The 72,089-nt window shown below is 38.0% G+C and overlaps 1 protein-coding gene and 2 non-coding genes across 3 annotated transcripts; 1 reads left to right on the top strand and 2 right to left on the bottom strand.

Annotated features, from left to right (window-relative positions):
- The first annotated feature begins 20,745 nt into the window (after positions 1-20,745).
- LOC122115650 lies at positions 20,746-20,849 on the top strand. The gene has a single exon (XR_006148828.1). It is a non-coding gene; the product is annotated as a U6 spliceosomal RNA (small nuclear RNA).
- Positions 20,850-36,934: 16,085 nt separating this feature from the next.
- LOC122115642 (tripartite motif-containing protein 43-like) lies at positions 36,935-46,761 on the bottom strand. The gene is made up of 2 exons (XM_042689047.1): positions 46,663-46,761; positions 36,935-37,996 (listed from the first exon to the last, which is right to left on the bottom strand). Exons 1-2 carry the CDS (start codon positions 46,759-46,761, stop codon positions 36,935-36,937), a joined length of 1,161 nt encoding a protein of 386 aa, XP_042544981.1.
- LOC122115643 lies at positions 45,720-45,882 on the bottom strand. The gene has a single exon (XR_006148826.1). It is a non-coding gene; the product is annotated as a U1 spliceosomal RNA (small nuclear RNA).
- Positions 46,762-72,089: the final 25,328 nt, after the last annotated feature.

The raw sequence follows: 72,089 nt of genomic DNA, 5'->3' as shown, positions 1-72,089 counted from the left end.
TTATTAAATTATGCCTCCATTTAATGTAGTATGTAGTATCCTGGTTGAATATTTATAAAAGCATTAATTAAATAGTAATCAATATCCTTAATCATACCATGGTGCTAGAATGACCAATCATACCATGGTGTTACAATAACCAATCTATAAGTGGGGTCACAGTCTGAGCAGACCAGCCTCAGGCAGCTGAGCAGGAAGTTCTGAGGACCTGTGATCAAGAGAGGGACTGTGAGGATAGTAAATCATATATACATATACATATATATATACTCATATATTACCAATTATTAGTTATTAAATTATGTCTCCATTTAATGAAGTATGCTGGTTAAATACTTATAAAAGCATTAATTAAATAGTAATTAATATCCTTAATCAAAACATGGTGCTAGAATGGAAGACATAAATCCAATAATTTTTGTGTGGTATTCTAAAATAGAATCATGAATCAACTGCACATTTAATCATTACTTTTATAACATTCCATTAGGATTCACACAAATAGAAATGAGTTTGTCAGGATCTCCCTCCATTTGTGGGTGTCAGTCCTAGAATTGGAACTCCAGGCCTGGGTAGTTTAATTTGAATACAAATCATTGGAATGACACTGTGAAGATTTCAGTTTGTTACAATTTAAAAAAAAGAACAAGAAGAAATCAAGGTGCCAGTGGCCCCTGCCTATATCCTAGCTCCTCAGGAGGCCTCAGCCTCCTGATGTAGAGCATGGCAATTTGAATTCATCCAGGGTGGGAAAGTCTGCTACACTCTTCTTTCTAAGAGATCACAGGAAAAAAAATACACATATGGGTCTGTGGCTCAAGGGCAGAGCACTACCTTTGAACAAAAGGAGCTCATGGCCTAAGCTCATAGTACAACCCCAGACCTGCCAACAAATAAAAAGGAGGCAATAAATCCATGTATCTGTGTATGGATGATAGGCATTCAGCAGGTTGCCCATGCCCAGCCCCCCAACCTGGGTAGCCTGGCACAAGCCCTCAGAGAGTACTAAGTCTGAGCCAGCAGCTTGACCAAAGGCTCCTTCTCTGCCATTTAAGAACTGAAGCCTTATGTCCTGGCTGAGGTGTCCCATCAGGACACCTAGCAACCAGCCACTGCCTCCAGGGATACTACATTTCCTAGGCTGTAGGAGTTGTGGAAGGCTCTGGCTCCATAGTCTCTATACCTCTGTAGGATGTGAGCCTAGACCTCTGGGGCCTGGTGGCTATCACTCATTTATTATTCCTCATTGCCGAATCACAGGGTGGTCCCAAATCTTGGCAAAGATATGAAATTTTCAGTAATTTCTATGCCAAAAGGGGTAAGCCAATAAACCTCACCCTCATAACCTCCATTAGAAGTGAGCCTTGAACTGTGAATGTGGCTTATTGGTAGAATGCTTACATAGCACGCATGCATGAAGCCCTTGTTTCAATTCCTCAGTACAACAGAAACAGAAATTGCCAAATGTGGCACTGTAGCTTAAGTGATAGAATGCTACCCTTTAGCAAAAGAAGCTCAGGAACATGCCCAGACCCTGAGTTCAAGCCCCAAGACTGGCAAAAAACAAGTCAACCTGGTGAGATATATTGTTCTGGGAATCAGAGGACTGAGGTTATAGATAAGAGGTAGGGTAGCGGGAAGATGCAGGTGGTTCACCCCTGTAATCTTAGCTACTTAGGAGGCTGAGATCTGAGGATCACAATTGCAAACAGGAAAGTCTATATGAGACACTTTTCTCCAATTAAACATGCAAAACAACAGAAGTAGAGCTGTGGTTCAAGTAGTAGAGTGCTAGCCTTGAGCACAAAAGTATAGGGATAGGTTAACATACACGCCATGAATTCAAATGCCAGGACTGGCCCACACATGCACACACACACACACACACACCAATATAGAATATTTACCAGTCAGCATGCACAAGTTTTATCTCTAGCAACTCAATATAAAAAAAGAGGGAGAAGGGAAGGAAACACTTGCTCCAGGAGGTGATATAACCAGTGTCAAAATTCCACAGGAGTTCTAAGATGTGGCTACAAGACAGAGAGCCTCAGGCAGAAGGAACACAGCATGTGCAAAGGTCCTGAGGTGGGGTATAGTGAAGGTGGTGTGGGTGGAATTAAGGTTCTGTGCCTTCAGACAAGTCTGGGGCAACATTCAAGGCTGGGTCATGGTTTGTACTTGAGTCACAGGTAGGGCTGAGGGTAGGGACCTAGAATGGGGTGCAGGAGATTAGTTTGTCTTTTCATCATGGACCCCAGCCATTTCCTGTGGCTGGAAGCCTGTTTTTCACAGCTGCTGACCCGGCCTCCTTTGCATGGAGGAATCAGGGAAAATGCAGTGAAGAATTCTTGCTTAAGAAAAGCTTCTACCCAATGCCACCAGTGGCACAACCCCTGTAAATCCTAGATACTCAGGAGACTGAGATCAGAGAGCATGGGTCAAAGCCAGCCCAGGGTGGAGGAAAGTTACTTAGACTCTTTTGCCAATGAACGACCAAAAGCCAGAAATGGAGATGTGTCTCAAGTGGTAGAGTGCCAGCCTTGAGGGAAAGTTAAGAGACCAGAGCCCAGAACCTGAGTTCAAGCCCCCGTACTCAGAGAGAAAAAATAAAGAAAAGGTTTCAGGAGTTCCCAGTCCACTGTGGAGAAAGGCCATTATCAGCTGGGCGCCGGTGGCTCAGGCCTGTCGTCCTAGCTACTAAAGGCTGAGACCTGAGGATCAATTAAGTTTCAAAGCTAGCTTGGGCAGACTCTAATCTCCAATGAATCACCAAAAAGATGTGAAGTGGAGCTACTGTAGTTCAAGTGGTACAGCACCAACCTTGTGCAAACAAGCTAAAGGATAGCACCTAGGCTCTCAGTTCAAGTCCCAATAAACACACACACACACACACACACACACACACACACACACACACACACACACACACACACACACACTAACATCCTTAGCAGGTGCCAGTGGTCCATCCTAGCAATCCTATCTACTCAAGAAGCTGAGATCTCAGCATGGCAGCTTGAAGCCAGCCCAGGCAGGAAAGTCCATGAGACTCTTATCTCCACTAACCTACTAAAAATATGAAAGTTATTCTTTTTATGCTTAATAAACTATTAATATGAATCAGCATCCTAGGATTATTGCAACCAATTTTAGACTAGACCAATGCAAGTACTACTATTTCAATTGGTATTCCTATGCATAGGAACGAGTCTTTTGTGATCTTCTGCCATTGGGAGGTGTCAGGATTGGGATTTCAACCCGATGTTGACAGGTTGACCTATGGTTTCCCTATTAGCCACCAGCCTTCAGCAATAGAAGGTCAGGTGTACTTGCAGCTGCGTCATTCTGACCCAGGATGGTCACCATGCAAAAAAGGCCCATGTTACTCGACCTGATATGAAACTTTGGCAAAGTAGCAGGATACAACTGTAACATTATTATGGATGTTGTCTCTGGCATGGAATTCATTTCCTCTTTGATCTGACAAATGAATATGTGAAAGAACATAATTTCTTCAACTTAATATCAAGACCTAACTAAACATATAGTCAGAAAACCATCATGCAAGCCGTATTGCAAACTGGCATATAAGAAAAATCAGTCATGGGGCTGGGAAGTTGCCACAGTGGTAGCGTGCTTGCCTTGCATGCCTGAGGCCCTGGATTCAATTCCTCAGCACCATATAAGCAAAAAGAAAAAAACCAGAAATGGTGCTGTGGCTCAAATGGTAGAGCGCTAGCATTGAGCTGAAGAGCTGAGGGACAGAGCCCAGGCCCAGAGTTCAGGCCCCACGACCGGACCCTCCCTAAAAAAAGTAGAAAAATCAGTCATACAGATTCTGTACTTATCTTAAAAGATGTTTCAATAATTTATTTCCTTCAGCTTGCATTTTTAAAGCACTTTGTTAAATGGTGTATATCTTGATAACTGAATTTGGATGACTCCTTAAATTTTGTCTTTCTAAATGAGCAAAACCTATTTCTCCTTTTACTTTATCTGGGAAAAACTGAACAAAAAGGGGAAATTAACATATGAACCTATAACAACTAGAATGAATTTTTGTCTTTTTATTAGCTAATATTAATTTCACAAAGTATTTTATTGTTATATACATATGTCCATATAATTTAGTTTGCTAAATTTTATTCATTTTATTAATTTCATTATCCTATTTTTATACTTTTATTATGCCATCATACTAAGTTATAAAGTATTTGAACATATGTACTCCAAATTATTTCTCTTCATCTCCTCTCTTATTTTATACAAATTTAATCAGTTCCATCTTTTATACCATGGTCATTCATTTTATTTTCTGGGTCTACAGTCTGCATGTGAGAAATCTAGAATTTATTTTTCACATTATGACATATTGCTTTATGCTGAATTTATGTGAGATATAGGATTCAAATAAAGGTTTTAGACCGTTAAGTTGGTAAATTGTTGTATATGTCCAGTTCGTGGAGTGTGATTTCAAGATCACATTTTGGTAGGTTTTATAACAAGTAAGTAGATGTTTCTAATCCAAAATCATAAGGAATGAAACAGCTACTCTGTTTCATAATCATTCAATCTTAGTACTCCAGACATTGTAATAAGTGGAAAAAATAATTGAAAATATGATGGGTCAGTAGTAAGTCTTTAGAAACTCCACATTTTCCACAAAATATTCAGATGTACTCTTTGGATATTAATTACAAATATATTTATAAACATCAGATATAATATGATCTTATATATGTAAATATATTATACATTTAGTATATTTATGTATATCATAACTATTCATTTATATTTAAATGTAATTCATTGCATCATATATATGTGTGTGTGTGTGTGTGTATATATATATATATATAATTTTTTTTTTTTTGGTCAGTAGTGGGGCTTGGACTCTGGGCTTGGGTGCTGTCCCTGTGCTAATCAGCTCAAGACCAGCGCTCTTCCGCTTGAGACATAGCGCCACTTCCAGTTTTCTGGTGGTTTATTGGAGATAAGAATGGAATTTCCTGCTCAGGCTGGTATTGAACTGTGAACCTCAGATCTCAGCCTCTTGAGTAGCTCGGATTTCAGGCATGAACCACCGGTGCCTGGCTAAATATAATATCTGAGATCTGTTAGTGGAACAAAGGGTACAGAAATTATTATTCTTATCATAAAAGGACTTTGCATTCACAGGCATAATTACAAGAAGTAAAACGATTCACAGTGGCACAAAAATCCCTTAGGTGCCTAGCAAGACAACATGTTTTTCCAGACACCGCATGTGGTGTGAGCAGTTTGCAAACAAAGCTGCCATAGAATATATTGGAACCTAAACAAAACTGACGAGTGCATAAACTCAGCACTCTATGACAGATTTAGCAAGGCCTATCTTGGAGATTATTGTTAGGGACATGATGAAAAATTTAAAGTTTAGTTGTGATTACAGAACTCTTTTACACCTATCACTCACCCATTAACTATATTTAGCATAGTTCCTTTTGCTCTAACATATTATTTTGGCTCAGGAAACTCTTTTTTTGTGAAAATTTGGCTGTTCACAACATAGACATGGGTTTTTAAACCTTTTGAAATTGCTGTTCACATAGAGTTCTATGAGATGAGCTTCTTTTTGCCATATCATAGGAATAAACTTAACTCTGATTCAAACATGGACAGCAGCTAGCTTGTTCTCTCTCCTAGAAAACCATCTGTATAGACTTCTTTACATGTAAACAGATCTGATTTACTTATAAAAGTCTGTCAGTGAGTGAAATCTAACTCACCCAAGTGAGGTGAATTCCTCTCCCATGCTTCCTTTAAATTAAAAATAGTAAGAACTGTTCAACAATGTGCATACTTTTTAATGTGAAGAGTGACTCCTATTTTCATAATGTGAATCAAGCATAAGAATAAGGTTAAGATGTGAAAAAGCCTTTCAAAGAGTCTTTGGCCTTGAAAATAGTCCTGGGTATGAATTTTTGGGAAATATCCCTTTTCAAAGACAAAGGACTCATTTTTTGGGGGGGGGGGGGGGGTCTGGTCCTCGTGCCTGACCTCTGGGCCTGGACACTGTCCCTCAGCTCTTCAGCTCAAGGCTAGCACTTTACCACTTGAGACACAAAGCCACATCCGACTTTTTTCTTTTTGCTTATGTGGTGCTGAGGAATCAAACCCAGGGCCTCATGCATGCAAGGTACGCGCTCTACCACTGAGCTACCTTCCCAGCCCTCATTTTTTTTATATTGCGCTGGTACTGGGGTTTGAACTCCTGGCCTTGAGCTCTATCTGTGTAAGATCTACTCCTGGATGGCAAGCAGACTCTACCCTCCTCGCAGCAAAGTCTCTGCCCAGTACCTGTGTTTCTTAGGCAACTGGCATACCTAGAAGAGGTCACATCTGCATCTGCTGAGGTCACAACTGAATTTGATGTGGCCACACATTTCTCCACCCATACCCTAGATAAGGCCTAGCCCAGGACCAGATGATCTCTTTCCCAGGTCTTTCCCAGGCCTTTCCCAGATGCTTGGAGGGCCAACATGGCCTGGTGCCAGCCAGAAAGATGAATAAACCTACCCCTTACCTCAATACCACGTGCATGGTGTGGCTTTTACTCGGCAACTTTTTTTTAAAAACCTAACATAAATGGTGCCGGTTGAACCCGGGAAGGGCTTAAAGTCAGGATAGGCAGTGGGATTCCTCTCATTTTTTTTCTTTGTTTTGTTTGTTTTTCCTTTTTTTTGCTCAGAGGAATACCACAGTTCTGATGACCTTTTGGGAACCGGTCTGTCTGCTGTAGTCAGAGTGCATCAATTCTACTGCTGGCCTCTGTATCCACCATGCTTCTACACATTGGTGAGTGAACTACTCTCTAAGGCTTCTCTGTTGCTCAGTCTCTCTCCAGATATGGTACCACACTGGAGAACTTGCTAAGCCTTTAACTGAAAGGCTGGTCACCTCTGGAGCCAAGGACACTTGACTTTGATTGCTTGGCCACTCCTCCTAGAGGGCTAAGTGGTAAGTTGGGGCGCCACTTCCATCTGATAAGCCCACCTTCACTCACTGATTTTTTTTCTCTCCTACGCCTTTAATGGAGAGCTGTGTGTCACTCCAGTGCTTTGAAACCACTCTGAAATGCCTCCTGCGCTCCCTGGAAAGACAGAGCACCTAATTTTTTATGCTCTTCTCAGCTTTAGACAATTTTTGCCTTTGCAATAGTAAATGGTCAGAAGTCTATTCACTTTCAGGTTCTCTTTTCTCTCTGCTAATCATGTCCAACTTTCTCTATCTTTCCATTTCTTTTTTTTTTTTTAAATTTTATTTTATTTTATTTGAGAACATACTGTACAGAGGGGTTACAATTACATGGGCAGAATAATGCATACATTTCTTACCGAGCATTGCATCCTCCTCCTTTGTTTACCCTTCACCTCCCTTCCCAGCCTCCCCCCTCCCTCCCACCCAATCATACCCCCCCTCCTCCCCCCCCCACCAACATTGTAAAGCTGGTTTTGACATGACATTTTGTACTTCTCATTGTTGCAACAGGTCCACCTGAATCCTTAAACGACTTGTTTGTCCCCGTCTCCTCCACATGTTATACTGACATCAAATATAGTGAAAGCAGGGGTTACACTGTGGGGGAGGGACATACAAAGCAACAAAGAAATAATCTTATAAATGCATTAGAAACACATGCATGAAAGAAACAAAAACATTAAAATACATATTTGAGGTTTTGTTTTCCTAACATCACATTATCTGACTTTTTCCGCTTGACTCATACCTATACTAGATATTGCAAATAAGGGAAACCATGGGACCTATGTTTCTTTGGGCCTGGCTTACTTCACTTAATATAATTTTTTCCAAGCCTTTCCATTTCCTAACAAATGGGGAAATGTCATTCTTTCTGATGGAGGCATAGAATTCCATTGTGTATATATACCACATCTTCTTGATCCATTCATCTACTGAGGGGCATCTGGGTTGGTTCCATGTCTTAGCTATGGTAAATAATGCTGCAATAAACATAGTTGTGCTGGTAGCTTTAGTGTGGCCTTGTTTGTGATCATTTGGGTAAATGCCCAAAAGTGGGATTGCTGGGTCGTTGGGGAGCTCTATGTGGAGTCTTTTGAGGAACCTCCATACTGCTTTCCAAAGTGGTTGAACAAGTTTACATTCCCACCAACAATGAAGTAAGGTTCCTTTCTGTCCACATCCCCTCCAGCATCTGTTGTTGTTAGAGTTCTTGATTTTTGCTGTTCTAACTGGAGTGAGGTGATATCTCAATGTTGTTTTGATTTGCATTTCTTTTATGGCTAGGGATGTTGAACATTTCTTCATGTGTCTATTGGCCATCCTTCTTTCTTCTTCAGAGAAGCTTCTCTTTAAGTCTTTCGCCCACTTACTTATTGGGCAGTTGTTTCTTTGAGGATTTGCTGTTGGGTGGTTTAATTTTTTGAGTTCCAAGTATATTTTAGATATGAGACCCTTGTCCGTTGTATGGCTAGTAAAGATCTTCTCCCAGTCCGTGGGCTTTCTATTGATCTTGCTAGCTATGTCATTTGCCCTGCAGAAGCTCTGCAACCTTATACAATCCCATTTGTCCAGCCTTTCTTTGATTTGTTGTGTTTCCGGGTCTCTATTCAGAAAATTTCGGCCTGAGCCAAGGAGACCCAGGGTTTCTCCTATTCCATCCTGTAATGTTTTCAGAGTGTCTGCTTTGAGTTCAAGGTCTTTGATCCATTTGGAATTGATTCTGGTGCAGGGTGATATATAAGGATCTAGCTTTAGTTTTCTACATGTAGTTAACCAGTTTTGCCAGCACCATTTACTGAAGAGGCTGTCTGTCTTCCATTCTATTGTTTTAGCTCCCTTATCGAAGATTAGATGGCTATAGGTCTGTAGGTTCATTTCTGGGTTTTCAATTCTATTCCATTGGTCCTGAGGTCTGTTCTTATGCCAATACCAAGCTGTTTTGATTACTATGGCTTTATAGTAGAGTTTGAAATTTGGTATTGATATTCCTCCAGCAGTATTCTTTCCGTTGAGGAGCGTTTTTGCTATTCGGGGTCTTTTATTGTTCCATATGAATTTTTGGATTGCCTCTTCTATTTCCTTGAAGAATGAGGGTGGAATTTTCATAGGTAATGCGTTGAATTTGTAGATAGCCTTGGGCAGTATTGCCATTTTCACGATGTTAATCTTTCCAATCCAGGAGCATGGGAGGTTTTGCCATTTTTTAAGTTCTGTGTTGATTTCCTTTTTCAAGATTTTAAAGTTTTCATCATAGAGGTCCTTCACTTCTTTAGTTAATTCCTAGGTATTTTATTTTTTGTGAGGCTATTACAAATGGAGTTGCTTTCCTAATTTCAGCCACACTTTTCTCATTGTTGGCATACAGAAAAGCCATTGATTTTTGGGGGTTAATTTTATAACCTGCTACTTTGCCAAAGTTTTGAATCAGCTTGAGTAATTTGGGAGTGGAGTCTATGGGATTCTTTAAATACAAGATCATGTCATCTGCAAAGAGGGAGAGTTTTATTTCTTCTTTCCCTATTTGGATCCCCTTTATGTCTGCATCTTGTCTTATTGCTGTAGCTAGGCATTCTAATACTAGATTGAAGAGAAGTGGAGAGAGTGGGCATCCTTGTCTTGTTCCTGAGTTAAGAGGAAATGGCTTTAGTTTTTCACCATTGAGTATAATGCTGGCTGTAGGTTTGTCATATACAGCCTTTATTGTATTGAGGAATGTTCCATGGATTCCTAATTTTTCCAAAACCTTCATCATAAAGGGGTGTTGGATCTTGTCGAATGCTTTTTCTGCGTCTATTGAGATAACCATGTGGTTCTTATTCTTGCTCCTGTTGATGTGATGAATAATATTAATTGATTTGCGTATATTGAACCAGCTTTGCATCCCTGAAATGAATCCTGTTTGATCGTGGTGTATGATTTTTTGGATGAATTGTTGAAGTCGATTGGCCAAAATTTTGTTGAGAAGTTTCGCATCAATGTTCATCAAAGAAATGGGTCTATAGTTCTCTTTCTTTGATGAGTCCCTACCTGGTTTTGGGATGAGGGTTATGATGGCTTCATAGAATGTGTTCGGTAGTGAGCTTTCTCTTTCAATTTCATTGAAGAGTTGGAGGAGAATTGGTGTGAGCTCTGCTTTGAAGGCCTTGTAAAATTCCGCTGTAAAACCATCTGGTCCTGGACTTTTCTTAGCTGGGAGGTCTCTTATTGCTGTTTCTATTTCAATGCTTGATATGGGCCTGTTAAGATAGTTTACCTCATCTTGGTTTAGTTTTGGCATGTCAATATTTGCTAGGAAGAGGTCCATTTCTGTCAAGTTCTCAAACTTATTAGCATAAAGTTTTGAGAAGTATTCCCTTATAATGTTCTGAATCTTGGTTGTTTCTGTGGTGATGTTTCCATTCTCATCTCTGAGTTTATTAATTTGGGTGTGTTCTCTTCTTTTTCTGATAAGATTTGCTAAGGGTCTGTCAATTTTGTTAAGTTTTTCGAAGAACCAACTCTTTGTTTTGTTGATTCTTTCTATAGTTTTTTTGGATTCTAATTCATTTAATTCTGATTTAATTTTGATTATTTCTTTCCGTCTACTGGATTGGGGTTTATCTTGCTGCTCTTTTTCAAGAAGGTTTAGATGTGTCATTAAATTGTTAGTTTCAGATCTCTCCAATTTGTTGATGTAGGAGCTCAGAGCTATAAACTTGCCTCTGAGTACTGCCTTTGCTGTGTCCCAGAGGAGCTGGTATTTTGTGTGTTCATTTTTGTTGAATAGCATGAACATTTGAATTTCCTTTCTAATCTCTTCCATGACCCACTCATGATTCAGCAGTGTGTTGTTCAGCCTCCATGTGATACCGGACTTTCTTTGGTGGCTTTTGGTGTTGAGTTCTAACTTTATTCCCTTGTGGTCAGAGAGAATGCAAGGTATAACTTCAATGTTTCTGAATTTAGACAAGTTTGCTTTGTGGCCTAAAATGTGGTCTATTTTAGAAAACGTTCCATGTGCTGCTGAGAAAAACGTGTATTCTGATGCTGCTGGGTGAAATGTTCGGTAGATGTCTGTTAAGTCTAGTTGATCTATGCAGCTGTTTAGATCTGCGGTTTCTCTGTTGAGTTTTTGCCGAGTTGATCTATCTAGTGGGGAGAGTGGTGTGTTAAAATCCCCAACGATTAATGTCTTTGGATCTATATGGGATTTGAGGGAAAGTAGTGTTTCTTTGATAAATTTGGGTGCTCCATTGTTTGGCGAATAGATATTTAGAATTGTAATATCCTCCTGAAGGAGAGATCCTTTAATTAGTATGTAGCGACCTTCTTTATCTGTTTTCATGAATTTTAATTTGAAGTCTATTTTATCTGATATTAGGATTGCAACTCCCGCCTGTTTATGCGGTCCGTTTGCTTGGTAGATTTTGTTCCAGCCTTTAACATTGAAAATGTGTTTGTTTTTATGGGCAAGATGTGACTCCTGCAGGCAGCAGATAGAAGGGTCTTGTTTTTTAATCCAACTAGACAGTCTATGTCGCTTAATTGGAGAGTTCAGTCCGTTAACATTAAGAGATAGGACTGAGAGGTATTTGGGAGTTCCTGCCATGTTATCTACCTTCTTGGGGGCTGCGAAAACTGGGTTCTTCCTATGGTTCTTGGATTCTCAGTTTGGGTGCAGTTTCTTGGCCTTTATTGCGGTCTTGTTGGTTTTCTATGTGTAGGACATCTTTAAGAATCTTTTGTAGGGCTGGTTTGGTGGAGATGTATTGTTTCAATTTTTCTTTGCTATGGAAGGTTTTTATTTGGCCTTCAGTTATGAAGGAGAGTTTAGCTGGGTACAGTATTCTTGGTTGATAGTTGTTTGTTTTTAGGGCATGGCATACATCATTCCAGGCTCTTCTTGCTTTGATTGTCTCTGCTGAGAAATCTGAGGTGATTCTAATTGGTTTCCCTTTATAAGTGATTACCCTTTTCTCCCTGACAGCTTTAAGGATCTTTTCCTTGTTCTGAGTTGATCCTGTGTGGATTATAATGTGACGGTGGGATGTCCTATTCTGGTCTGGTCTATTTGGGGTTCTAAAGGCTTCTTGTATCTGGACAGGCCTATCTTTTTGCATGTTTGGGAAGTTCTCTGCTAGTATCCTGTTAAACAGATTTCCTAGACCATTAACTTCTGTTTCTAGGTGTTCCTCTACACCCATTATCCTTAGATTAGGCCTTCTGATGGTGTCTTCCAGGTGTTGGATAGATCTATCATATTTCTTGGACTTGTCTTGGATGGTTGTATGTTCTTTCTCTATAATATCTAGGCTGTCTTCAATCCCTGAGATTCTCCATTTCTTTTCAAGCACTTTTTTGATTGTGCCCTAATGTGTGTGAAGCAGCCTGGGTCCCAGGGACTACCTCTAGGTTTCCTACCAATGGCTAGCCAAATTAGGCTTGATCTATTTGTTCAGGCTTTCTTGCATTTTTCAGAAATTCGACATCTTGAGTTTGCCATATTGACCTTAACCCACATGGTGGGTTAAGGGTTTGGCCCTATCTGACCCAAACCCTTCCACCAAGTTTACTACTACTCCATCATCTGTTCTAATGCACCTTGCTAACAAGTTGCTCTTTTCACAGACCCTGGTAACTGAGGCCCAACCATCTGATGTGCTTTGTTAGCAAAGATGTGTAAACATTATTGTAAAAAATTTTAGGTTTTGAGTTTTGCCTTTTTTGTTTTATGTAGTATATTCTAATGCTGAGCACGTGATTCTAAAATATTGGGCATATCAATGCTAAAATTCTCACATCTAATGAGTTTTGTCATTACAGAATATTTCTTGGTCAATTCTTGATAACGATCAGGAAATTCTAATTATTCTATTTGATCTCCTTGTTGTTTAATTGGAAATAATAAAGGGTTTTTGTGACAAAGATTGCAATTCAAAGTCAGCCTGGGTTGAAAAATCCCTAAGACTTCACTCCCAACTAAACTGCAAAGAGTCAGGCTGGAAGCATGGCTGAAGACTCTTAACTCTAAGCAGTCAAACACTGGAAGTGGCACTGTAACTCAAAGTGGTAGAGCACCAGCCTTGAGCAGAAGTGCTCAGGGACAGTGCCTAGACCTTGAGTTTAAATCTCTATGAATACTAAATAATACAAGTATCCTAGCAATGAGCACCTAGACTCAGCCAGTCTGGGGAACAAGGGACCATGGAGAGAAGTAAGAGGAGATGATGTAATATCAGCCACATTGTGCCTGCCCTTTCAAAATTAACCAGAGCCGGGAGGTCAATATATTAAGAAGCCTGCCCATCTAATGTCCATATTGTCTACCTTTTAACTGGAAAACAATTTACATTCTTACCTGGAAAAGAATTTACATTCTTACCTTTGTTACCTGAATTCTCCTCTACCTAGTCACCAGATAGGGACATTTCTACCAACATTTTTCAGCCCCAAATCCTTCCTCTTGCCATTTATTTGCTCTCTAATATTTTTTCCAGACCCTCAATGCCTCATGAGACTTTCTCCAGACTTCATCCAAGAGACTTGTCTCCTCCAGACTTCATCTATGGACTCACGCCCACCAAGGGACAGCTGCAGCTCACTGCTTTCTCTGGGAGGGAACAAAATTCTAGCCTTTTACTCCTAATTTCCCACCCCTTGTTAGCAGGAAGTAGCCAGAGAGAATCCATACCCTATTTCATGATTACTAAAAGGCTGGAATGTAAGGTCTGCTCCTGGATGGCAAGCAGACTCTACCCTCCTTGCAGCAAAGTCTCTACCTAGTACCTGCATTACCTAGGCAACTGGCACACCTGGAAGAGGTCACATCTGAATTTGATGTCGTCATATCTTTTCCACCCATACCCTAGATAAGACCTAGCCCACGCGTAGATGCTTTCTTTCCCAGGTCTTGCCCAGGCCTTTCCCAGCTGTATGGAGGGACAACATGGCTTGGTGCCAGCTGAAATGATGAATAAACCTACCCCTTACCTGAATACCACGTGCATGGTGTGGTTCTTACTCAAACTCTCTTTACAAACCTAACAATCTGGGTGTTAATTCTGAATGTTTGCTCTATACCACCTAAACCACACCTTCACTTCTTCCTTTTACCACAAGTGAAGAATCTCTTAGGTTTATCTACTTGGGATAGCGTCGAATTGCAATTGTCAAATTTGAACCTACCTAGTACTTAGCTGTAAGTGACTGGTGCTCTGCTAGAACTCATTTCTTAAGAATAAATAGTCACAAAAAGAGGAGAAAACATATTTTTTCAATTACTTACGTGTTGTCAGATAAACCAAATCACTTGCTACTGGAAGAGAAAAAGAGAGAAGATAGGGATGAATATGGAGGAGAGACGCTCAAAGAAAGAAGAAGGGAAGGGAGGGTAAATGAGGGGAGAGGAGGGGAAGGATGAAGAGGAAAAGAGGGGGGAGCTGAGTAGAATTTTCTACTCCTCACTAAGGTATTGTTGAACAATCAGTGCCTTTATATAAAATATATAATATATAAAATACCAATTTACATGTAATAAAATACCAATTTACATGTATAAATTGGTATAAAATACCAATTTACATGTAATAACCTGTTAGTGTGCTTACTCCTGCACGAAGGAAGCCACAGTTAGGTTTCTGTTAGAGAGAAGGCAAGAGTACACAGTTTAAGTGATTCTCAGAAACAATAATTGATATGCCAGGAATGCTCCCTTACCCAAGCATTACTCTTGTTCCTTGCTCCAGTCTTCCTCTCAACAAGAATAGCAGAAACAGAAGAGGAAGGAGATATCTGAGTAACGATCATCTTTCTGTTTACGCTAATCAATTTACCCTCATCCTCTCAAACACTAAAGCCAAAGGAGACTTAACCTGAAGTAGTGGGGGAAATTGGGGGGGGGGGAAAGTTCATTCTAAATGTAAAAGAGTTCAAATAATTGCGACAGCATTCCAAATATTGAAATAAAACCTTTTCAATTATTAATAAAAAGTAATTGTAAATTTATTGAAAATTTAGAAGACTACAGGGCTCACTACATAGTGGAATCTCCATAATTTAAACTGGCTCCTGCTTCTATCATCAAAAATTGAAAATCATCCCTAAACTTCCAATGCTAGGTAAATTACGCTCAATATTCACTTAAACTATGTGGATATAATGCAAAAGCATGACTTTAAATTTAGACTGTTGAAGTGATAAGTGATGGAAATTAATGATGGATAGCATAGTGTTGAGAGCATGGAAATTATTTTCCTTCCATCTTCAGTGTGTAGAGAAGAAAAAAGCTCTATTGGATGGTACTGAAGGTCCAATTCTAAATTTAGGACAGAAGGTGAATAGTAAAGGAGACCTGTCTCAGCCATTCATAGAATAGAAATATAGAGAAATATCCTCATTTATGTAGTTCAAACATGGAAGTGAGGATGTGGCAAGCACAAAGCCCAATGCCAAAGGCAGAGATATTTAACAAAATACCATGAAGTTGAAATAAGTCTTAAATAAGGAGCTGGGCTTAAAGGGAGTAGGGCAGAAGAGTGGAGAAGGAAATGGTGGACTCATATACTCATATCACTCAATGTACATATGTGAGAATATAAGTAGGAAACTTGAAGGGATAGGTGGGGTTGGGGTAACGGAAGGAAGAAAATTGGAAAGATTGTCAATGACCCAGATGTATTGTACGTTGAAATGTACATACCCTCTATTCCACACTGACATGATGAAGCAAAGCCCATTTGCACAACTAGCTAAAGAGTAAAAAATTTTTGGTTTTAATATTAAGAGACCAGAAGCATAAACATTTAGAGATAAATAAGAGGATATCATTGACATATTGTTGAGGCTTGTCCACTTTTCAATATACAAACTGTCAAGCCTGCTGAAAATGAAATTTTTATTTTGCCAATTCTTTTTACAAATTGCTTAAAATATAGAGAACCAAATTCCAACATCCCTTCACTTTCAATAACAATGTTATAGACCTTTAGGTTTCTCAGTTGTTTTTAAATTTCTTAATGTAATGCATTGGAACTAATTTCTTTCCACATTTAAATTTAAATTTTAAATCACTAAAGTCTTTTTAAATCCTCTCACTCAGGCACAGGTATGGATAGATAACTGATGTGTGCAGAATCAGAATTATTCAAAAGGCTGTAAATGGATACTTACCTAGTTTTTTCTCTGCTGTATCATAGAATACAGACTGTTCTAATTGGAAAAAGTTAGCCGTCCCAGGTTTTCTGCATATAAACACTCCATCAACAGTTTGTTATTAGAGGAGTATTCAAGTTTAGCTATATGTTGATTAGATAATGACTGAGAATGACACAAAGGTGAGGGAAAACCATTTACACTTCAGTGAGGTGCTGACTTGTGTTTCACAAAGTGTTATGAAAGCTCTCCATGAGGAATCTAGAAGCTGCATTTCTAAAAAGTCCTTGGGTTGTTACACTTTCTGATGATGTATCAATTCAAGTACTTCTCGTTGGAGTTCCAAACTATTCAATGATGCTGAATTAGTTCTTTGTTACATTTTGCAGACCGGTCTTGGTGATGAAATGTGTGCTTTTCAATATTGCTCTCCCAATCCCATTCACAAAACGCAGACAAAAACTATGTGAAAAAGTTGTATTTGTTGACAGTGCATATGCTTTTATTTTTATTACAAACATAGAATATAGTAAAAATTTTCATAGCAATTACACTGCACTAGGTTGTGGGCAGATTCTAATGTTAGTAATATACTGTGTTCACGTGGAGAATTTGAGTATCCAAAGTTTTAATATGTCTGTGGTCCTAAAAGCAATACCTTACTGATATTGAGTGACAAATACAACTTCTTATAAGTACAGAAGTTTTCCTTGTATCTTTTTAATATACAGATGGGTTACAGTTACATAAGTAAAGTAATGAGTACACTTCTTTTTTTTTTCTTTATTGTCAGTCGTGGGGCTTGGACTCTGGGCCTCAGTGCTGTCCCTCAGCTCTTCAGCTCAAGGCTAGTGCTCTACTACTTGAGCTACAGCACCACTTCCGGTTTTCTGGTGGTTTATTGGAGATAAGAGTTTCACGGACGTTCTTGCCCGGGCTGGCTTTGAACTGCGACCCTCAGATCTCAGCCTCCTGAGTAGCTAGGATTACAGGCTTGAGCCACCGGCGCCTGGAATAAGTAAATTTCTAATTGAGCGTTTTTACCCCCTCCTTTGTTTTCCCCTTACTATCCCTTCTCTTCAGAACACCCCAACTCATCCCTCCACTCCCTCTCTGATAAAGTGTCTTGTACATCTCATTGTTACAAGGAGTCAAATTGTATCCTTTCCTTGTATCTTAAATGAAGAAATGCTAGCTTGATTTATACTGATTCTACTTGTGTAGACACACCTAAAATCACTCGCTAAGTCCAAGAGCATATAAATGAAATGCACATCATTTATTGTCCGTTGGTATAGTTGTGTTCTACACATTTATTGACAGGTTACAACTTATTCTCAAACTTAACTACATTAAAAATATTTTCTTCATTTCTTATTTCCTTGGCCAGGAAATCAGCAAGACCTCAGTCAGCATTTCTCTCATAGGAGTTTTCACACAGGTTGGTGAAAAGTTGACCTGAGCTCCAGTCTTCTGAGGACTCACTCATCTGCTGAGGAATTGATGCTGGCTGTTGGAAAAGAGTTCAAGGAAGGATGCCTTAAAGTCTTAATATTTTATTCTTTACTTGGTAAAGAATAAAATATTACCTCCTGCTAGTTTGGTTGTTGAGAGTGTCTTTAAGAGCAAGCATTCCGTGGGGAGCAGGGAGACACCATATGATTTTTACATACTGAGATTTCTGAGTGACTTGATATCCCTTGTACTGCATTTTGCAATTCGAATCTACCAGAACCTACCAGTTTTAAGAGATAAGAGGAGTGGTAAAGGAACTCTTAGAGACAAATGTATCTTCAACATAATTTGTTCCAAGCATTCCATCTAAGGCATATTCGACAAATAGTGAAACTTGTGTTGCCTGTAACTATGAATCTTTCTTTATGTGTGCATGTATACATATGTTTACATATGTGTGTATTTCTGTGTATAGTAACATACATGTGTACATATATAAGGGCAAATGCAGACATATATGCATATATAAATATATGTACAAGAATATATATAATATATATATATATATATATATATATATATAAAGTGTTCAGTGATTTAATCTATAGTTCCCAGCACATTGTCATTCTCACAAAGTGTACATGATAAACTGCTCTGAGGATCTGTGCTCTATGATGGGCATCCTTTGTACTCACTTCCCCCATTACCTTGTTTTTCATCCCTGTGAACAACTTTGGTCTACTTTCCATAGGATAGCTTTGTTTTCATTACATGTAGTTACTTTTGCAGTCTCAACTCTCTAATAACGCTGCTTCAGCCTAGGGCTAAGATTTTAGGTGTGGACATTTAATATCCCTCCTGATTCAGACTGTACTTGATGTTTTTTTAAAATAAATATTTTGTTCTTCAAAGAAAAAGGTTGTTTGTCAAAGAAAAAGAACTTTTAGGTCACAAGTTAAAATATCTTATCCATCCCAATGATTCTTATGAGATAAAATTTTTAATGGTATTAAAAATGAACAGGAATTCCAGATCTGTTGTTTTGCCATTTAGAATGGCAAAGAATAACATCACATCACTCTTATAATTCTTAAAGAATGCAAGGGAAACTGTTGGTCCCTATCATGTTCCCACAAATTCAGTAGATCCTGAAGGATAATAGTAGACAGCAGAGATTCTAAGTAGCAGACATGGAGAATGAAAGAGAAAGAGAGGAATGAGAGAGTGTGAAAGAGAGAGAGAAATATCATAATACTGAAAGTACATAACAGATAAACAAGAGATGTATGAGAATATTCATACTGCTATCTTTAGATTCTACATGTATATTTGAAAGTATTTCATGTATGATAACCCATCAATATAAAATATAAAATGATTTTGATAAAAAAATAAAAATGATGCAGAAGATATTATAAATGCAAAAACAACCTTCACAGAAGCAAACTCTAAGAAATATTTCAAAACTTTGAAAAGGATAAAGTGGCTGAAAGTAGAATAAATTTAGAAGTATAACAACTCAAAAAAATATAAAAGATATCCATATATTTCAGTATATAACCCAAAGCAGAAAGCAAATGTTGTTTAGATGATTTTTTTAAAACACAGTCTCTCAGGTGCTGTGAAGGTGGCTCAGTGGTACAGTGCTTGCCTTGCATGCATGAGGCCCTGGGTTTGATTCCTCAGCACCATGTAAGTAGAAAAAGACAGAAGTGGTGCTGTGGCTCAAGTGGTAGCGCTCGCCTTGAGCTCAGGGACAGCACTCAGGCCCCAGTGTTCAAGCCCCATGACCAACAAAATCAAAATAAAAAACAAACCAAAACAAAACACCGTTTCTCACTTTTGTGGCCTCAACTCTGTAATGACGCTGCTTCAGCTTAGGGCTAAGATTTTATGTGTGGATATTTAATATCCCTCCTGATTCAGACTGTACTTGATATTTTTTTAAATAAATATTTTATTCTTCATTTTCTTTTTTGTAAATTCACATGCACCTATAAAAAATGATTTGGCCATCCCAGTAACCTTCTCAAAGTACCCCCTAATGACGACTTACAAAGAGTTGTATTATATTAAAAGGGAAACAATGCTACAAGTAAGAAAAACAATATTTAAATAGTAATGATTAATAAAATTAAAAAACCATACAGTTACCAGTGTTTTCAGTATTTGAAGTGTACTACATAGCAGATTTTACTATTTTCTCATATTCCTGTACATTTAAAACTGGATAAGATTATGATGTTTAACAAGAGTTTTATAGGCTATAAGTAGTCTTTAAAGTTATCCACTAGGATTATTTTATATGACTCATCTCAGCATTTGTATATGGCTTATATCACCATTTGTTCCTCACTAACATATAAAGTAAGGAAGCCCTAAATTTAACAGAAACTGTGTAATTAACAAAGTCTTAACTCTTCACTCTGCTTCTTTACACAAATACTTTGCAACTTCTCATTAGTAATATTTCTTTTTTTGTTTGTTTGTTTGTTTTTCTTTTTGTTTGGTCCAGTCGTGGGGCCTGAACTCTGGGCCTGGGCGCTGTCCCTCAGCTCTTCAGCTCAAGGCTAGCGTTCTACCACTTGAGCCACAGCGCCACTTCTGGCTTTTTTCTTTTTGCTTATGTGGTGCTGAGGAATCGAACCCAGGGCCTCATGCATGCAAGGCAAGCGCTGTACCACTGAGACCACTTTCCCAGCCCTCATTAGTAATATTTCTATAAACTGAAATGGACATACTTAGTTGCATATGTCTGCTACTATAAATCTTAAATACTTTATAGAAAAGTTTTATGACCTGCCAAACAGTCCTAATTTTGGCATATATAAGCAAATTCCCAAAATTAAATACTCTAAAACATTAAAACTTTTTAACAAACCTTAACACTTGCTGCAGTGTTCATTGTGACAGGTGCCTTGTATAGAATAATTGAATTCCTCCTCCTACACATCTCTTGAACAACAAATATCTGGAATTATTTTGTTTTTGACATGTGAATCTTGACTATTCTTAAATGTGTGCTTATGTAAGAAATACATGGTTCTAAAATTTCACAAGAATTCTTTTGAATTTATTTCTTTTGAATTGTCTAGTTTAAGAAAATCAGTTCCAATTTACATATAAAAATGTACTGTGCTCAATTCAGCAGCACATAAAAAAATGGAACAATACAGAGAAGATTAGCATGGCCTCTGCACAAGGTCGACATGCAAATTCGTGAAGCTTTTCATATTTTTACAACATCAGACGCTGGAGAGGATGTGGCCACAAGGGGACCCTATGGCATTCTTGGTGGGAGTGTAAACTTGTTCTACCATTTTGGAAAGCAGTATGGAGGCTCCTCAAAAGACTCCATATAAAGCTCCTCTATGACCCAGCAATCCCACTTTTGGGGATTTACAAACAAGACCCTACTAAAACTACCAGCACAACTATGTTTACTGCAGCATTATTTACCATAGCTAAGATATGGAGCTCACCCCGATGGCCCTCCGTAAATGAATGGATCATGAAAATGTGGTATATATACACAATGGAATTCTATGCCTCCATCAGAAAGAAGGACATCGCCCAATTTGTTAGGAATTGGAACGACTTGGAAAAAAAATTAAGTGAAGTAAGTCAAGTCCAAAGAAACATAGGTCCCATGGTTTCCCTTATTTTCAATACCTAATATATGTCTGGGATAAGCAGAAAAGATCAAAAGCTATGTGCATATGACCAGATAAGATGCTATTAAGGGAAATGAACCCTAAGATAGCGACACAAGTGTTTTTATTTTCTTTCTTGCTCTTGTTTCTATCATACTTAAAATGTGAGATGTGATTTTACTGTTTCTCTTTATGTTCCTCCCCCTCACGCTATAACCCCTGTTTTCACTGTATTTGAAGTTGGTACACCTACATCCTGTGTATACGTTTCTCTAATTTGGTGAGAGGAAGGGAAATACAAAATGCTTAAATAGGGTTACAGGTTGACCCATTGTAACAATGAGATGTACAAGACACTCTGTTAAAAAATGAACTTAGCAATTTAGGCAGGGGAAGGGGGAGGGTAGTGTATTGTGGAGTTTGGAGGGAAGGGATGGTGGGGGAAAACAAAGGAGTAGGTAACAATGCTTGTTAGGAAATGTATTCATTATTTGCTCATTTTTACAATAAAAAGTATAAAAATGTTCTTAGATGGAAGAGTTTATTTTCTCTATTTTACCCATATAATATCGTTAACAAAGAAATTAATGCAGAACACTGATATGAAGGTATTTTGAATAAATGTGCTGCTTGTGGAACTAAGTTATCTCAGAACAGCCACAAGGCACCACTGGGATGCAGAAGCTTGCTATGTTTTGAGGCTAAGAGCAGGGCTAGGTCTCATCCCTTTTACTACCAGCATTGATAACACACTCAGATTTACATTTACTTTGCCCTGATTGGCTTCCAACAATTATCCACAGATCTCAGGCTCCTGAGTAGATATCCCAAGTAGATAGGATTACAGGTGTGGCAAGCCAGCACAAGGGTTTCAGAATAAATTTAAAAGTAGAAGAAAATTTACTTCATCTTCTTTTGAAGCATTTTGGAGTGATTATATGTGAATTTATTTCGTTTTGGGATTCTTAAATGACATTATGTGAGGGTATTTAAAAGTTTTAGTAATTTTTTAAAAAAGGATACTGGAGCTGTGGGACAGAAGACCCCTTTTAAAACCAAGAGTCCAGAGTCATTTTTGGAAAACAAGGTAAAATAGATAAAATAATTATTTTTTTAAAAAAATCATAAAAACAGGTTTGCAAGTGTGGAGACTGCATCTGTCAGAGATAGTTACAAGACTAAGCCTTTTGTGTCTGTTTACAAAAATATCCCGTTAGTAAAAAAAAAAAAAAAAAAGTAATTTTGGTAAATTGTCCTGGGCTATTGTCTAAACAGTCTTAAAATCCAAGGGTCCAAAGCCTGCCAAGCCTATGCAATGTATCCTTAAGCAGTCTGTGTAGGAATTTGCAGCCCAGCATGAGGTGAGACACTCCCTTGGACCCACTGAGAGATTCTGCTGCTGCTGCTGCTGCACACCCTAATGGGTAAAGTTTAAAGACAGCCTGACAGTCACCTGGAGGAAATCTACATTGTCACATAGACCACCCCAACCATGGTAAAAGAAGACTGACCTCTTGCCTGGTTCCATCACCTGAGACTGCATGCCAGTTGAAAACTCAGATCTTGTGGGACCTTCATTTTGGTGAAATCCAAAAACCCTCTCTATTCCCACAGTGGATATTGGGGGCAAAGATATGACTGTCTTGCTTGCCTCAGGCACTTCAGTGCATAGTGACTGGAAATCCACTCTATAGTCACAGCCTTGTTTGGCTCTGGTTTGGTAATAATCTGAGTGTGTTATCAATGCTGGTAGTAAAAGGAATGAGACCCAGCCCTGCTCTTAGCCTCAAAACCTAGCAAGCTTCTGCATCCCAGTGGTGCCTTGTGGCTGTTCTGAGATAACTTAGTTCCACAAGCAACAGGAAAAAATGGTCAGTGTTAAACTCTAGCCACAAACAAGCTCAAGGAATTGTAAAAAAGAGGAGGGTAATAAAGAAAGCTTTAGAAACAACTGGGAAAAATTGGTATCCTCTGGATTAAAAAAAATGTACGGGCCTTTCGTAGTTAATTTTGTTACTCATAATTGGATCTTGTAAAAAGAGATCAGGACAGTCCATTTTTGGTTCTGAGATCCCAATACCAAACTGTAAATATAAAAGACTGTACCAATTAGGGGACCAAGATTGGTCCCCGATGCTCTAGAAGAGGAGGGAATGAAGAGCTAAAGTGACTCCATTTTAAGATTAACCCCACCAACTTGTAGCTTTGCTGCCCTCAGAATAACCCTGAATGAGGAACAGTTCTCAAAAAAAAAGCAGGTTACCATCAACCCTGCCCACCCTTAAGGAACAGAACAGTTGCCTAATTGTTCCATCATAAAAAGTTAAGTGGGATCAACCCACTGAACTTGTGAACTTGCTTGTGTGGAAATCTCCTGAACTTGTGAACTTGCTTGTGTGGAAACCCCCTAGACTTGTTTGTTTGATACCATAAAAGCTGTGCTACTTTTGTGCTAGGGGCCTCTTAGAGTCACCGGTTACAGAGTGCGTGGAGGACCAAGCTCAAGCTTTTAATAAACATCTTTGCTGTTTGCATTGATTGTGATCTCTGGTGGTCTGTGAGGGGGCAACTGAAATCGGGTACTTCATTTCCACTGGAATTTCTTGAATGTCTTCACACTTTTTAAGGAATATTTTCTTATGTATAAAGTATGCAGCTACAGGATTTTATTTATTTCCTGTTATCAATTTTTATACTTTTTATTTAACCTTTTCTACAATCTTGTTATTGCCTCTTGTTGCTAAAACCTCATGAGTTTCTCACTATTTGAAAGACCTATTTTGTTCTCTGGGTAAATTTCCATTTTATTTGATTTCTGAGCTGCCCAAATAATACTTTTTAAAGTTCATGACATATATTTCTGGCTGCTTTGTCATGTACACTTTTCCATTACAGTCACAGTCCTGTTTGAATTGTGGTAATAAAATACTTGTGGCTGGATAAATGATGAAACAAAGAAGGATATTCAGCTCACTTCATGGTGAATATATAGTCCAAACCACATGGTTCTATCAAGGTAGGTGGCAAAAATAGGGATCAGCCATGTTCACAAAAGGGAAATGGGCTGGGCACCAGTAGCTTATCTAGCCCTGTAAGAAGCTGAAATCCATAAGATCACATTTCAAGGCTCGCCTGCACAAATTTTTGCTTGCTTTTTAATCTTGTGCATCATTTTAGTAATTTAACAAATGTTCTGACAGGAAGGAGGCAAGAGGGAAATTAAAATTTAATGGACTGCATTTTAAGGTATGGTTCCATTAACAAGTTTCTTTTGTTGTTGTTTGTATTGCTTTTTAATTATCTTTAATAGTTGTACAAAGGAGTTCCATTTAACAAAGCAGTTTATGGATGCAATAAATTTTTGATCAGTGTCACAGCTTTGAACATTCTCACTCATCCCTTCACTACTCACTCCTTCCCTTACTCTTCTTAATTTATGAGGATATATAGTGGAAACTTGAGTGTCTTCTCCCCCTCTTCTCCTCTTCATTAGTAGAACCTCTTCTTCTCACTTCCCCTCCCCACCCACTTGAGTATCATTTCCTGGCATTTATTTTGTTGAAATTTAAATTAGCCTTTCAAAGGAACTGTATTTTTTGAGAACTCTCATGAATCTAGCATACATGTAGAATTTTTATATGTATTTCTGATTTATGAAAACAAAATTATCATTTGTACTATCGTCTATCATAGACAAAGAAAAAAGTTACTGTTTTGTATGGTAATGTCCTTGCAACAATTTTTTCTTTTCTTTTTTGGGTACAATTTTTATTGTAAAAATGCTGTACAGAAGGATTACAGTTACATAAGCAAAGTAAGTACATTTCTTATTGATCATTGTTGCCTCCTCCTTTGTTTTCCCCCTATCATCCCTTTCATCCCACCTGCACAACTTATACTGACCCCCTCCAGGCTGAAGTCGTAAAATTCGTTTTCATCATAGTGTTTTGTACATCTCATTGTTACAAGAGATCAACCTGTATCCTTATTTAACCATTAGGAACACAAATATCTTTTTTACTTTCTAATATATTGTAATGTACCATGTGATTTTTTGTTCTTGCTTTGTATGTTTCTTCCCCATGTTATACTTCCTATTTTCACTCTATTTGATGTCAGTGTCCTGCATCTTGTATATATGCTTCTCTAATTCAGGGAGAGGAAGAGAAAATACAACATTTTTTATCTTTTGTAATTTTTCATGTGCTTGTTTAAGTTTATATTTTTAAGGTTTTTAAAATTTTAATTGTAAAAGGGATGTACAGAGGAGTTACAGTTACATGAGTAAGGTAATGGGTGTATTCCTTTTTTTTTTTTTTTACTTTTTTATTGTAAAGTTACTATAGAGAGGGATTACAGTTACATGAATAAGGTAATGAGTACACTTCATATTGATCATTGTTGTCCTCTCCTTTGTTTTCCCCTGCTATCCCTTCTCGCCCCACCTCCCCAACTCCTCTCTCCCCCAATACCAAAGTTGTAAAGTTTGTTTTCAACATAGTGTCTTGTACATCCCATTGTTGCAATAGGTCAACCTGTCTCCTTGTTTCAGCATTGTTATTTCCCTTCCCCTTCCCAAATTAGAAAGATGTATTTACAAGAAACAGGGCACTGGAATCAAATACGAGTTATATCATGGGGAAAGAACATACAAAAGAAACAAAAAAATCACATAATACATTGTAAGTACATTAAAATCAACCGCAACAAAGATGAAAACCTCTTGTGTCTCAATTATGGCAACTCTTTTGTTTAACTATTTAAAGATAAAAATATTTTTAAAAAGTCAGAATCATAGCCAGGTGCCAGTGGCTCACGTATGTAATCCTAGCTACTCAGGAGGCTGAGATCTGAAGATCACTGTTCAATGCCAGCCTTGGCAGGAACATCCATGAGACTCTTATCTCCAATTAATCACCAGAAAATCAGAAGTGGTGCTGTGACTCAAGTGGTAGAGTCCTTGCCTTGAGCTAAGTGCTCAGGGACAACACCCAGGTCCAGCGTTCAAACCCTATGAACAACAACATCAGCAATGACAACAAAGAAGAATCATGATACTTGCAAATAATAGGAACTTAAACATGTATAACCTGTCACACAATAATGAAAACTTTGCATTATACTGTTTAATATTTTTACACACATACACACACACATACACACACACACACACACACACACACACACACACATGGTTCTACGTGTAACCCAAAAGCTAATCAAATACCTTAAACATTAATTATTGTTGAGGTTCATTTTAACTCAGATATCATTTATACAAAACAGCTGTGCCTTTCAAATTCTAATGAAAATATTTTTGAGGAATAAATACTACAAAAGGCTTTCATGTATTCCTGATTATTAATGTCCTTATTAAACTACTTAAATGTGACAAGTTAAAACTTTTTATAATATTTCCTTCATTTTTTATTTACCATAGAAAATGACTTTAAAATAATGATTTTTAAAGTACAGTATTTAATGTTCTCTCTTTAATTGTGATAAGAACACAACATAAAATCTATTCTCAGCATTTTTTTTCAATGTGCAGTATCATATTGTACATTAGAAGCAAAATATTAGACCACTGGTTTCTGGAACTTTTTATCTTATGTAACTTAAACTTCATTCTCCTTTCTCAACTTTGTTTGACTTGTGTCTAAAAATATCTGTATGTAACTTAACCTTTTCTTGCTTTAATTATTACTTACTTGCTATATAGGAGGAAGTAGAGAAGTTTGGAGCCATTCCTGTGCTTTTTAAACTTCTGTCTGTAACTTGATCTTTGAGAAGATAGAATGACAAAGTATTTAAAGAGAGTGCATTTTTATGAAAACATTCTTCGGATTTTTAAAACTTTCTTCCCCTAGTTTTGAGTTTTATGTTTTCTTTTTGCTATTACTGGGGTTTGAACTTAGCGCTATATATTCATTTGGTTTGCTTATTTGACTGATACTTCATCCCCTGATCTGTACCTCCAGCATAGATTTTGTTGGTTGTTTTGGAGATGGAGAACTGAAAGATGTGTCATTAGGGTCTCAAATAGCAATCCTCTCAGTTGTAGCATCTAAGAAGGGATTATGATATGAACTACAAGTGACTCTCCAAATTTTCGATTTTGTGCTCAGGTAAATTTAATAATGTCCAGTTTCGAAGCATATGTTTATTTAAAAAGATGCTGTTTTTGAATTGACAGATGAAATTATATTCCATAAAATGTTCTATTGGGAATGTCTGTTTCATATTAATTGTATTAACTCTGTCTACTTTTAACATTTCCGACATTTTATTTCCTTGGGAAAAAGTTGATTAAAAAGTAACTTGAAATTAACAGCATTCTTAACCTGGTCCCAAAGCCTTAATCAGACTAGATGTGTATGTCCTTGGCTATACTATGGGCACTAATGTTGACAGAACCTTTTTTTCTGAAACAGAAGATAGATCTATATGATCCATCTTCAACATTTTCTTGATGCCTTTCCCCCCAGTCCCATCAAGCACAATATTTGAAGCAAAAGAATCCTTGCTCTGGGGTTATCCCCTGGGCCAACTGGATAAAATGAGCAACAAAGGCAAAGCTGATTGGTGACACTGTTGAGGTTTGGAAAGAAGGCAATCTTGGATGATAAAATTTGACAAATGCAAGAGACTAGTCTAGGAAGAAGACTTCAAAGGAACATTATCCCACTTCTCAGGAAACAGGCCAAGTCCACGTCCACTGATACAATTATGTCATCTGCTGGATTAATAAATGATTGCATTGAAGATAGGTGTTAATTTATAAACCTGGTCTTCAACCAGAGTGCCAAGAACAAGGAAATCTGTATCTCTTCAACAATTTTTGCTGGGAAGGTTGGATATCCATTTGATAAAAAAATAAAATTTGATCCTATCACCTATCATAAACACAAGTCAACTCAAAATAAAAACTAACCAAACACAAAACCTGTAAACTCTTAGAAAAAAGCCACATGGAGGAAAAGCTCATTATCATCAATGCTGACAGTGATTTCTTTTGTATGACACTTAAAGCAGAGACAAAAGCAAAATAGTCAGGTGGGACTAAGTCGAACTAATGTAACTTCTGCACACCTAAGCCAGCAATCAACATGAAAAATACGACTTACGCAATGAAAAAAATATGTATAATTATTTAACACATAATATATATTCATGTTCAAAACACATAAACAACTCCTACAACCCAATAGCAAAAAGAATGAAATAATTTGATTAAAAATTACAGATAATACATTTGAACATAATTTCTTACAAGGAGACATTCAAATGCACATTACATATGCAAAACTATTCCTACCATCACTAATCAACATATTAACAAGAATGGGGTTGGGTTTGCAAAATTAAATTTGCAAAAGGTAATTCAATCAAGTGCATGAAAGCATAATATTGGGAAATGTTAGGATCTTACATTAGAAAAGCAGTATAAGAATCATAAAACATGATAAAGCATTTGTAAAAAAAACTATAAAGTACATGCATAGACAATAAATATACATGAATTTTCTAGGAAAATGGTCGCTTTCTTCTTTCTTCTTAAAAATAGTGTTCAATATATTGAATCTATGTCAGGTGTAATAAAAACTGAAACACTGAATTTTAAAGAGTAAGAATTTTAAGTGGATAAGTATTAATGAAAGACAAATTAATCAAGAAAATTAACTAGGAAATTAAAAACAACGCACACAGATCCTTGTGGTGTCAACGTGAAAATTCTGTACCATTCTGTGTACTTTCTAGAAATGTCATAGTTGGCCCATATTTTGTAGGTAATCACTAGATTTTTTTTTATTAATTCTGTTTAGCACCAAGAAAACATCCTTATTGTCCAAGAGGTCCAGGACCTAGACTGAAGTAAAGTCTTAGTATACATCACTTGTTTTAATAAATAAGCAAAACAATGAGCAATTTTTCCTCAATAATTTGAGATTAATAATCTATATTCAAGTCATTGTGAGGGGAAGGGCTTTAGTCAAGAGACTTTAGACATTCTTTAAGGCTTCTTTGTTGAAGAATCTTAAGAAAAATAGTTGAACATAGATGCCATTAAGAAACACCTGAAGCAGACACCCTGAAAACATTACAGAAAGGAATAGGAGAAACTCTAGGCCTCCTTGGCACAAGCCAAAGAATTTTCTTAGTAAAGACCCAGAAACACAACAAGTCAATGAAAAATTGAACAAGTGAGATTGTATTAAATTGCAGAGTTTTTGTATGGCAAAGGACATAGTTAGCAAGATCAATAGAAAGCCAATGGACTAGGAGAAGATCTTCACTTTCCATACAACAGACAAGGGTCTAATATCTAAAATATACTTGGAACTCAAAAATTTAAATCCCCTCAAAACAAATCCTCAAAGAAACAACCACCACAGTAATAAGTGGGCAAATACTTAAAGAGAGACTTATCTGAAGAAGAAATAAGAATAGCCAATAGACACATGAAAAAATGCTAAATTTCTCTGGCCATAGAAGAAATGCAAATCCAAACAAAATTGAGATTCCACCTCATCCCAGTTAAAATGACTATAATCAAAAATCTCCTAACAACAGATGCTGGAGGGGATGTGGCCAAAAGGGAGCCCTACTGCATTGTTGGTGGGAGTGTAAAGTTGTTCAACCAAGTTGGAAAGTAGTATGGAGTTTCCTCAAAAGACTACACATAGAGCTCCCTTATGATCAGCAATCCCACTCTTGGGCATTTACTCCAATGATCACAAACAAGGCCATACTAAATCTACCATCACAACTATATTTATCACAACATTATTAACCATAGCTAAGATATGGAACCAACACAGATGCCCCTCAGTAGATGAATGGATGAAGAAAATGTGGTATATATATATATATATATATATATATACAATGGAATTCTATGCTTCCATCAGAAAAATGACACTGGAAAAAAAAGACTTAGAAAAAAAGCATAGTAAGTGAAATTAGCCAGGCCCAAAGAAATATAGAATCCCTTAACATTATTCTCGGTGCTCTTTAGAAAGCAAATATATTTCTGTTCCTGAATAAAACAGAGAATTAAAGATTTAGATAAATTACACTGACTGCTGCCAGTGGTGTCTCCTCCAGTGAATGTAAAAATACATTTAGCATGAAAACTAGGACCAGATGTTACCTTAACAATCATCTTTCAAGTGTATCCAGTGAGCTGCCCTGCTCCCCAATGCTCTTTTGACTTCTCATAATGAAGATGGTTTTCTTATGTCTATGAAAACATAGAAAAGGTGTGACTGGCAGTGGTGATATAAGACATAATCGTGTTATGAACTTCCTTTGTGAAATTGGATAGCAATTCACCAACATACAAAGAAGCTGGAGAATCCTGCAGTAGTAGATTTCTTCTCTTCACCCTGTCGCACAGAGATAGGGGAATTTTCTTGCCATGTATTAGGCAAGAGGAAAACAAGGGACATAAAGAGTGCTTGTGATTCCATTCTACTCCATTTAAAATAAGCAACGAGGCAGAGAAGTCTAGCGGGAACACAAGCTCTGGTGACAGGATTTCATCTGTAGTTGAAGTGTTAAGGAACCACTCCACTGGGAAGAGTGTCATTCTACAGGACAGACCTGAGGGTCTAATTGATGACTTCATCCTGTCAAGTCAGCCCAGACAAATGGAATTAAAGTGTTTTCACTGATAGAATCCAAATAGTGCAGGTTCACAAGATAGCACCCTTCCAGGACTCAAGCATCAACCAACACAGATAAAAGAGCTTTGAACCAATCGAATACTACATAGGTGAAGGATTCTGTGTGGACACAATTAATATGGATTTGCTTTCTGAATCAAATTTGCCTCCCTTATATAGTAAACAAAAATATGCTGTCAATTTTAAAATAAGGGGAAAATCTCTTTTAATGAACCACGTTTGCGACATAATCAGGCTAAAATGTGAGTTATAATAGGAGTTTGACTTCAGAAATATCCATGATTTAATGTCTCATCCAAGAATTTAACATAAAATTATGTTGAATTCGATGTGTGCTTCCTTGTTGCTCTTTGAATCTTCTCCACCTTCTCATTTAGAATCTGCTGATATCAACTTCTTCGCAATCTTCCAGATATTTTCTTCAGACTAAAATATGTTTCCTACCCTCTGGTTCAAGTGTCCATTTCTTGTAAGTGGTCACCCTAGATTACTCTAGAAATCTAGAGTTACTTCTCTTCAGGACACCTTGGATGGGACATCCTTCCAGAACCAAGAATGTCCTGCTGCCTATCACCCACGTCCTTCATGACTAAAACCAATAACAATGGTTTCCTCCCATCACCTCAAAATTAATTGTGTGATGATGAGTGAATGAATGAAGTGCTGATTGAAAATAATTCTTCCAAGTCCTTTCAAAAGTGTTCATTCAGGGCTGGGAAGGGGGCTCAGTGGTAGGTTGCTTGACTTGCATGCCTGAGGCCTTGGGTTCGATTCATCAGCACTACATAAGCAAAAAGAAAAAACCCGGAAGTGGCGCTGTGGCTCAAATGGTAGAGTGATAGCCTTGAGCTGAAGAGCTGAGGGACAGCGCCCAGACCTGGAGTTCAGCCCCCACTACCGAACCGAAAAAAGAAGTGTTCATTCAAAGTAAGAAGGAATGTATACATTTTTCTTTAAAACAAAAATTACAGCCATTGTTTTCTTCAGCACCTCATGAATACAGCACTGAAGGAATCTGCTGAGGTTAAGTCAATAATTTTGGTGTCACACACACCTGGTGTACCAGTGACCAGGCTATGTGTTAAAAAAATATCTACATTGTGTGTCAGCAATTAAAGTTGAAAACCGCAGAAGGGACTGTAATTCAGGGGAAGAATTTAGATTTCCTAAAATAGTGAAATTTCACATGCAGAAAACAAAAACAGATTTTAAAAACTCCCCAAGAGCAGCAAGCATAGGATATGTGATGGGGGAGGAGAGAAGGATTTTACTAAAATTCTATCCAGAAGTGACTACATAATGTCACACAATGAACAAGTCTTCACACATCAATACATTCAGAAGTCTGTACCCCCATCTATGATGTGGCTCAGGACTTACATTGCTTTGCCATTACTATTGCACTGAAAGTGCATTCCTTTTACTGCCTTTTAGGTATGCAGGAGAACAACTTAACTTCCTTATTACTTCCACCCTAGCTGGAGGAGCATTTAGAAGAAACATTGAGAAGCTATTCATTGATCTACTTAGTTTTGAATTTACTGTGTGGTTTTGTTGGCAAAAGTGAACATACTTTTATACAAAAGTGTATGAACCCCTAGGAAAATGAAAACCACCTTTTTGCCGCCTATCAGCACTCTGACCACTAGCTGTCATGTCCCCACAGGATGGCTAATGTTATTTAAAAGACTCAAATATTTAGATAATACAATTTTATCTACTTTAACATTATCCAGTGGCTTTCTGACGAGCATTATGTTCTATTTTTCTTCCTTGTTTACTCTTCTTGTTCCTTTAATGGCAAGCCCTTTTTTGCCACATACCTCCAGAGCAAGGCTTTTGCGAAGACAGAGATTTTTTTTTTTTTTTTTGCCTTTGCTGTTATCCTCAATTTGGATTTTCTCTCCAACATAGGTTGGCTTATCTCCCTTCATTTCCCAACTTAACTAGCACTTCTTCTGGGAGTCCCTTTATTGAACTTTTTTTCTGAATATGGAACCATCCATTTTAGTCTCATTTAGGATTATCCAATTTAATTTCTATCATTAAAAGTTTTTTTCCTCAAATTATTTGCTGAGTTCACTTAAGACTTCCATTCTTAAGTAACTGAAATTCTAAGAATAAAACCACGCACATAATAACTATTTTTAAAAACGAGTTAATAAGCCCCTAAATATACCCTAGAATTTGCAAATATTTTGTTATTTACTTCAGGTAGTTCTGTTCTAGATTTCCCATGGAACAAAAAAATCTACGATCTACCAAGAGCCAAACTGGCATCAACACTCATCTCTCTTCTTTACCACTAATGGTCCAATCACTCAGATATAAGGCGGAAGGATTCAGGCAGCTGTTTTAAGAAGGTGATTAAGGCCACATTAACATCAACAATATGATGGCCTAAGAGGCAACATTTAATATTTGTAGAAACGATTACGTATAATGGTAACACTCTTAGTCAAAAACACCAGAAATTTTGTGAGAAGAATGAGAACACCACAATAAAAATGTAGACTGAAACAGAAAGCAGCATGAAAGTTGAACATTCATGTTGCCAGATTTCTCTTTATTGACTCATCTTTGATAAAACTGTAAACAATGCTTTCGTTTGTACCAATTTCTTATAGGTCTCTTAAGTAAATTTCACTCTAGTACCACTAAAACTAACATCTACTTCATGAATACAGAATGTGTTCATTGTGTTCGTACTAAGTAATTATTATGTAATTTAACATTTTCAACAGCTTGGCAAGCTGCAAAGTAGATCCTCATGGAAGATTGTAGCCTCAGAGAATCTGAAATCTCCCAGTTGCTATCTGGTAAAGCCAGTATTTAATCCCTGGTTAATTTGTCGCCTGATCCCATGGTTAACTAATTTAATTGTTTTATTTACTCTCAAGCTGAAAAATAAATTATGATATGTAAATGGAAAATTGGGCTGTTATCATGTAGAATTAAGTGATAATTCCACTTGTACCTTATATTATTTTCAACCTAAAATACAATAAAAAATTTTCACATTTTGAGCATCTATTAGCCCATAGTACATTATTAATTATATTGTATGTAATCTATTGGCTCATTATGCATGGGCATTCATTTTGACATGTCCATATGTGCATAGAGTGTACCTTGTTTAGCTTTCTCCTTTCCATTTTTTTCCTTCATCCATTCTCCCAGCTTTACAAACAAACCTCAATAAGCTTCATTGTTTCATTTTCATACATGTAGGAAAAGAATATCTACCATATTTATTTAAAATAAATTTCAGACTTACTATGTTGCTGTATTCTTGTCTGATTTCTTGGTTGACTGAAACTTTGTTAGTGCCTAAACCATTTAGCTTGCATTAGTTTTCAATATAGCTTCTACTTTATGGATGTATGAGTGGCAAAGATTTCAGAAAAGCTTGTAATTTGCACAAAGTGAGCTATCTAATGATTTTTCAAGGTTATAAGAATAATATGTAAATTGGAGAACAAAATTGGTCTTAACATGTACTTGTCTACAGAAAAGCATGAACAGAAAAGCATAGAAGATCAAGTGATTGGAGTCATTCCTTCTAAAGTTATAGATTTAAGTAAGAGACTCAAGAATAATATGTACACAATTTTTAATTACAGGTTAGTGTAGGATGATTTTAATCAAAATGATCTGATAGAAAAATGAAAATATCTCCAATGTTTGTATAAAAACAGTTTTATAAATTTTGGGGGTTAAATTGATCCATATTCTCATCTTGACAAAGATATAATCACCAAGCAGGGCACTGGTGACTCACACCTGCAGCTATTCATGAGGCTGATATCTGAGGATCTCATTTCAAAGACAGTGGGGTAGAAAAGTCTGTGAGACTCTATTCTCCAATAAACCACTCAGTAAAAGCCAGAAATGGAACTGTGCCTCACGTGCTAGCTTTGAGCACAAAGATGCGCTGTGACAGCACCCAGCCCCTGAGTTCAACCCCAGGGTCAGGAAGATAGATAGATAGATAGATCGATAGATGGATACATCACCATTGAGTGACTTATCCTCCTGTTAATATTATTGTGATCTTGCTTCATTCTGACATCACGGTGTACTAAAATACCAGATTTCTTTCTGTATGGATGTGATAAGATTGCTTTGCTTGGGCCTGGGGTACATCTCAATGGTATGGTGCTTGCTTAGCATGTCTGAGGCCCTGGATTTGAGCACTAGCTTTACAAACAAAAACAGAGAAAAAAAGAAACAGCAAGGGTGGTCAGGCAGGGTAGCTCAAGTGATGGAATGCTTGCTTAGCAAGTGGAAGACCCTGAGTTTATAACCCACTTCTGCCAAAGTGAAACAAATCAATGATGACAAAAATCTTCTAAATAATTTTGTGATGAACATATTTGACAATGTGAGCAAATTTCCTAACACTGTTTGCGGCCTATAGTAATACAAAACATTTTTCCTTAAGTCACCTTCATTCTGAATCTAATATATAAGAAGCTAAATTCAATTTTCTCTAAGATGTAAAAGTAAATAATTCTATAATTTTAAGATAACCAATGAGGAAGACAAACTAGCCAAAGGAAATATTATGGAGTTACTCCACTCTAAAAAATGAATATTTTGGGAAGGGAAAAAACAAATCATTTAAATAAGTATACAGGTAGACTCATTGCAACAATGAGATGTACAAGTCGTTATGTTGAAAAATGAATTTACAACTTTGGGGGGGATAGGGTGGGTGGAGGTGGGGGGAGTATGGGAAGGGATAGGAAAGGGAAACGATACTCTCATACACACATGTAATGTATCCCAATTAAGCCCACTCTCTCCATTTCTTTCCCTCACAACCCCTCCAAACATCCTCTATGCATAACCAAAAGGAAAACTTTAAAAACTGATCTCACTACAGGAATCTGGTTTGCCTATAAAAAAAAGTGAACCCTAATAGGCTTGAAGGAGGAAATTAAATATTCCTGGCAATGAGGGGTTTTTTGCCTTTGTTAAAGTGAGCACAGTGACACACGATTGGATGTGAAGAGTTGCTTTGTAGGTAAGCAAGCTAAATTTAGTATGATTCATTTCTAGTACTGTGTTCGATTTATAATCTTGCAAATATCAATAAGCCAGTTATCTTTTTCATTCCCTCCTGAATATCTGCCTCATGCCATTAATCTGAGTTTAGTGGGCACAGTAGCTTAAATGGATGCTATCTTTAAAGCAATATGATGGCTCTTCCTTACCTAATCTCTTTGCTTGGGAAACATTAGAACTTCTTCTTTCTTGAGACACCATGAAGACATAGGTAATGCCTAGTGTCTTATGGCCCAGATTTTCTCTATGGTCTGCAGAAAGATGTCAGGCCAACTCTGCTTTTGTTCTTCAGAGAAGTAATAACATTTGTGGAAATGCAGAGGGAATATGGAAACTCCTAGCTACTGGTGTTAGAGATGAAGATGAAACAATTAAGAAATAAGCTGCTTATAAGCCAAGTTTCATTGTGCCATCCACTGTTTATTATAGTGTTTATCATATGTCAGAATCGAAATTAAACATGCATGCACTAACATTTTTACATCTTGCATTTTATTTTAACTCTATATTTAATAACAAAATGTAATTACATTACAAAGACAAATAAGAACAGCATAAGTTATTTGCTTCAGTTGAGAAGGGTTCTCTGGTATAGAGAGTTCCCAACGCATAGGAAGTCTCTTTACTAGCTGGTCACAGGTGGCTCATGTCTGTCATCCTAGCTACTCAGAATGCTGAGATCTGAGACTCACAGTTCAAAGCCAGCCCTGGTAGGAAAGTCCGAGAGACCCTGATCTCCAATAAACCACTAGAAAACCAGAAATGGCTCTGTGCCTCAAGCGGTAGAGCACTCACTTTGAGCGGAAGAGCTCAGGGATAGTGCCCAGGCCCAGAATTCAATCTCCACAACCAAGAAAAAAAAAGAAAGAAAGAAAAAAAAGGAAATAAAAGCTCTTTACTTATGATTATGGGTTACCAGGAGAAAAAACAAGGCTTGACAGGATACTGGAAGGAGTTAGTTGGGTATCTCCAGATAAAGGAATTCTTAGTAGCATTCACAAAACTCACACTTCCATTTTCGAGATCAAGAAACACACCAATGTGGCCCACTGGTCTCTCTATAAAGTGAGGAAGCAATGGAGCGGTGGTAAAGATACTATAATGAATGTTCCCCTTGCCAGAGAAAAGAAGAAAAATGTCCTCAGATTCATTCAGAATAAGGTTGCTCCCTATTGCTGAATTTCTGAAGACGCCCACAGCCCAGGTGGAGAAGCCTTGGACACTGAGCTCCCAGTAATGTTTCCCAGAGCTGAACTCTTGGATTCCTGAAAGAGCAACATAGTTGGATTCTTCATGATTCTGAATCAAATGACAATAGGTGATCTCCACTCGATAATGGTTGAGGTTATCCATCAATCTAGGAATGGGAGGAGGGCTGAGCCCTGGCTTCTTCAGCTGGGGCATGAAGAGCAAGGCACTCTCGCATCTTTCCAGGGTGTCTTCTAAATGCCGCAGGAGTTCCAGGTCTGGCTTTTGGTAGGTTTTCATCAGCTCCTGATATATGTTTCTGAGGTTACTGCTTTTCTGAGGCATTTGGGTTTCCATTGTCCTGAGTTGCAGAAAGATGACTCTTCCTTTCTCTTTGAGTATCTCCGAAAGTCTTATTTCCTCCTCCCGGAGACCCAGATGCAGTGCTGAATAAAAATCTTTGGTCATCTCCCTGTGTAGATTCATGTACCAAACCCACTGGTTGATGATGTTCCTCTTCTCGTATATATTGCTCTGGTTTTCTTGTATCTTCTCCCATATAGTGTCCATTTCCTTTAAAATAATCTTCCGTTTTTCTGCAGTAATACAGTCGACAGGTTGGTGTCTGTGAGCCTCATGTTCCGGAGACGGGGAGCAGTGAGGACGCAGCAGGCTCTTGTCCACTTCACAAAACATCTGCTTGGTCTCCTTGTGTGTGCAGCATGTATGCTCCTCGGAGCTCAGGAATTGTCCGAGACCGATTTGTCGGCTGATGGACACCAGACTCTGTAAAGCAATGTTGGTTTTGAGCTCTTTTTGCTGAGAGGGTTGCCTGTACCCAGGGCACCTGGCTGGAGTCTCAGCTTCTTCCCAGACGAGGCGCAGACATGGTCAACACAAACTGTGCCCACAGTGGATGGTGACTGGGTCCATAAAGGTTTCCATGCAGATGGGGCATCTCAACTCTTCCTGGAAGGCTTGGGCAATGTCCCACTCCATCTTTCCAAACAATGAGGATGGAGAGAGCTGATTCTCCTGCTCTGGTCCTCACCACTGGCAAGCCCTCTCCAAGTGCTGTCCGTGGCAAGGCGGTGGGATGTGCGGAATAGCTTGATTCCCTAGTTCCATTCTTTTTATACTTGGGGTGGGCGGGCTTAGAGAAGGGTGTGTAGAGAAGGGTGAGCAACTCATTTGCATATCAATTGGAATTGAGATTAAAAACAAGGCCCCACCCTTTTACTGTTGCTTTCAGTGAATTTCTGGTACAAGTTGGGTTTTTCCTTGTTATAACTATGCTCCGAACAACCATTGGAGTATCAAAGTTTATCTGATTTGGAAAAGGGAAGTGGAATCATAGATAAACCAAGGGGGAAGCAATGCAACAGTGATACTCACTAGACACTGTGTTGGAAATGAGCTTTACAACATGGGTGGGGGCAGTCACGAGAACAGAAAGCAGGAGAAAGGGAGCGGTTAACACCTTAGGAAAAGAAATATACTTGGTGCCTTTTGTTTGTTACTATAACCCTTCTGTGCATCATCTCTATAATAAAATAAAATAATGGTAAGAAAAGAAAAAGAAAAAGAAATGAAGAAAAAGAAAGAAATAAAGGACAGGAGAAAGAAAGAAAAAAGAAAAGGAAAGAAAAGAAAGAAAGAGAATAAAGAATTGTCTCAGCAAGGCAGAAAATATTTCTAGGTGTACCATCAGCCAAAAATCGTCAAGCAAACACATAGAACAGGCAGGCTGCTCCCCTATTTATCCTGACTGCCGCAGGCCCTGCCCCTCTGCTCAGATTGGCCAAGCTCAGGTTCACAATTTGCTCGATATTGGCTAGTTTAAATAGGGTAAAATATATTTACATAAGGTGACTTTGAAATATGGTGAAGGGTACACAAGAAATCTCAAAATATACCCACACCCTCTGCTATTTCCGGAAGAGTCTAGGGTGTGTCTTAATCCCATCATGTAAAGAAACCAATTTAAGACCAAAGCAGTTCCTCTTTTACTCAACAGGAGCCAAACCACCAGACCAAAGCAGGAAATTTTTAGCAAGGTTCTCTGACAGTTCTCTTCTCTCTCTCTTTTTTTTTTTTTTTACTATTTTTTTATTTTAACTATTTTAATACTAGTCTCCATGTGATTTAATTCACAACACCCAATTAAAAACATTTTCCAATCCCAAGAATGAGAGATTTTAGAACTGATATCTGCACTCTTGCATAGCAAGAAAGCCACTTCTGAACTTTTAATTTGTGGTCCTATACAACGTAGTATTTTTCGAGGTGAAATTACAAGCTTTTTAGAACACATGCTCTTCCCCCTTTTTCCTGCTAGAATATATCAGGAGCGGTCCAATTTTCCCATGCCATCTTGCTCAATGAATTCAAATGTCCTTGGCCTTAATGTCACCAGGAACTCCTCCTTGAATCCTGAAGACATCTATGTAAACCTGGAGTTCCAGTTGAAGAGTTCCTACTTTTTGAAATACTAGGGTGAAAGGATTGAAGACGCCTTATTCTCCCAGGTCAAGCAAAACACCAGGTGAGTGCTCTCGTGCTTGACTGTGAGTCATTCCAACCTGGTCTTATCAGAAAAGTTCCCTGCCGCACACAGAGCATTCTATTCTGAGCCTGACCAAGAGCAAACGCCTTTGGCCCCTCTGGGCCCCCAAGAGACCATATTATGCTTCGTATTTTCTGTTTGCTTGTTAAGACCAAGATAAACCTGACCCCTACTCCACCACCTTGCACAATATTCTATCCTGCTGGACGGTTTGCCTGCCCTTCCTATGTTGAAGACCAAGTTGGGCCTGTCCGTATTTCCTTTTTCCTAACACAGGTTCAGCTCCATTTGTTCAGAAAAGCCTGAAGAAAATGTGCCCCACAATACTACCGGATATCAGCTGTAGCAATTCTGAGAGGTGGAACTTTCACATCTCCTCAAATGCCTGGCTTTCACTGTACCCAGATATATTTCCCAGGGACTCGACTTCTCCTACCCTGCCTAGCAAGGCAAGGGGTGAAGTAAACATTATGGGACAGGAACTTAACCAATTGATGTAGCTTTAATTGATCATGGGAGACAACAGTGAAACTGTGCTTCAGGACTTGTTACCCTAAGACATTTTGCCTTGGAAGCAGAGTTTCAGGCACACTGTACTGACTGGATCTGTGGTCCATCATGGAGAGAAGGGGGACAATATGAGTTCTTTCCATACCTGTATTTAAAGGGTAATTAGAATATTTTATGCATTGCAACCAGGCATTTGTTTGACCAGACCCATTTTCAACGGTTATTTTTAGGAAACTGAGTTATGAGGGAGTCAGAATAAAGAAAAAACAGAAAAGAAACTCAACACACTAGATGAACTTTAATGGAAAGTTGAACAGTAATGCTATGGTCACACACACACACACACACACACACACACACACGTATAAATATATTAAGAAACTTACAACATCGTGATTTTCTCCTAAGACTATCCTCTTTTAGGCTCCCTATATTTGAGTGTCTAGAATCCTGTATCATTTGTCATATCCCATTCTGCTTTTATTTGTTTTTTGGGGGGGTACGGTTGTGGGGCCTGAACTCTGGGCCTGGGCACTGTCCCTCAGCTCTTCAGCTCAAGGATAGCACTCTACCATTTGAGCCACAGCTCCAATTCCGGCTTTTTTCTTTTTGCTTATGTGGTGCTGAGGAATCGAACCCAGGGCCCCATACATGCAAAGCAAGCGCTCTACCACTAAGACACCTTCCCAGCCCCCCATTCTGTTTTAAGTCTAACTTTCATATATCACGGAGAATATGTGGCATTTCTCTCTCTGATCTTGGCTTTCTTCACTTAATATGATTTGTTCTAGTTCAACGCCATTCCTGATGAATGAGGCTGTATAAAATTCCATTGCATAGAGCTACCACATTTTTTTTGCATCCATTCATCTATTTTGGGGCATCTGCCTTTTTTCCGTATCCTGGCTTTTTTGAATAGTGTGGCAATGAACATGGATGTACAGGAGTATTTATCATATTGGGGTTCATGCTTAGGGTAGATGCCTAGGAATAGTGTGGCTGGGTCATACAGAAGGTCTGTGTTGAGATTTTGGGGAACCTACTGACTGCTTTCCACAGTGGTTGTATTAATTTACATTCCCATCAACAGTGAAGTAGGGTTCCTTCTCTATCTCCCTGCCAGCATTTGTTGTGGTCAGAGTTCAAAGTATTCGCCAGTCTAACTGGGGTAAGATGATATCTCAGGGTTCTTTTGATTTGTATTTCCTTTTTGGCCAGGGATGATGAATATTTCGTCATGTGTTTTTTTTTGTTTGTTTTTTGTTTTTATTTTTTTGGCCACACTCACCCCTTCTGAGACGTCTCTCCTTAACTCCATTGTCCATTTAGTGATTTGTTTATTAGGTTTGGGAGGGGTTATTTCTTGAGCAAAATGTATTTGTTGGGTAGTAGGCCTTTGATATATTGCTGTTATGATGTTTTCCCAATTGGTTGGCTGTCTTTCTAGATTATTAGCTATGTCCTTAGCTGGTCAGAATCATTTTTTCAATGTAGTCCCACTTGTTGAGTCACTCTCCTATCCATTGTGCCCCTGGGACTCTATTCAGGAAGTTCCTGCTTGTCTGTACGTATGAATTTTCATGTCATTTTACAGTACTTTAGAGTTTTGGGTCTGACGTAATCCACTTTGAAATGATGTTAGTGTGTGGTGACAATTAGGGATAAACTTTTAGTTTTCTGCATATGACTGTCAAGTTTTCCCAACACCAATAAGAGGCTATTTTTTAACTGTTTGCCTTTGGCTCCTTTGTTGAATATGACTATAAATATGTGGTTTTATGGCTGCATCTTCTAATCTGTTCCTTTGAGATATTGAGATGATCATGTGATTCTTGACCATGGCTCTGTTGATGTGATGAATTACATATATTGATTTAGCTATGTTAAATCTGAAAGGAATCCTTCAAATCCATCCCAGGGGAGGATGTGGAGGCTGGAGGCAAGCAGACACAGGAGAAAGATTATTATAAGGTTATTAGAGGGGGCATATTTCCAAGGAGAGGAAGCACAAGGCATCAGTTCCACTCCAGGTAGCTGGAGTGTCTGGGGGCAGGAAGTGAGGTAGGTGCATGCTCAGGTGAATCTGGAAAGAGAGAGGGAGTGGCCAGCTGTTTGGCCAGAACTCCAGGGCAGGGCGGTGCTTAGGTATGGGTGGTGCTGAGGAAAAAATGTGGGGATAATACTAACAAAATCAGCCTTCATCTTTGAGATAAAGGGTACTTGGTCATAATGTAAGATTTTTTTTTAGCAGTTTGTAGATTTTTTTGGCTAATATTTTATTGAGGAGATCTGCATTAGTGCTCATCAGAGAAATTAGTCAATTGTTGTCTCTTTTTTTTTTTTTTTTTCAGAGCCTTACCTTATTTTGGGATGAGTATGATATTGCCTTCATAGAATTAGTTTGGGATTACTCCCTCTACATCTATTTCCCGGAAAAGCTTGGGGAGTATTGATATTAGTTCACCTTTAAAAGTCTCACAGAATGCAGTGGTTAGTCCATTGGGCCTCGGCTTTTCCTTGTTGGAAGACTTCTGATTACTTCATCAATCTCCTTGTATGCTATTTGTTTGTTTAGTTGTTTAGTTGGTTCAGTTTAGAAAGTTAGTATGTTTCTAGAAATTCTGCTTGGTTTTCCTTCTTTAGTGAGTGTAGATTTTGAGTGTAGTCCTTTATAATTATTTGGATTTCTTGGGTGTTTGTCATAATATTACCTGTGGTGTCTCTGATCTTGTTTATATAAATTTCCTCTCTTCTTTTTATCATTAATCTCACAATTAGTCTGTCAATTTTATTAATTTGTTTTCCAAAATATTCCCAGCTTTTTGTTTCATTGATTTTTTTCTTTTGGGTCTGGTCATGGGGCCTGAACTCCAGGCCTGGGTGCTGTCCCTCAAATCTTCACCTCAAGGCTAGCACTCTACCACGAGCCACAGTGCCACTTCTGGCTTTTTTTCTGCTTATGTGGTGCTGAGGAATCAAACACAGGGCCTCAAGCATGCAAGGCAAGTGCTCTACCACTGAGCCACCTTCCCAGCCCTTGTTTCATTGATTTTTATGGATAGTTTTTTTTTTAGTTTCTGTTTTGTTGATTTCTGCCCTAATTTTTGCTATGTATCTCCAGTTAGTGACTTTAGATTTGAGTTTTTCTTGTTTTTCTAGCAGTTACAATTGCATCAGGAGGTTATTTACTTTAATGTTTCCATTTTTTTCATATGTACAATTAGTGCTATGACCTTTCTATACAACATTGCCTTTGTTCTATCCCAGAGGTTCCATTGTGATGTGTTTACATTTTCATTGAGTTGTAAGAATATTATAATTTCTTCCTGAATTTTTTCTGTGACCTGGGTGTTAGTCAGTAGTGTGCTGTTCAATCTCCATGTTTTTGAGTAATTTCTAAAGTATGATTTGCTCTTAATAATTTGATTGATTCCACTGTGTTTGGATATAATGGTAGGATTTATGCCAATCTCCTTGTATTTGCTGAGGTTCTTTGCATGTGTGATCTATGTTTGAGAATGTTCCATAGGCTGCTGAGAAGAAGGTGTATTAGGTCGTTGTTGGGTAGAAAACTAGATGTCTGCTAAGTCCATTTTTATTATTGTGTCATTTTGTTCAGAGGCTTCTTTGTTTATATTTGTTTGGTTGATGTATCCTCTGAGGAGAGTAAGGTGTTAAAATCTCCCAATATTATTGCATTTGAGTCTATTTTGTTCGGTAAGGCTGAGAGTATTTGTTTAACCTGTTTAAGCACTCCATTGCTTGGTGCATAGATATTGACCACTCTGATTTCCTCTTCATGCATCAATCACTTTATTGGTATGTAATGTCCTTACTTGTCTCTGAATTTATTTTAGTAAGTCTACTTATCAGATAGTAATATGGCTACTCCTGTTTTCTTGCAGGGTACATTTGAATGGAAGATCTCTTTCCAACGCTTTGCTCACAGTTGGTTTTTATCTTTGGCTGTGAGATTGGTCTCTTAGCAAAATCAAATGAATAGATCTTTTACTTTTGATCCAATCTGCTTTTCGTTTGCTTTCGTTGGGGAATTGAGTCTGTTAATGTTTAGGGTTATTATAGAAATGTGTCCATTTTCTTGCCATTTACTTATTTACCTGTATTTTGTTTCTTTTCTTTTCCCGTGCTTACTAAATTTGTCTTGTGGTGGTTTCTGTCTGATATGTTTCTTTCATTTTGTTTGTTTGTTTTTCAGATTGTATTCCTCCCTTTAGAATTGTTTGTAATGCCAGTTTGATGTTCATGACTTCCTTTAATTTTTGTTTGTCATGGAAAGTTTTAGTTTCTCTGTCAAATATAAATGATTGCTTCAATGGGTCACAGTTTGGGTTGGCAGTTGTTGATTTTCAGGATTTAGATAATATCATTCCAGGCTCTCCTTGCATTGAGGGACTGTGTAGAGAAGTTCGCAGTGATTCTCATTTTATTTCCATTGTAATATATGTCCTTCTTTGATTTTAGAGCACTTAAAGCCAATTCCTTGCTATTCAAGTCTAATATTTTTACTATGATGTGTCTAGAAATATTTCTCCTTGTATCCTGTCTGCTAATAGTTCTATATGCTTCTGGTTGTGGGTGAGATTTGCTTTCTTAAGATGGGGAATTACTCTGTTATTATACCAAATAGGTTTTCCATGCCTCTATTAAATTATGCTCCCTCGTTGATTCTAATTATGCATAGATTTAATTTCTTGGCTGCTTTGGCCAAATCTTGGATTTCCCTTTGGAATGTTCTAAGTGTTTTTTTTTTTTAATTGTGAAAATACCATACAGAGGGGTTACAATTACATGGGCAAGATAGTGAGTACATTTCTTATCAAGCATTGTTGCCTCCTCCTTTGTTTCCCCTTCTATCCCTATTCCTCTCCATCCCCCCATCCCACACCAAAGTTATAAAAAGTTCGTTTTTCGACATAACGTCTGCCTTTGACTTTCTGTTCCAGTTCTGATTTATTCTTGACTCCTGGTATGCTATTTTCCATTTCACTTATTCGGTTAACTATGACTTCCACTGGTGTTTGCATTGTGGAAAAGGAGCCCTTTATGCTATTAATATCAGTTCTCCAAGTATTAATTTCATCTGTTAATGAAGGGTTTACTGTGTTTTTTTATTTCCTTTGTGGGTCGTGAGGCTTGAACTCTGGGCCTGAGTGCTTTCTCTCAGCTGTTCAGCTCATGGAGAGTGCTCTACTACTTGAGCTACAGCACCACTTCCGGTTTTCTGGTGGTTTATTGGAGATAAAATTTCAAGGACTTCCTGCCCGGGCTGGCTTTGAACCATGATCCTCAGATCTCAGCCACTTGAGTAGCTAGGATTACAGGCAAGATCTGTTGGTGCCTGGCTTAAGAAATCTTGGAATTCCTTTGTCATGTGTTCTTTCTTTTTCTTTTTCTTTTTTTAAATTTTTTACCAGGGGAGAGCATGAATGTCATTCCCCACTACTGCAAATTATGCAATTGAGTTTCCCACATTTGGGGAAAACACAAGGCTCAGCAGATCTGGAGTGCAATGGATAATCCTCACCCTGGGAAAACCACCTTCGTGATCATGGTATCTCCCCTACCAGGTAAATATTCATGTCTTCTTTCTCCTATTGATACTTTCACATTTCCCCCTTTATTTCTTTGGCCAATTCCATCATCATTTCTTTAATGGTTCTTTTGTCTTCCATCTCTTCTTCACTTTCACTGGGGTCCTTCCCTGGGTTGTTGTTAGATTTGGGATTTGGTTTGTTGTCCTGATAGTCCATGAATCATGTCTTCTTTCATTGTGATTTACACATTTGGGTCCTGGGATTGTGGGGGTCGTGACCTGAGCTTGGCCTGCTCACACCAGAATGATGTGACAGCCCTCACTTGCCCCGGGCTAGTTGACACTGGGTAGGCCAGCCCATGCCAACAAGCACATGTGCATGCGCTGTCTCCAGCTGGCTGAGAGGAGCTTGTTCCCGTATGCAGTGGGGAATGGCAAGGTTAGAATCGGGGCTTCAGGAGGGTTGGGCTACCCACATGGGCACAGGATTTGTTTGTGCCTTGGCCCTGGGTTGGGTCTGTCCCCACAAGTGGTCTATGCTTGGCCTCCTATGGATGGTGGGCACATGTGCATGCTTGATGTATCTGAGGATGAGATCTACCAGAAATTGTTCCATTGGAAATGTCTGCTGCACAATTATGGAAACAGTAGATTCAAGACTCTGAGAGACAGGCATGAGGTTTGTGGCGAGGCAGGCACCCTAGAGGGGAACTATTTGCTAGCAGCTACAGCGCTATTCCTGGGCTTCTGGTAGGGGCCTGTGCACGCATGAGTTTGAGCTCCTGATGGGGGAGTGCTCTACAAGCGCCAGCAGGTGCTCACGATAGGGGGTTGCTTCTCCTGTAACTGGCACTCATGTTCACTTAACGACTGCAGCCGATGAAATGCTTCTCCTGCAGCTGCCATGCAGAAGCATTTCATGGTTCCTGAAGGGAGAGGCTCTGTGGGTGCGGGGACGTTTGTTTCAGACCAGCATTGTTATCCCCTGATAGCCAGGACTGTTGAGGACACCGAGTCCTGGCGCCCAGCACGTATGAGTCCCTATGACCTCCTGCTGGAATCCAACATGTGGGATGTGGGCAGTGAGGAAGGGCTCGGACTTCTTTGACATTTTCAAGTGTAATGTTCCTTCATGGGTTGGAGGGAGAGGGGTCCGTGTCACGATCTGTGGGTCACCACCAGCTCTGATCTCCTGTGGGACGGGAGGGCTTCACCCCAGCAGAGAACTGGTTGTGAGGGTGACCAGCAGTGCTGTGGCAGACCTCTGTGTCTTTGCGCGGAACTCTCAGGTTGGCTCCCATATCCTGGACAGACATGGAGCTGCTCCTGCAGCTCTTCTGTGTTAGTTGTGGGCTGAGCCATGGTGACAGGGGAGCTCTCTGGGTATGGGTGTTGTGGGGCCTCACCTCTGGTCTCTTCTGGGTATGGCGTTGTGGGAGTATTCTGTGTTTGGATTCTGCAGTCTGCTGGTAGTTATGGAGCCAGGGTAGCCACATGTTGTTTTCCTAAACTTCTGTATTTACCCTTGTTTTATAATGAAATAGGGATATTAGGTCAAAGTAACATTGTTTTGTCCTCACCGTAATCATGGAGTCTGGATGGGTCTTGGAGGCTTTTTACCCAGCTCTGAAAAGCCTAGAGGAAAAACAGGCCATTCTGGGAATATTGGTGTCATGCTGCTGGGTCCCTAGAGAGCTCTGCTACATAGAATACTCAACCTGATTGCTCCCCAACTGGTTTGTTTTTGTTGGGCTTGGGTCTTTACCAAAAACATGTGATTATTTTGTCTTTACAAGCTTTGTGCAAGCTACATTATAGTCTGCAGGTCTTTGAGACATGAGTCCTTCTGCAATCACCTGCTTTCTAATAAAGATTCTCAATTTGAGCTCTCAAAGTCTGGCTTCTCTGTTTCTCATGAACCAATTCCCATATAAAAATTTTAATGTCTATTTCCAGTTGAACATTCCACATCAGTCTTAACCATAGCAGGTCAGATACTCTCTTTCTCGGGCTTTGTCTTGAAGAGAATGATGTTTTAAATTCCTCTGTCTCTCTGTCATCACAGAGAGCAAGTAGCTTTTTAACCAGGTGTCAAATCCCCATTTCAGGCTTTTAAAAGTAATTTCTTACCTCCAGATCTAGAAGACACAGACTACTGTCTTCCCTCAGGAGCTCTGGTGACCCAAGTGTAGCAAATCCATCCTTTTCTGTGGTATGAAGTGTCTTATCAGTGAATAGCACTAGATCAGCTGGAATTTCATCTTCTTTTAACTCTTGATCAGGATGCAATCTTTAGGCTTACATTAGTATTTGGAAACTCAAGATGTGGAGTCAGCAGTCCTTGTTGCCTTGAGGGATGAAAAGGCTGAGGAAATACTGAACACATGTTTTTAGAGGAATTGAGAGAGACCAAAAGACCGGTACAGATAAGGAAGACCATCAATTTGAATCCTGGGTTTTCCTTCCCTGAGATGATCCTTTAAGGCCTAAAATCCCTTGGCACACATATGTTCTGATAATATCACACATACTTGTGTCTCCCAATGGCTCTGGCCTATGTTCTGTAGTGGAGCTTCTATCTGAGAGATAAAGGCAAGAGCTAGCCATGTGGCATGCGGTGGAAGCTTCAGGCAAATATTACCCTGTTTCTCTGCACTCAATCTCTTGTGAAAATCTGTTCCACTTACCACAAACCCACTGGAGATTTCTTGCACAATCCAAGGTTGATTTACCAATATTTTAACAGACTCCTTTCATTGATAAGCTGAAACATGAACTATCATAATTTCATCAGGAGAATAAGCACTGTTTAAATTAATCTCTCAGCCCACATTTCCCAAAGATATATATCACATTGAATGCATATTTATAGTCCATATACATTGTTCCCTTTTTTCTTTTAATATCTTTAAAGTCTGGTTCAGGGCAAACAATTCACAAGTCTGTGTAAAGTAATTATTATGCAATCTCTCCAATTTAACCCTTAATTTAACAGAGGGAGGATAGACTAGGAAAGATAAGGTGAGCGGCAGCCAGGGATTTAGAAACAGGGTATTTAGAAAGATAGCACTATCTCCGTTGTTTTAAACCTTGTACTCCTTAATCAGGTGTAGTTTTTACACCAGGGGTAACAAAAGAACAAGAGCTTCTTTCTACATATGACCTTGCCTGCTGTCCCCAATTGGTGTGCTCTAAAAGCTGAGAATGGACATCATAGAAAAAAGACGTATCCTGGAGAAGGAAACACTTGGAAAAATGGCTCCTCCTGGCAAAAAAAAAGAAAAATTGCTTATCATGAAATATGGCTACTGGGCCTAAGTAATGCCATCTTGTCCTCATTACTGTTAGGAAAATGATGGAGAATGAAAAAGGATTAGAGTGGATTCTCAACAGGCTAAAACTGTTTATTGCCAGTAAGAAGCACAGATCTTCCAGTGATTGTGTGGATTTGGGATTTGGTTATATGGGCCTTAACAAAGAAGCCGAAAACAAAAAAACAAAAAAAAAAAGGTTATGGTCTCTTGTGTGTTCAGGGCAGTGTCATTGGCCAGGCCTGGAATAGATACTGCTTGGGTTGGAGACAAGGACAAATTGTAGGCTATGGTCTCTTGGGGGTCAAGACTTGGACAGACTCAGAATGGAATGCTCTGCCTAGGGTAAGTGGGCTTTCAGCTAAGCCAAGGTTGGAGTGGCCTGCTTGCAGATGGGCACATGAGTGCCCACCTGGTGTTTTGCTTGACCTGGGGAAATATGGCAGGAGTCAATCCTTCAGTTGCATCTTGACACCTTAGTAGGTAATAGGGAACTTTCACTTCGAAGAACTATAGATTGGGCATAGGCCATTCTGAAACCTTTAGGTATATCACAGATTGTTAGGCTCTGGGAAGTCTCTACTCCTGTTTATTACCCCTAGATAACTATTATAGCCACCTTGAACATGCTCTAACTGCTCCCTTACTCCCTAACTGACCTGTTTTTCTTCTGTAAACACACTTTATTAATCCCCATACCATACAGCATTTGCCCTGATGTGGTTTTTGTCTTTATAAGTTTTATGCTAGCTACAAAACTGCAAGTTTTGGTGGGGGAGGGGATGAGTCTGCTTGCAGTTGCTGGCTTTCTAATAAAGACTCCTGATTTGACCCCTCAAACTGTGGCTTCTCTGTATCTCACCATATAAGACTTAGAAGCCACAGCCAAATCCCAGTGCCAAGGGGCTACTTAGGTTCCTTGAAGCCACTGGTGGACAGGAACTGCACACAGGAGATAACTTTTGAGATATCCCAGGGCCCCATGGACTTTCCACTGCTCAGAAAGCCAGACTCTGGATTCCTCCTACACCACTAAATCTTTTTGGAATCATTCAGCCGATCTCCAGAGGTGAGTAAGATTCTGCTTCTGATTCTGAAAATCCATCTATCTGGACTAGGTGGAAGTGGATAGCTTGTAATCACACCCTCCACCCCCTACCTCCAACAGCCTCTCTAAGGCTGAAATGTCAGAAAAGAGTTTTGGATTTTTCAGGAACTGTTACCAGTCTGCTGTATAAACTCTTATCTTCTGTGACTTTGTTCTTTGTTTTGTGCCTGTTGGTGATTTTTCTTCACCCCTATTTTTCCTTGCCAGACCTTTGGTGAGTTAATTCCTTTCACTTGTCCTTTGGTGAGTTAACTTGTTTGGTTTGCCTGAATTTGGTTTTTGGGGACTATTCTTTGTCAGATGGTCTGGGCCTGACAAGAACATTCATTCGATCTCGCAAGACATGTGAGGTCCTTTTGTCTGTCTGTTCCATGCATCCACTGTTCTTGCATCTCAGTCTCTAGAGATATAGTTCGTCCCATAGTAAGACTACTGTCCCCCAATGTCTGCTTAAAGACTTAATAAAAGACGGTTTAAGAAGAAAAAGTTAACCTCTCTGTGTAATATAATGTGGCTTTAATATAAGTTGATATAAAAAGTGCTCTAGTCTAAAAAATGTGGTGAAACACAGACTAAGGCCACTGTTTAAAATACCTGGTTAAAATTGTGGAGACTATAAAAATAACTCCTAGCAAATTCAGAATCCTTTGTGAGTCAAAATGCCCACTTTGGGTGTAGGATGTGGGTCATTAGATCCATCTTAAGCTTCTATAATATTTATAAAATAGTTTGGGAGAAGTGTATGTCTCTCCCCTGAGGAATCCCAGTAGGGCACTTTCCCTCCCCTAGTAATTTTTGCAGGCCCTCAAGATTAAGGACCTTCTAGGAAGTATTACAAAGTCAGTTCATATGCGAGTGTGTCTCATTACCAAAATTGTTTTAAAAAGTTTTCTATTCTTTGTAATCTGTTTAAGACTAGAGATTGTGTTGAATTCTGTTTGTGGTTGGATATTGGAAAAAGTTCATCTTTGTTTTCTAGCTGACCATATGGTTCTATATTGCTAGCAGCATAATGACAGAACTTAGAACACAATCAGCTCAGAAATTTATTGCAATAAAGACTAAAAAATCCTTTGCCACAGAGAGTGGAAATATCAAGAGGCCAACAAGAAACACAAGATCTACTAAGAACAAAATATTAAGAAAGACAACGATAAGAACTCAACTTTACATTAGCATGCTGTATTTAACACTTTTTCCCAAGGGACTAATAGGGAAATGACCAAAGGAGCCTTCTTAACTCCGTCTTTGTTGCCTTGCTCTCTGTTCTATTTCCATTTTTGGCAGGTTTCTAGGCCTAAGATTTCTGGTGCACTCAACCTTCTTTATTGGAGTTTTCTTGAACACCTTCCCTACTCTAGGTTTCTTGAAAAACCTTACACCTAATCTTCCTTATTGGAGGTTTACTATACAACAAAACCTGGAGATTACCTTGCAAACTAGATGCTCAATCTCCCAAAGCTAGACATGCTTCACAAACTAGATGCCCAATCTCCCAAAGCTGGAGTCATGTTGTAAATTAGATGCTTAATTTCCTAGATCCCCAAGGAATACTGTACCAATCAAGGGTGTTGGTGTTTCTTGCCTTGCTTCATGCACGATTTTGCTTTGTTGCCATGGCACTTGCGAGAGTTCCCTTTTTCTGAGAAATCAGGCCTGGAACTCTTTAATGCTTTGCTTGCTGTTAAACTTAGGTATAAGTTAGACCTATTTATCATAATCCTCAAACTGTGCTGTCCATTCAGTCACACCTTCCACCACTCTCTTCTTTCCCAGGTGATCCCATTTTCACTCTCCAAGTTCTTCCCCTTTAGGGATTATTTGTCCACTTCCCACTGATCAGAAAACTTTCAAAGTGTTTACCTTCAATTCTCAGGAAGGCCAAGTAGTTTTCCTTTCTTGGGTATTCTTCTTAAACTTAGATCAGCGTTTGATGCCAATAAATCTCATTATAAATTGTATTACACTAATTAAAATGATTCCTTTGATTATTATATTTTGGCAAGACTGGGATTAAACCCTGACCTTCATACTTACTAGGCAAGAATTCTATAATTAATCCATGACTACAGCACTTTTGTGCATTGATTATTTTCAGATAGGTCTTAATCTTTGACCAGGTCTCTATAACATCTATAAATTTCCCACTTTATATTTTTTGTCTTAGATGAGACAACTCCCATGCCCAGATTCTTCCATTGAGATACTGTCTCAGAGTCTTTTATGTTTTCTGGTCTGGAATTATGAACTTTCTATCTAAGCCTCCTTCATAGCTGGAATATCAAGTGTGCGCTACCACATCGGGCTGTTGATTGAAAGAAGGACTCATGAAAATTTTGCCTCAGTTGTCCTTAAACCATGATCCTCTCGATCCCACAGTAGCTGGGATTTCAGGTCTAACCCACTCCACTAACATCTCATTCAAAAAAAGTCATTCTGAATGTCCTTACACAAGTGCATTCTTTCCTTTAAGTCCAATTCTGTCTGAATCAGGGTTTTGCCCCAGTATTTGTGTATTTTGAGTAGAAATTCTATTATATCTTCACTTCCTCGTTTCTGATAATGAACAAGGTTGGAACAAATGAATATTTACATATCAATTTAAACTTATCTAATGAATTTTCACAAAATTAAAAATTATATATATTTAAACTTATATTTAGGTGTGTTATAGTGTAAATATATTACTATTAGTATATAATTATATATTGTATACATATTATATACATATTTAATTACACACTGCACAAATTTCTATATATACATTTTCATTAAAATAATGAAATCCATTCTAAGATGTTTTATATTTGGACTATGATTTATAATTCTCTAAAAAATCATTGTCTCAATATTTTAACAACTATTCTTTGGCTATATGAAAACAAATATATGTATATCTTTGTTTTACATTTTTGATGGTAATAGTATTTGAATTTAGGGCCTCATGTTTGCTAAACCAGCATTTTATCCCCTTACCCTCCTTCCCCCTTTTTTTGGTGCCTATCCTGGGGCTAACCTCAGGACCCAGGCACTGTCCTTGAGCTTTATTCTCAAGTCTAGCGTTCTACCACTTCAGCCACTTCAGCTCCACTGCTGGCTTTATGGTGTTTGATTGGAGATAAGAGTCTCACAGGCTTTCTTGCTTGGATTGGCTTTGTACCTCAATCCTCAGCCCTCAGTTTCCTGAATTGCACAGATTAATCATGAGCCACCAGTACCTAGCTTCTCCCAGTTTTTTGAGCCCAGCCTCTAGCTCTTTTTTGCTTTAGGTATTTTGTAGGTAGATTTTGCATTTTTTTCCCAGGACCAACCTCAGATTAGGATTCTCCTACTTTAGGTCTCCCAGGAAGAAATCCATGCTACCCCACTTGGCTTGGTTATTGAAATGGGGGCCACACTACACTCCCTTAGCCCAGCTTCAAAATTCACCTCTTCAATCTCTGTCTCCCTTGTAGCTGAGATTACAGGTATAAACCACTTCTCCATTACTAGAAATAAATCTTTCCTTTTGATTTCATTAGACTAATTCAACTTCTTTTATAAGTTTTGTTCAAATAGTTGACCTTTAGGCCAGCTGTGCAACAATAAGCCTCATAATTCCTGTTTTTAAATTTTCATCTTATGTAGTTTATTAGGCTGGCTCTGTATCTAATAGTTTTCTCTGGGGTTTCTGAATTGTTTTACCAAGTATATACCCACAGGAATATTTTCACAAAAGATACATGCAGGGAAAACTTTCTGAATAGAATTCTGACTAGAAATTTTTTCTTTCTCCCACTTGAATTTAATAAAGCACGAAATTCTAGAGAAAATTATCTTCTTTCCTCAGGGAGTTTTAGTATTAAATAAGACTGACAAGCTATGTAGACGAGAATGTCTTTTCCTAAATATTTTAAGGATTCCTTCTCTTAATTTTGGATGGGAAGCAGAATAGAGCATATCTGGCTTTGTATCTTTTCCTCAGTCATCAAGGCTTTTCAATGTGAAGATGTCTTTTTTGTTTCCCCTAGTTGGAAAATATTTTCCAAATTCTGGATAATAATAATTTTCGATATATGTCCTATGTCTTTTCATTTGCTAACATGATTCTGACTGATAGCTGTCATTCTGAGTTCTGAATTGCTCTTCAGTCTCTTTGCTTTCCTACTGTGTCTTTAAATTCTGTTATTTTACCATAGACAATTTCATTTTATAAAGTGTTTTAAGTTGTAATCGTCAATAATGATTCTTCTTAGCATGGTGTCAGTGCCTGATGCCTGTAATCCTAGCTACTCAGGAAGCTGAGATCTGTGGATTGTAGTTTGAAATCAACCCAGACAGAAAAATCTGTGAGAGTCTTATTGCCCATTAACCAGCAAAAACCTAGAAGCTGAATGAATGTTTAAGTGGTAGAGTACAAGCCTTGAGGACAAAAGTTAAGCAATACTTTCAGGTCCTGCCTTCAATTTCCATTATCAACATCACAGAAAATTTAATGCTGCTTCTTTGAACACCAACAACCAATCTGTTCTTATTTTATATATTTCTTTCCAAGAACTAACATTTTTTACAGTCACTTTTTCCTCTTCCAGGATACTTTTTTTCCATGGCTTATTACTTTTGATGAATTTAAGTTATTTCAATTTTGCATTTATAATGAATAATTGGTTTGACTAGCATAGGTAGCTTTCTGATGTTACTTGCCATACATTGCTTTTTTAACTCATGTGAGTCTCTGGGTAGATTATTTTCCACATCTTTTAGTTAAAGTAGACTGGTACTCAGTTCAGTCTTCTCCAGTTGTCCAAGAGTGGAAGGGGTTGTCTGCAATTAAATCTCGATGTCAAGTCTAAGAATTTCCAGGACAATTATTTCAGTATGCTAATGAATATTTTTCTATCTCCACATTTTTATGGGGGCGGGGCTGGTCCTGGGCTTGAACGCAGGGCCTTGGCTCTGTCCCTGAGCTTCTCTGTACTCAAGGCTAGAGCTCTACAATTGAGACACGGTGCATTTCCAGCTTTTTGTGAATAGTTTATTAAAGAGTCTCATAGACTTTCCTTCCTGAGCTGGCTTCAAACTGTGATCCTCAGATCTCAGCCTCTTCAATAGTTAGAATTATAGACGTGAGCCATCGGTACCCATGTAAATAACACTTTTAAGTTCTCTTTGGACTTAGAGACTTTGCATGACTATAGGACTTTCAACTCATCACTAGATGTGGAAAGGCGTCCATGTGTAATGCTTAGGGAAGAACACTTCAAGAAAGAGCAATAGGTAGCACAGAACCCAAATTGGCCAAATCTAGAATCCAAACTAGGAACAAAATTGTCTGAAAAACCATAAAATCTTTGAGCCCCTTTGTACTGAGTAGCTTGTTTAGGAATCCCTTGGTTTTTGGATGTTTTTCTCTTCCTGAAGGTAATAGTCCAGGAAGAAAAGTTTTCATATATTAAAGACAAGTAGTTGTCTAAGGTAACACATACTCTTTCCTTGAACACAGTGATCTAGAGAAGAACCAGAGAGATTTAAATCTCCCATTTGAATAGTTTTATTGTCAATACATCTTGGAAAACAGTCTGTGGAATGTTGATTTTTGTTTTGCATTGCAAATGAAAATACTTGCATTATTAGGTGTCTAGTCATGTGAAAACAAAATTAAAAATTCGATATTATATGTAAAGACATTGAAAATATTGTTTAAGGTAGCTTCGGAGAAGTCCTGTGCAGAAATTCACGGAGAATTTAATGAATGGAAAGACCTCCGTCTTCTCTCTGCCATGCTCTGGCCACATGGACTTCAGGGCCTCATTTCTTTCTACTCAATGAGCTTTCGAGTCTGCTTCATAAAATGGGGTTCCTGATGCTCAACTCACAGAATTATTGGGGAAAGAAAGGGAAAAGAGAAATGGAAAATACTCAGTAGGATCATAGTATATTATTAGGGTTTCTTTATTCTGCAGTTTCCAATCTAATTCTTCCTAACATGCAATCTAATTGATAAATCATTTTAAGTTCCTTAAATTATTAATTGCTTCAAATTTGTTAGCAAGTTTTACAATTTTGTGATAATTATTCTATTAACGCAGATGGTCTATGGTGGATCATGCCTATAACCCTAGGTACTCAAGAGACAGAGATCTGAGTATCACAGTTGGAAGCCAACCTGAGCAAAAAAGTCCCACTGATACTCTTATTTCCAATTAACTACTCAAAAACTGGAAGTAGTGCTGTGGTTGAAGTTGTAGGGTACTAGCTTTGAGCACAAAGAGGCTTTGGGACAGCACCAGACCCTGAGTTCAATCCCCACAACTGACAAAAAAGTAATGAAAAACTATTTAAGCATGAACAAATTTCATGGACAAACTGAACCTAAAGATTAGAAAATCTATGATGGAATTGAAATTAGTCACTGTGGGAGAAAGCTGTGTTATTTCAGTCCACAGCTAAAATCAATGGAGAAACAGTGAGTTGAAGCCATCCTGACCTTTGTTCAGCCAAATTTCCGACATGGACTGTGAGGTTCATTGCTTTACAACTCAACAGAAAAGAGAAAGCCTGGTGTAGGGGATTTGGTGCTTTCTGTGTGGACAGAAATCATGATTGATTTCAGGCCATCAATGTGATGTTACTTGGTCCAAAGAAATCTTGCCATTAGCAGCATGTGGAAAAGCTACGATCCAAGGATAGCCTAGCTCAGTCTTTTGTTAAATGCAAAAACGTGAGCAAGTCCATTGGAAGCCATAAAAGGAGCTGCCTTTTCAACTCACATAAAAACACACTATAGAAGTCATTGTTTGAAGCTAAATATTAAGTTAATCAGTCAAGCAGTTAATGAAACGGACAATAAAAATAAACTGATATGTTGTGGTCTCAATCTTAAGACTAAAAATTATGTTTAGTAAACAAAGAAATACAGTTGGTAATATATGACCTTTTCTCCAAAATAGATGGCAAAAATTTGTGTGTGCATGTGTGCCTCTGTGTGTGTGTGTGTGTGTGTGTGTGTGTGTGTGTGTGTGTGTGTGTGCTGATCCTGGGGCTTGAATTGAGGACCTGGGTACTGTTCTCAAGCTTTTGTATTCAAGGCAAGTGCTCTACCACTTGAGCCATAGCTTCACTTCTAGCTTTTTGGTAATTAGAGATAAGAGTCTCATAAACTTTTCTTTCCTGTGCTGGCTCCAAAGTGACATCCTCAGATCTCAGCCTCCTCAGTAGCTAAGATTACGGATGTGAGCCACTGGCACTAGGCTCTGATAAAGATATTTCTATGTAGGAGAAATCCATGAGAGTCACAGCTTCTCTGGATTTTGTACTACCATGAAATAATTTTCAAAAAAAATGCATGAGAGATAATTTGCAGATCTCACTTGTTGTCTCACTTGATTTCTAGCACCAATTCTCCAAGTAACACTGATACCTCTTTATGTAAGCAAAATAAATAAGCAAGATAAATAAAAAGCCCATGGATTGGGAGAAGATCTTCACTAGCCATACAACAGACAAGAGTCACATATCTAAAATATACATAGAGTTCAATTAATTATATCTCCTACATAAAACCTTCAAATAAACAACCACCCCATTACTGATTGGGCTAAATAATTAGGAAGAGACTTCTCTGGAGAGAAAATAAGAATAGAAAACATATATATGAAGAAATGTTCAAAATCTCTTGCCATAAAAGAAACCCAAATCAAAACCACCTTGACTTCCACCTCACCCCAGTTAGAATGGCCATTATCAAGAAAACAAATAATAATAGATGCTGGTGAGAATGTGGCCAAAAGGGAATGTTACTATGCTGTTGATGGAATTGTAAAGTGGTTCATACACTCTGGAAAGCATCATGGAGGTTCCTCAAAAGATTAAACATATAAATCCCCTATGATTCAGCAATCCCACTCCAGGAATTTATCCAAATTATCACAAGCAAGGTCACACTAAAGCTACCATAACATTGCAGTATTATTGACCATAGCTAAGGTATGGAACCAACCCAGATGCCTTTCAATAGATGAATGGATCAAGAAAATGAGGAATATATGCACATTGGAATTTTAGACTTCCATCAGAAAGAATGACTTTGTCCTATTTGTAAAGAAATGGAAAGACTTGGAAAAAATCATTTTAAGTGAAGTGAGCCAGACTCCCAAAACATAGGCTCCATGGTTTCCCTCATTTGTAACAATTAGTTTATGTCTAGGATAATTCCTAGCACAGGAACATACTAGCTCAGTAGCTATGGACATAGAACCTTATAAAATGATGCCTATCAAAATGAACTCCAAGATATAGAAACAAGAGATCTTTTTTTGACTTTGCTGATATCAATGTATTATATCAAGTTTTTCTTCTTCTTTTCTTTTTTTTTTTCTTTTTCCCTTTGGTTTTTTTTAAATTTTATTTTATTTTATTTGTGAACATACTGTACAGAGGGGTTACAATTACATGGGCAGGATAACGCATACATTTCTTACCAAGCATTGCAGCCTTTTACTTTGTTTACCCTTCACATCCCTGCCCAACCTCCCCCCTCCCCCACATTAACATCCTTCCCTTTCCCCCACCCCCTCCCCACCGACATTGTAAAGCTCGTTTTGGACATGACAACTTGTACTTCTCATTGTTGCAACAGGTCAACCTGAATCCTAAAACGAATTGTTTTTCCCCATCTCCTCCACAAGTTATACTGCCATCAAATATAGTGAAAGCAGGGGTTATACTGTGGGGGAGGGACATACAAAGCAACAAAGAAATAATCTTATAAATGTGTTAGAAACACATGCATGAAAGAAAAAAACATTAAGATACAGATCTAAGGGTTCATTTTCCTAACATCACATTTTCTGACCTTTTCCGCTTGACTCATACATATACTAGATATTGCAAATAAGGAAAACCATGGGACCTATGTTTCTTTGGGACTGGCTTACTTCACTTAATATAATTTTTTCCAAGTTTTTCCATTTCCTAACAAATGTGGCAATGTCATTCTTTCTGATGCAGGTATAGAATTCCATAGTGTATATATACCACATTTTCTTGATCCATTCATCTACTGAGGGGCATCTTGGTTGGTTCCATATCTTAGCTATGCTGCAATAAACATAGTTGTGCTGGTAGCTTTAGTGTGGTCTTGTTTGTAAACATTTGGGTAAATGCTCAAATGTGGAATTGCTGGGTCATAGGGGAGCTCTATGTGAAGTCTTTTCAGGAACCTCCATACTGCTTCCAAAGTGGTTGAACAAGTTTACATTCCCACCAACAATGCAGGAAGCTTCCCTTCTGTCCACATCCCCTCCAGCATCTGTTGTTAGAGTTCTTGATTGTAGCCATTCTAACTGGAGTGAGGTGGTATCTCAATGATGTTTTGATTTGCATTTCTTTTATGGCTAGGAAGGTTGAACATTTCCTCATGTGTCTATTGGCCATCCTTCTTTCTTCTTCAGAGAAGTTTCTCTTTAAGTCTTTCGCCCACTTATTTATTGGGCAGTTGTTTCTTTGAGGATTTGTTGTTGGGTGATTTAATTTTTTGAGTGCCAAGTACATTTTAGATATGACACCCTTGTCCGTTGTATGGCTAGTGAAGATCTTTTCCCAATCCATGGGCTTTCTATTGATCTTGCTAGCTATGTCCTTTGCCATGCAGAAGCTCTGCAACTTTATGCAATCCCATTTGTCCAACCTTTCTTTGATTTGTTGTGTTTCCGGGTCTCTATTCAGAAAATTTCGGCCTGAGCCAAGGAGACCTAGGGTTTCTCCTATTCCGTCGTGTAATGTTTTGAAAGTGTCTGCTTTGACTTTGAGGTCTTTGATCCATTTGGAGTGGATTCTGGTGCAGGTTGATATATAAGGATCTAGCTTTAGTTTTCTACAAATAGTTAACCAATTTTGCCAGCACCATTTACTGAAGAGGCCATCTTTCTTCCATTCTATTGTTTTAGCTCCCTTATCGAAGATTAGATGGCTATAGGTATGTAGGTTCATTTCTGGGTTTTCAATTCTATTCCATTGGTCCTGAGGTCTGTTCTTATGCCAATACCAAGCTGTTTTGATTACTATGGCTTTATAGTAGAGTTTGAAATTTTGTATTGATATTCCTCCAGCAGTGTTCTTTCCGTTGAGGAGCGTTTTTGCTATTCGGGGTCTTTTTTTGTTCCATATGAATTTTTGGATTGCCTCTTTTATTTCCTTGAAGAATGAGGTTGGAATTTTGATAGGTATTGCGTGGAATTTGTAGATAGCCTTTGGAAGTGTTGCCATTTTCACGATGTTAACCTTTCCCATCCAGGAGCATGGGAAGTTTTGCCATTTTTTAAGTTCTGTGTTGATTTCTTTTTTCAAGATTTTAAAGTTTTCATCATAGAGGTCCTTCTCTTCTTTGGTTAAGTTAATTCCTAGGTATTTTATTTTTTGTGGGGCTAGTACAAATGGAGATACTTTCCTAAATTCAGCCACACTTTTCTGTTGGCATACAGAAAAGCAATTGATTTTGTGAGGTTAATTTTATACCCTGATACTTTGCCAAAGTTTTGAATCAGCTTGAGTAATTTGGGAGTGGAGTCTATGGGATTCTTTAAATACAAGATCATGTCGTCTGCAAAGAGGGAGCGTTTTATTTCTTCTTTCCCTATTTGGATCCCCTTTATCTCTGCATCTTGTCTTATTGCTGTAGCTAGGCATTCTAATACTAGATTGAAGAGAAGTGGAGAGAGTGGACATCCTTGTCTTGTTCCTGAGTTAAGAGGAAATGGCTTTAGTTTTTCACCATTGAGTATAATGCTGGCTGTAGGTTTGTCATATACAGCCTTTATTGTATTGAGGAATGTTCCATGGATTCCTAATTTTTCCAAAACCTTCATCATAAAGGGGAGTTGGATCTTGTCGAATGCTTTTTCTGCATCTATTGAGATAACCATGTGTTTCTTATTCTTGCTCCTGTTGATGTGATGCATAATATTAATTGATTTGTGTATATTGAACCAGCTTTGCATCCCTGAAATGAATCCTGTTTGATTGTGGTTTATGATCTTTTGGATGAATTGCTGAAGTCAGTTGACCAAAATTTTGTTGTGAAGTTTTGCATCAATGTTCATCATAGAAATGGGTCTATAGTACTCTTCCTTTGATGAGTCCCTGCGTGGTTTTGTGATGAAGGTTATGATGGCTTCATAGAATGTGTTCGGTAGTGAACTTTCTCTTTCAATTTCATTGAAGAGTTGGAGGAGTATTGGTGTGAGCTCTGCTTTGGAGGCCTTGTAGAGTTCCGCTGTAAAACCATCTGGTCCTGGACTTTTCTTAGCTGGAAGGTCTCTTATTGCTGTTTCTATTTCAATGCTTGATACGGGTCTGTTAAGGTGGTTTAACTCATCTCGGTTTAGTTTTGGCATGAAAATATTTGCTAGGAAAAGGTGCATTTCTGTCAAGTTCTCAAATTTATTAGCATAAAGTTTTGAGAAGTATTCCCTTATAATGTTCTGAATCTTGGTTGTTTCCGTGGTGATGTTTCCATTCTCATCTCTGAGTTTATTTATTTGGGTGTGTTCTCTCCTTTTTTTGATAAGATTTGCTAAGGGTCTGTCAATTTTGTTAATTTTTTCGAAGAACCAACTCTTTGTTTTTTTGATTCTTTCTATAGTTTTTTTGGATTCTAATTCATTTAATTCTGCTTTAATTTTGATTATTTCTTTCCGTCTACTGGATTGGGGTTTATCTTGTTGCTCTTTTTCAAGGAGGTGTAGATGTGTAATTAAATTGTTGGTTCAGATTTCTCCAATTTGTTGAGGTAGGAGATCAGTGCTATAAACTTGCCTCTGAGTACTGCCTTTGCTGTGTCCCAGAGGAGCTTGTAATTTGTGTGTTCATTTTTGTTGAATAGCATGAACATTTGAATTTCCTTTCTAATCTGTTCCATGACCCACTCGTGATTCAGCAGTGTGTTCAGCCTCCATGTGATACTGGACTTTCTTTTGTGGCTTTTGGTGTTGAGTTCTAATTTTATTCCCTTGTGGTCAGAGTGAATGCAAGGTATAACTTCAATGTTTCTGGATTTAGACAAGTTTGCTTTGTGGCTAAAATGTGGTCTATTTTAGAAAATGTTCCATGTGCTGCTGAGAAAATCGTGTATTCTGATGCTGCTGGGTGAAATGTTCGGTAGATATGTGTTAAATCTAGTTGATCTATGCAGCTGTTTAAATCTGCAGTTTCTTTGTTGAGTTTTTGCCGAGTTGATCTATCTCGTGGGGAGAGTGGTGTGTTAAAATGCCCAACAATTAATGTCCTTGGATTTATATATGATTTGAGGAAAAGTAATGTTTCTTGGATAAATTTGAGTGCTCCATTGTTTGGCGAGTGGATATTTACAAATGTAATATCCTCCTGAAGGAAAGATCCCTTAATTAGTACGTAGCGACCTTCTTTATCTCTTCTCACGAATCTTAATTTGAAGTCTATTTTATCTGATATAAGATTGCAACTCCTGCCTGTTTATGGGGGCCATTTGCATGCTAGATTTTGCTCAAGCCTTTAACATTGAAAATGTGTTTGTTTTTACGGGCAATATGTGACTCCTGCAGGCAGCAGATAGAAGGGTCTTGTTTTTTAATCCAACTAGATAGTCTATGTCGCTTAATTGGAGAGTTCAGTCCGTTAACGTTAAGAGTAAGGACTGAGAGGTATTTGGGAGTTCCCGCCATGTTATCCACCTTCTTGGGTGCTGCGAAAACTGGGCTCTTCCTATGGTTCTTGGATTCTCAGTTTGGGTGGATTCTAGGCTCTTGTTGCTTTGATTGTCTCTGCTGAGAAATCTGAGGTGATTCTAATTTGTTTCCCTTTATGGGTGATTATCCTTTTCTCCTTGAGGGCTTTAAGGATGTTTTCCTTGGTCTGAGTTGATCCTGTGTGGATTATAATGTAACGGCGGGATGTCCTATTCTGGTCTGGTATGTTTGGAGTTCTAAAAACTTCTTGTATCTGAATAGGCCTATCTTTTTGCATGTTTGGGAAGTTCTTTGCTAGGATCCTGTTAAACAAATTTCCTAGGGCATTAACTTCTGTTTCAAGGTGTTCCTCTACACTCATTATCCTTAGATTTGGCCTTCTGATGGTGATTTCCAAGTGTTGGATAGATCTATCATATTTCTTAGACTTGTCTTTGATGGTTGTATGTTCTTTCTCTATAATATCTAGGCTGTCTTCAATCCCTGAGATTCGATCCTCTGCATGGTCTAACCTGCTGTCAAGGCTTTCTACTTTGTTTTTTATCTCTTTTCCTTTTAGTTGTTCAGCTTTGATGGCTTCAAATTCTTTGTTGAAGCTTTGTTTTAGATCTTGTATGAACTTCTTTACTTCCTTAATTTGATGTTCAGTGTTTATTCTCAAATCACTTAGTTGATTTTTTATGGTTTCCTTGGACTCCCATTCCTTCTGTTGGGTTCCATTCAGCATTCCCTTTGTGGTCTCCCTGACTTCCTTCAGCTCTTTGTTAATGGATTCCATGAATGCCTTTAGTGATCTTTTTTTATTCTCTTTCTGCTCTCTCAATTCCTGTATTACTCTTTGGTTAACGTCTTCCTGTTCATGGGAGTCCTGTAGTTCTCTTTGAGTGTTCTCAGCCTGCTCACGCCATTCCTGCCTTTCTCTTTGAGTATTCTCAAGCTGCTCATGGATATCCTGTATCAGTTTTTGAGTAGCTTCCTCACGCTTATGATATTCCTGTATAAACTTTTGGATTGCCTCCTCTCTCTCCCTATCACGCTCATACAGAGTCCTTTGTATGCTTTCAATCTTTTCATTTATCATGTTTGCCAGCAGTGTTTGTAGAGCTATTTGGGAATTCTCCTCTGGATTATTCATTATCTGTTCTGTCCCCTGATTATCAAGATTGGGAATTGAAATACCCGGATTTGCCATTTTTTCTTGTGTTTTTCCGGCTTACTCTGCCCATTTGAGATGAAAATAGCACCAGTTTTGTGGTAGAACACTATCTTAAGGCAATCATCGACCCAAGTCTGAATTTGCACAGTCAATAGTCTACAGTCTACAGATACAATCTAGTTCAACAGATACATCTATTCAACATCAAACAACTATACATTAATGGGCTATGAACTGCAAAGAAGAATTTGGAAGACCAGGAATTATTAGGGTTAGGGAGGGATGTGGGTAAAAAATAGGAATAGATTGATGTGGGGAGGCTCAGGGAGAGTTAACTATGTCCTTATCTCAAAGCAGGAAATTGGTTGGGTAGGATGAAAGTAGAGAGAGAGAAAAAAAGAAGAAAGGGAATGGGAAAAGAAAAGAGACCAGAAAAATAGAAAGGTAAAAATTAATAAAATTATGTAGAATCGATAACAATATATTTAGATAAAAACATGAATTTATTGAGAGAAGGGGAGGGGTATAAAGGAGATGTGAAAAACTTAAAAATAAAAATGCTTAAAATATTATATAGGTATGAAGAGGTAGTACTGTTATTAAGGAATTTAAGTCTTAGAGGTTTTGACTTGAGTAATAAATTTTTGAATTAATTGTGTACACACTGGGTGATAGGGTCTAATATTCAACTACGGGTTTATCTGAGGATGTGCAGGACAAGAATTAAGTCACATAAAGAAGAACGAAAGAGAAGAGAAGGTGAAAAGGATAAGAAAGGAATAAGAAAAAGATGAGACGTTCAGTAGAGCTAAACAAAAAACAAAAAGATAATTAAAAAAGAAAAAAAAAACAAAAAAGAAAGAGAAACGCACACTCCCGTATCCCCAAAACAAAAATTATAAGAGGAAAAAAAGTTTCTGGAAAACAATTTTCTTTTTCAAAAAAGGCAAAAATTAAAGATTAAAAAAAGTTTTAGAAAAGAAAAAAAAAATTTATATGAGGTACCAAAAATAAAAAAAAGCAGAAGAAGAAGAAGAAGAAGAAAAAAGTTCTTTGATTTTTTTGGGAGGAGTGGGAAAAATCCTGTATCTCCCTTGTGTCCATAACCAGCCTCTTGTTGGAGTCTCTGGTCTGCTTGTGGTCCTGTGGCTTGGTTGGTTTCTTAAGTCAGTTTGTTCGAACAGGCAGAAAAATGCTCTGCTTTACCCAGGATTGGGCGATCCTCCTCCCAGGCTAGTTCATTGGGAGGCAGATCTGATTAGAGTATCACAAAAGAGGGGGATGCAGTGATGAGGCTAGGTTCTCGGTAGAGTTGAGGCCTTTCAACAGACAGTAGCTTTTCCGGGGCTAGTTTGTGAAAACCTTACAGAACCCAGCCTGGAGCCATTCTCAGGGTTTCTGTTTACTGATTTTCAATTGATTTTCCAGGCTGCTAGTGGGAGGGGCAGCCTCTGGCTCTGATTACCCACTGGAGAAAGCCACTCCTAGGGCTGGCGCCCGAGCTGGGTGACTTTTCCCTGTGTGGAGCTGAGTCTGGCAGGTCACGTGGCCGTTAAGTTCTTTTGACCTGCTAAATGACTCGTTTTATTCCAAGGCCTGAGTTGGAGCTAGCAGCTCCTCCAACCTTTGTAGATATCCAAGATGGAGATCTCCAGTGCTGGGGGTGGGGAGGGGTGGCCTTCCCTCTTCGGCTCCCTGAGAAGGAGTGAGGACGTCAGGCTTCTACTCACGCCGAGTCTTGGTTCCTGGGTTGTCTCTGGTCTGCGAACAGCAGTATGAAGATGTCTGCTCCTTGTCGGTTCTTGCTGTTGTTGAGTAGAATCCGCTCGTCCGCTGTGTCTGGCTCCTTCGTCCCAGACTCTCTGTGGCTCAGGTATGGCTTGCCTGCTGCTGCCACAGCTGCCGCCACCGCGGCGGCTGCTGGCAAGAGCTCAGAAGTGTCTCCTTGCCTGGGTTTCCCCTCTCTGGCCTAACTCTCTGTCCTGTGATGGCACACTTGGTGTGATTCTCTGGCTTAGGACTGTTCACTGGAACTCTAAAACTGCTTTCTATGCGAGAGCTTACTTACACTCCAGCTTCTCCTCCACCAATTTCCCGGAACCCCCTTCCCTTTGGTTTATCCCTGGTAGCCACTGTTTTTTATTCTGGTACACGTGCATCCGGTATATACATTTATCTGATTTGGGGAAGGGAAGGGAAATAACAAAATGGTGAACCAAGGACAAAGGGTGAACCAATGCAACAATGATACTCACAAGACACTATGTTGGAAATGAACTTTACAACTTCAAGGGGTAGGGGATGGGAGGGAAAGTAGGAGAAAAATGAGGGAGGGGGGTAACAATGTTTGACAAGAAATGTACTCATTACCTTACTTATGTAACTGTAACCCCTCTCTGCAACACCTTTGCAACAAAATTAAATTAAATTTTAAAAAATGGGCTCATAATGTTTGTGTAATTTTCCTAATTGGGAATTAAGAGAGAAGACAGTAGATTAGTTTTATTCTGAAGGTCCAAAACATACTCTTCCATTCTACCTTACTGTCTACTAATTGATGTATTTTAAAAATATAAAAATGTGTTTTAAACAAGAACTATCCTTTCACTAAGCCCCTATGAATGCTTCCTCTACTATCCTTAGGTATCCTTCTGGTTCATCCTTTGAGATAAGTCCCTAGGAGCTACTGCTAACCCGCTTTTTATTATGATTTTATTTGTTATTAATGAGGAATTGTATATTGAAGAGTTCACGATTGGTGAGAACCTGTGGGAGTTTAGCATGCAGTTAAAACTATCAGCCTCACATTTTGGAAAGCTCTGCATATTGATAATAACTGCCACAGGCATTTTATAGCAGTAAAGTACAGCACTTAGCTTATAATGATAGCTAATAGAAATATTCCCCAATAAATAAGATGGAGAACAGCGATTTTTCTCTCCTGGAGCTTGTGGGCAATCAAGGAAAGCGTTTGGATAGACTTAACGCCTATAGCATTATGGATTTCTTTTCCTAATGAGGATGAAGAGCTTTTAAAGACTATGTTCAGAATGCATCTATTACTAGGGCAAACTTAAGTTAATAAATACTCATGGCTTTTGCAGCAAGTAAAAGTCAGTTGACTAAACAGAGGTGCTAGAGTTGTGGCGGAGGGACTGCTGGCTAAGAATGTAGTAGAATACAGCACCATGAGGAATGGGATTAATTCATCTCTAGTAACTATTAAAGCAGATGATCTTTATTTCAATGGGATCATGTGGAGATTGTATGCCCATCTTTGTGAAAATGATGCTGAAGTAGGTTTTCAATCACTGGAGTTTTATTCCTTGCACGCAAAACTTGGCATTCTAACTACACATGGGTCTGAGAACTGAGGATTGCAGTTTGAAGCCATCCAGGGACAGGAAAGACTGTGAGACTCTTCAACAAACTACCTAAAAAAGCTGTTGCTCATGGGGTAAAACACTAACCTTGAGCAGAAAAGCTCAGAGACAGAGCCTAGAAACTGAATTCAAACCCCAGGGCCTACATACACACACACACACACACACACACACACACACACACACACACACACACACACACACACACGCACGCAAAAGTAACTCAGCCAACATCATTGGGAATGAAGGGAACAGTGTCAAAGATTTTGAAGTATTGAATAATTCTTTCCTGAGAGAATTTATATAGAATTTTTACCCAGGGCTGGTTTAGACCATGGGAATGTATAGAGATTGGCAAAGAAGAAGGGAATACACAATACAACAAACAAACAACAACAACAAAAAGCACCATACCTTTTATACAGCTACAGTGCTGCAGATTTGACCTTTAGTTGTCAATCCGAAGCCATAAGAAATGTTATGTTGCGTCCACAAGGTGGCGCTCCTGTTACCACCGTAGGATGTAGAAATGTCTTTGGAAAGGTCACAATAAAAACATGTAATAAAGATGTATGCCAAGAATGACAGAAATGATATAGAACTAAAATGTCCAAATTTTCATGCCAGAATTAATATTTTCCTTCCATGATATTTTCTGTTAGGTTTCAGCAGTAAAAGAATAATTCCTTTCACAAATATATACATATGAACATAAAATCATGTATAAACTAAAAATTAACCTTGAAAATATCCTGTCACTTGAGCTTTACCTTAATTATTTTCAAATAAAGTCTCACATTTTTTCCCAGCCCACAATTTGCAATTATGTTGATGGCCTCCTGCATGGCTAGGATTAAATATGGATTGAGATGTAATCTGGGTCCTTTCTTATAGCAAGTCTTAAACAATGATAATACTGACCTCTGCCTCCTGAAAAATTAGGATAGCAAGCATATGCTACCAAAGTTGGACTGATTAACTTTTCCACAAAAACATGTTCTACATAGATAAAATATTTCTGAAACCAGACATTAGGTAAATGAAACCTGATATCCTATTAATGATATCATTAGTGTAGTCTAACTTGGTTGGTGAATAGATCCCAATATTTATAAAGAATGAAGTACACTTGATGTGTAATGTTTTTGACCCTGTATTTGCACAGACCAGGTTAAATACTTTGTGGTTCAATAAGTTAGGATTCAGACTCTGGGGTCTCTACCAATTTCAAATATGGCTTCTCTGGACTCTTCCATTTAATTAAGGGAAATAAAGATCGTTCTAGAAATCATCTTTATTGTAGCTCCTAAGTAAAAGGAAGTGAGAAAAATTTCTCAGATGAGAGTTTTACAGGCCATATGTTCAAAGAGTATTGACCCAGGGGTGTTGAATCAAGTATATTGAAAACACAAGGAAATAGTGTCATTTTCAACAAATATCTCAAAAAACAGACTTGGAAATTAAAATCAGGCAGTGTACTGAAGAAGTAGACAAGCTTTCCCTCATTTAATGTTAAATTACAAGATTAGGAAATCATCTGTCCTCTTTCAAAACATAGGGGCTATCTAAAATACGTCTTTTCTAAAAAGGTAAAAAATCTTGTGGGGTGCCAATGGCTCATGCCTATAATCCCAGCTACTCAGGATGCTGAGATCTGAGGACAAAACTTAAGCCAGCCTGGGTAGAAAAATACATGAGAATTTTATCTCAACACCACCACCAAGAACAACAACAAAAATAGTCATGACTTTTAAGAAACTAAATTTCTATTTCCCTACAAAGCAAAGATTTAGGTTTACTAATCTAGTATTACTAGTAAGTTTAGAGAACATAATTGGCATGAAAAACAGCTAACTGTACATCTTGTTTCTTGAATGAATGATGTTTTAAACATTGTCTTTTATTCAAATGAATACTTAGGTTTACTTTTCAAAATAAATGCAATTGTATCTCCTTTCAGAACAAGTACTTTCCCTGCAATTAAATGTATTAGTATATTCAGGTATTTAAAAGCTAAATGTTTGTTATGTAGCTCTACATATTCAGAATGACATGTTTTTTCTATTTGTAAATGTGTAAACTCTGGGATTTTTGCTTCATTAATATAAATTATTTCATAAAGTTGTTGTGAAGTTTCAAGTAAAAGGTATTGGCAAAAATATTTCCTGAATTCTAAATTTTAAATCTAATAATTTTAGCCTTTGATTATATCATTCAATGTCTCCTTAGAGCAAATAAACTAAAATAAATACTACTTTTTAAACATTTCACTCACATTGTAAATAATATTAACATAGCTGACATAGAGATTAATTATTTCAAATTCACCATATTTGATGAATTTAGTGTGAAGAATGTAGAGAGTAAAAGCTCATAATACTAAATAATATTTTTGGTTAAATTAAATCAAATCATACATCTGGAGTTCTAATTTGGAGGTTAATCACTTGGAAACAGGAAAATAATTTAATAAAAGATTATTTTGCAAACATTTTCTTAAAATTATGCAGCAAAAATATCTCTAAGAAATATATTTTTAATAAAATATTTGAACCCTTAGGTAAAATGCATTATACTTTAACATAAAGTTTATCTCAAAATAGAAATTCTGCAAATAATCTAATGTATGTTTTCAGGAACAAAATGCTGTGACTTGTAATCTTGTTATGTGATTTTAATTATATTTTTAGTTGTAACATGAGTCCTATATACACTTAATACTAACTTCTGTAATCAGACAAATCCTGCCTGTACACACTAACTTACATAAGATAATATTCAAACAAAATTATCTGTTTTCCTGTTTCCCACAGTGAAGAGTGAGATGCTGGAGTATATTAAATGAAAGCACTCTAAAAGAGAGTCTTTATGAAATGAAAATTTGTAACGTGAGGATGGGATTATGAGCACTTTCTACTTGGATGAACAGGAATTCTCGTTTCTACAATACTTTCTAACCTTTAATCACTCAGGGAAATCCACAAAATTTGAAGTTCATATGAAGTAATTACATTCCTAAAAGATGTGGTAACCCTGCTCAAAAGTTCTGTCTCATCCCTATTTCTTTGTGCTTGCTGGCTGATCTATTTCTCTATTGTATGTTTCATATTATTAAGCATATTAGTAATTCATCTGTGAGTACATAGCAGGAGACTCCTGAAATCACAGCTATTGCTGGGTAATATTCAGCAGAGAGGAAAAAGGTTATATTAATCCCCAATTCCTCTCTTTGGCCTTCAATATACCAATTAATTGTCAAAACAATCATGAACTATGTTAGTTTATCTTTCTCTTTTTAACTAGGATTAAGCAAGTGTTTTTCGCAGTAAAAAGTGATGACAGTAGTATCAGAGCTCTGATATGAGCACCTTATCCCTAACAAGTAATGCTCTATGGGCTGTAAATATGGAAGCCACACTAAAATTCTCTCTTTCTCTCTACACACACACACAGACACATACACACACACACACACACACACACACACACACACACACACACACAAACACAGCTGCGACCCAGACACATCAGAGATCAGTTCAATTCCTTTGTAATGATAGTTGATTGATGTTTGCTCCATTGGTCTTTCTTTTCTTGAGGATCTTGCCTGGACCTGCATCTTTCTCTGAAATCAAGTCCCTTGCTCTTAGTGTAATGTGTGTCTATGGATTCATAGTATGTTTGTAGCTGCTTCAGGCCAATTAACAGTACCGTTAATACGGTATACTCACACTTGTCATTCAAGTCAAACTTCATGAATTCATACTACTATTCCAAAGTTCTAAAGTTTATTCAATCTAGAACCAAAAATATACCCACCTCGTTACTTTAGTAGCAATTGACAACATGAAAGTAGAAGAATATTGATCAGGAACTAAGGTAAGAGGAGAGGAGTATGTGGGAAAATGTAGAATACTGGATGAGTGTTAGAGATATAAAATCATCTTCTATAGGCTAATTTATTGTAAACTTGTCATCGTATATTGAAATCTCAATTTACATATACTGTTTTCCAGTTTCTTTGCTTACCTATCACTTCTTTTTTTTTTTTTTGGATCCGGTCGTGGGGCCTGGACTCTGGGCCTGGGCGCTGTCCCTCAGCTCTTCAGCTCAAGGCTAGCGCTCTACCACTTGAGCTACCTCGCCACTTCCTTACCTATCACTTCTGATCACACATCCTCTTAATAGATTTTTATAGTATCTTTGAATAAATCACATGATTTGCAAGGACTGTCATCTTAAGTAAAGACAGTCTGCTTCTACATCTTTCGTTCTATGTGACAAACCCTTATTTTGTGTTTCTCTGTTTGCTGAATAAATCTATTCCTGGAAACACGATACTGACAGCAAATCTGGGTGTAATTTTCATTTTTAAAATTTGAAATATGATATAAACTTTGTTGAGACTAATCATTTTATAAAAATGAGTGATATCCATGAACACTAATATTTTGGTGGCTTTAATTAAATTGAGACTATATGTGATACAGTAGTTCTTGGGTCTAATTGATTAACTATTAGATTATTCATGTATAAACATGTGCATTGCACATTTATATTTTTATATATAAAATAGTCCCCAAGGATATA

The sequence above is a fragment of the Dipodomys spectabilis genome, unplaced genomic scaffold, assembly GCF_019054845.1.
Source record: "Dipodomys spectabilis isolate Male_0828 unplaced genomic scaffold, ASM1905484v1 ptg000123l, whole genome shotgun sequence".
Taxonomy (NCBI): domain Eukaryota; kingdom Metazoa; phylum Chordata; class Mammalia; order Rodentia; family Heteromyidae; genus Dipodomys; species Dipodomys spectabilis.
Note: the sequence above shows the minus strand (reverse complement) of the source record. Positions and strands in the feature narration are given on the sequence as shown.

Excerpts from the sequence above, each read along its gene's own strand:
- LOC122115642 (XM_042689047.1), bottom strand. The coding sequence starts at position 46,761 with ATGAAATGCTTCTGCATGGCAGCTGCAGGAGAAGCATTTCATCGGCTG. Across the intron at positions 37,997-46,662 it reads AGGAGAAGCAACCCCCTATC|AGTCTGGTGTCCATCAGCCG; the intron begins GTGAGCACCTGC and ends ATTGCTTTACAG.